Source organism: Quercus robur, chromosome 4, assembly GCF_932294415.1.
Source record: "Quercus robur chromosome 4, dhQueRobu3.1, whole genome shotgun sequence".
NCBI lineage: Eukaryota > Viridiplantae > Streptophyta > Magnoliopsida > Fagales > Fagaceae > Quercus > Quercus robur.
In genome coordinates this window covers 11,833,183-11,905,271 of record NC_065537.1, presented here as the reverse complement: position 1 = coordinate 11,905,271, position 72,089 = coordinate 11,833,183, and the positions used below count along the sequence as shown (strand labels likewise).

The following is a 72,089-nucleotide window of genomic DNA, read 5'->3' as shown; positions in this document are numbered from 1 at the left end:
ATAAATAAAAAGAAAAATCCTTAACCTTCACCCTCATTGCCCGTGACTCCACCACCACACCTTAGGCCTTTTAATGGTCCGTAGGCTCTAAAACCATCAAGAAGTGAACAACTAAAATACGTACAAATAATAATTTCTTATAAACTAATCAAAGAGTTCATTGATTTAATTTTAAAGTTTCAAATATTTGTGATTAAAAAGACACAACAGTATAACGTCTGTCTGCCATAGATTGAGATCAGGTGCAATACCTAAGGTATTGCACCTGATGCAATTCCTATGGAGGGTTGAGATTGATAGTTGCAAAAAGCAACTTTCAATCTCAACCTTTGATTAAAAAAGTTAAGAAAAAAATTGAAGTAAAGTAAAAAGTAAAACTTAAAAATGTAAAAAGTAAAAAAAAAAATTGTGAGACATAGTAGGGTGAATTGCATCGAATCCTAATCCGTCTGCCACATCAGTATCTAAGTTGAGTTAGTAGCATTGACAGTGTTAGTGCAGATTTGAAAAAAAAAATTACATTTTGTTTCTTCATTTGGATTTTCTAAATGGCACTAAATTATATTTCTCAGCCATCCAAATAATATTGCACAATTAGGCTCATATATATATATATATATATATATATAATAAAAGAAAATCATACCCTTTAACGGGCACCCTTATTAGAAATGGCAAGTCATTCACTGTATAAACTTTAGGTTGTTTATTAGGAATTTCTGCCATAATTTTTATCCTTCTGTTAACATGTAATAGGTTGTGGGCTTTAGGCCCACCTTATTTACTTGTATAGCACATATACTTGTACTCCACACTTTGCCTCCTATATAAAGGCACTCATGTATATTTTATTTCGTATGAAATACAATACTATAGATGCAGTATTTCTAACATGATATCAGAGCCACAGCTCTAATCCTCTAGTGTGCTGCTCTTAAGCAGTCTTGTCTTCTTGGGTGTCATCCACTGTAGCCGTCGTTGTCAAAATCACTATTGTCTTCGCCACGACTACAATACATCAAGGACCACTGCTTGCCCCACCACCGCTTCTACATCTCCAATCAAGGTTGCACCACCAGAAAGGACTCTCTCCGATCTACTCAAGTGCGAAAAATTGTCTCCATCAAACCACCCACGCACCCTCACGCGCCACTGAAAGTCTCGACAGTATCATCACGCGTCACCACGCGCCGCCACTGTTCAACACGCACCTCCACGTGCTTCCACGCACTGACACGCGCTAGATTTGTATCTGCTTACATCATCGATTATGTCATCTACACCACGTCAGCCCTAGTGACGTCATCACTGCCACGTCATTGCTTATGTCATCCACAGGTAAACCGCTTACATCATATGATTACATCATCCACTAGTCAACTGCTTACGTCATCCTTTGACCAACCGCCATTGACTGTTCTACATAGACTTTTCTTGTTGACTTTGACCTTGTTGATCGTTGACTTTTTACCAGAGTTGACTTTTTACAGTCTAGATGCTCCTGTAGATTTAATTTTTGCAATCCATTTTTGTATATTTTACTTCTAAATGAAGAATAAGGATAGGTCTTCTTTTTATTGCAACAATCGTCGTTGACAATCCAACAAACACTTTTGCAATTTTTGCAAATGCCTTAGCCATAATATTGAGACTTGCTATCAATGCAACAAATCAGCTGCTTCCATTTCTGCTGCTACTGTTGCTAACACTAAGAGTATCCAACCAATGGCTCCCGTCTCCGTAAAGTCCAAGTCTTCTAGATCCACTCTCACCATTTCCACAGTTAACCTTCAAAACATCATCGCTAATACCATTCGTATGGTTGGTAATGCATCTTATTCATTTTCTCTCTCAGTTACATCTAGTATGTCTCTTTCCTCTTGGCTTATGGATTCTGCTTGTTGCATCCTTGTTTTCTCAACTTGAACCTACACCACACCCTCTTAATATTCGCATAACTAATGGTTCCATAATGTTTGGTCATAATATAAGTTCTATCTCGACCTCCAACCTTTCAGTTCTTGGGGTCTTTAATGTTTCTAACCTTTCTTACAATTTATTTTCTGTGGGCTAATTAGTTGAGTTGGGTTATCGCATTACCTTTGATTATTCTGGGTGTATTATGTAGGATCCGAGGATGGGACAGGAACTTGGGACCAGTCCCAGAGTTGGGTGTATGTTTCTCGTGGACAACCTTCGTCTTCCACCTATTGCTCCTGCTTCTGTTGTTGCTATAGCTGCTGTAGTTTCTTCTATTCCTTCCCTTACACTTTGGCATGCCCTACTTGGTCATGCATCTTCCTCTCGAGTATAACACTTGGCTTTTAGAGGTTTATTAGGTTCATTGTCCACTAAAATTTTTGATTGTGTTTCATGTTAGTTAGGAAAACAACTAGTTTTGCCTTTCAATACTAGTGAATTAATGTTCACTGATATCTTTGACCTAATTCATTTTGATGTCTAAGGGCCTTCCTTTGTCTCTAGTATTGGTGGATCTCGATATTTTGTTGTCTTTGTTGATGATTATTCCCGCTATAGCTGGATTTTTCATATGAAACATCGTTATGAATTATTGCAAGTATATTATAATTTTGTAAAAATGGTTGAAACTCAGTTTTCCCAAATGAATTAAAATTTTTCGATTTGATAATGCTTTTGAATACACTCAATATGCTTTCCAAGCTATTTTGCATTCCTATGGCACTATTCATCAACTAATTTGTCCAAGTACCTCTTAGTAAAATGGTAGAGCCACACGAAAACTTCATCATATTCTTGACATTGTTCATGCTCTCCTTCTCTCTACTAAAGTTCCTGCTCCTTTTTGGGGTGAAGTTGCTTTTCATGCTATTAATCGCATTCCAAGTCCTGTCATCCAAAATCACACTTCATATGAGCGTCTTTTTAGGTCACCTCCAAACTATCACCACCTTCGCTCCTTTGGCTTTGCCTGTTTCGTTCTTCTTCAGCCACATGAGCATAACAAACTTGAGCTTCAGTCTAGACTTTATTGTTTTCTTGGCTATGGCGAAACTCAAAAGGGGTATCAGTGTTATGATCCAGTCTCTTATCGTCTTCGTATCTTTCGCAAATGTTGTCTATTGGGAACATCGCTCCTTTATCAAGCTCTCTCACTTTCGTGCCTCCCTGTCTACCTCCTTTGTCTTAGATCTTTTTCCAGATGAGCCACATATTCCTTCTATAGTTGCTCCTAATCCTCTTATAGACTTCTATATCTGAACACCAGATATTTTTTATGCCTCTCCTAGAGCACCCTCTAATGAATAGGTAGAAGATAAACAGGTTAAAGATGAGCCACCCAACCCTGAGCTTGGGTCCCCTGCTCCTGCTCCGCCTAAAGATCTTGCACAGGACATTCCACCTCGTCACTCAACTCGGGTAAGATCCATTCCTGCACATTTACTTGACTATCACTGTTATACTGCTCTTGTTACACTACACGAGCCTTACACCTATCGTGAGACCTCCACTGACCTTTTATGGCAGATTGCAATGAAAGAGGAACTTAATGCATTATCTAAAAACCATACTTAGGATTTGGTGACTCTCCCACCTTGGAAATCTGTGATTGGTTGTAAGTGGATCTACAAGATCAAGACTCACTCTGATAGGTCCATTGAACGATATAAAGCTCCTCTTATTGCAAAAGGTTTTATTTTCTCAGTTAGCAGTTTGAGATGAAAGATCTTGGACATCTCAGCTACTCCTTAGGTCTTGAAATCATTTATTTTACAAATGTACTTTATATTACTCGAGCCAAGTATGCTTATGAACTTTTGTCTTGAGCTAGACTCACTGATAGTAAGAATTTTGACACTCTAGTTGAACTTAATGCACATCTGACTCCTTTAGGGGGAAAACCATTGTCTAATCCCTCTCTTTACAGACGCTTGGTTAGAAGCCTAGTTTATCTCACTATCACTTGTTTAGACATTTCCTATGTTGTTTGCCAGTATCTGTCTGCTCCACGATCGACTCTCTATGCTACTATTCTGCGCATTCTTCGACATCTGAAGGGCACTCTCTTCCATGTCCTTTTCTACTTTGCTCATTCTCCTTTTGTTCTCCATGCATTCTCTGATGCTGATTGGGCAGGAGACCCCACTGATCACAGGTCCACCACTGGCTATTTCTTTCTTCTTGGTTCATCTTTGATTTCTTAGCGAAGCAAGAAATAAACCCTTGTGGCCCACTCCAGTACTGAAGCAGAAAATCGTGCCTTTACTAATACCACATCTAAGCTCCTTTGGCTACGATGGCTTCTTAAGGACTTAGGTGTGTCCACATCTTTTACTACTCCTCTTTATTGTGACAACCAGAGTGTCATTCATATTGCTCATAATGATGTCTTCCATGAACGGACTAAACACATCAAGATCGATTGTCATTTTATCCGTTATCATCTTATCTATGGTGCTCTCAAGCTGTTCTTTGTCTCCTCTAAAGATCAACTTGCAGATATCTTCACCAAGTCACATCCTAAGGGACGTCTTTGTGCTTTGGTTGACAACCTCTAGTTGGTCTCACACCCACCTTGAGTTTTTGGGGGGCTGTTAACGTATAATAGGCTGTGGGTTTTAGGCACACCTTGTTTACTTGTATAGCACATATACTTGTACTACACACTCTGCCTCCTATATAAAGGCACTTATGTATATTTTATTCCACGTGAAATACAACACTATTGATTCAATATTTTTAACACCTTCCAATAGAAAATGCCAGTTTTTTAGGCAAAGGTAACTGTATACTTTCATTATTCAACATATATAATATTTCTGACATGGTAGGGTAATCCATTGTAGCATCTTCCACGCATATGAGACTGACATGAATGCATCTTAATACTTGATATTCGACACATGAATCCCTTATTTTTGGATCAACTAACTCTAACACTTTACCTTCTTGACATAAATCCCATGCCTGCAAAAATAAAATAGTTACTTAATATGTTGACAACACAAAACTATCAAAATATATGATCCAAAGATGTGTGTGTATATGTTTATACACACACATTACATACATATCCTACTAGTTTGAGTGCATGATCGGCATCATAGAAGTTGTTGTTTTTTCTACCACACACAATTTTAAGCATTAAGACCCCAAAGCTATAGACATCAGATTTTATAGAGAACAGACCCTCCATAGCATACTCAGGGGGCATGTAACCACTACACCAAAATAGAAGACAAACATTTTCATATGAAAATGAATTGATGAGCTTATAAGAGCAATAATGTTTAGCATTTTTAACTCTATGTAAAAATATTTTATGAATGATATGTAGTTAAATTACTATGTACCAACAATTCTATTAGTATTTGCTTCCAGATTCTTTTGGTTCGAAAATTCTTGCCATGCCAAAATCAGAAATCTTTGGACTCATACTTTCATCAAGGAGTATGTTACTGGTTTTTAAATCTCTATGAATTATTTTCAATCTTGAATACTTATGGAGATAGATCATTCCTTGAGCAATTCCTTCAATTATGTTGAAACGCTTCTTCCAATCTAGTAGCTTACTTCTATTTGAATCTGGCAATATAAAATTCATACATGATCATTCATCTACTTTATATAAAGTATTACTGATAAGTATATACATTCTCTAAAGAAAACAAATGAAGCCTAAAGATAAATAATTGAATGTTTTCTAAACCAAAGAGAAAGTAGTCCAAGCTTTTGTTGGGCGTGTATTCATAGATTAACATCTTTTCTTCTCAAAAAATGCAACAATCTAGAAGCTTAACAAGATTCATGTGTTGGAATTTAGATATGAGTATCAACTCATTCTTGAACTCAATTAGTCCTTGCCTTGAATTGTTTTTGATAGACATTTTATAGCTATTTTTTGTTCTATTTGCAGTGTTTACTGATGAGTTCAGAAAAATCATTAAGGCCATCCATTAATATGGATGACCTTGCATCATATTAGTAGACCATCATGAAAAAAGATGTAACCACTCAAGCACATTCAACACATTAAGATGGAAATTGTTACACATAGGGAAATAATTACCTGCAATCGATCAACTCTATTTTTCTTGCAAGTATAAACTAGTAAACATACTAAGAAGGTTTTGACGATATAATATAGAGAATATCTGAAATTGGGGAGTCGCTCTGAAGAAAACCGGCTTCTAAGGAGGGGGTGTATAAGAGCTTATAAACATATGGTTAATCTTCTACTTAATCCATGTGGGACACTAGAATTATAACAAAATCATACATAGATTTTAGTTGTGGTGAACTATTCTCAAGTTGGTTGTCTCTAAAGACCCCACTTTGCCATAACACCTGTTTTAATTTGTAGATCCGTTAGAGTACACTTCATTGAAGATGAAATTGCCGGATCCAATAAAGTTGCAACAGTGTTATTGGTAGGTTGAGCCGAAGACCATAGCGTTATAGAATTCCCGCCTTGGCGCCTGATTTTCAATGCTCCAGCGTTGTTGTCAAAAGTAAGCGGGTCGGAGTAATTAGCAATACGAATGCCTGTATACCATATATATTGAGTGAGAACTCCAAAGCGAACCTCCAGTGGGAGAAACAAGCCAACTTGAGGAGTTGAGCGTATCACCTGATTTGAGAGTATGGCCTATATTATTTGCTGTTAGATCACTGATATGAGGAGTCCCCAAGGTCAAGGTCCTCAAGGATGAAAAGAAGAGCAAGAACAAAAATTTGACAAGGTGTATGTTGGTGGCCATGATTGACCACTGAATTCCTCCAGTTATAACTGATATGGAAATGCAAATAAAAAAGTATTTCTGATTTCAAATTTAAGTTGGGTGTTTCTATGGGAGAATCTTTGTGCAATCGGATTATTTCTTTGCTCTATGTTTATTTGTGCAGCCAGGTGGGTAAAAGTATACCCGTATAAATAAACTTTTAAAAATTAAATAATAATAAAGTAAACCACTTAAGATTTCAAATCACAGTCGCGTCCCACTTAACATGTTGGTAACAAAATTTATGTTTTTGAAAGAAAGATGTACAAAAGTAAAAGGAGATTTTAACTTTAGGTTGTACTAGATATGTAAACGTACATTGAAAACATACAAGGTACAATATTATACACAATTGTAAAATGTATATAATATTGTATAATTTTTGCAAATTGTAAACATTTTATGTGTTTATTGTTAGAGGAAGTACAGAATTGGTGAAGAAAGAGAATGTGGAGTCTTTGAAATCTGAGAAAGAAGAAGTCTAACGGTTACTTCCCCAATGGTAACTTAAATAGAATCAAAACGGTGTCATGTGGTTTAATGAATGAAATAGGAGGAAACAGGTTTTAGTGAAACGGTGCGTTTCCAGATTAATACAAATGCTGTCGTTTTGATTCTATCTTCCTCAGAGTTCCAGCTTCCAGCTTCCAGCTTCAAGACGCATTCTGTTCTTCCAAGAGTTCAAGATAGAGAGGAAGTTACAGGCTTCAATCATAACAGTCTTCCGTGAATTCAGGAGATGGTTATTGGGTTGTTACAATACAGTTAGAATTGATCTTCTAGAAGATTTAGATCTTTATGTATTTCTAGGCTCTATAAATAAGAGCTCTGTGTTATGTATTGCTCTTTGAGCTTGTATAATACAATTTTCTAAGTTTCCAGAAATTCTCTCTCTCTCTCTGTTATTGATTTTTCGCCATTGTTAAACATCTTCAAGCTCCAAATCTTTCATGGTATCAGAGCCAAGATCCATGGCTTCAACTACACCTACAAAATCTTCTCAATCTACTTTAATTCCATCATCCTCTACTCACATAACTCCATCTCCATCTCCGTTACTGTTACTCTCCAATATATCAAACTTAATGTCCATCAAGTTGGATTACACCAACTACATACCATGGAGACACCAACTGATCACGATATTGGAAGCATACTCATTGATTGAGCACATTGATGGTACAACTCTAAAACCATCTCCTTTCGTACTTGGTGCTATAGGAATTCCAATTTCAGTTGTGAATCTTGAGTTTCAATCTTGGGATATCAAAGATAAGGCCTTGCTCTCTTTGATCAATTCTACTCTCACTCCTCAAGTTTTCTCACTTGTTGTTGGTATCATAAGCTCAAGGGAGGTCTGGAATACTCTTGAACAGAGGTTCACCTCCATTTCAAGAGCTAACATACTGAATCTCAAACTTGAGCTTCAAAGTCTCAAGAAAGGAAGTGATTTTGTAAATAGTTTTTTTGTAGAAGATTAAAATTGCTCATGACATTCTTCTTGCAGTTGGAGTGGTTGTTGACAATGAAAAATTGATTTGCATTGTTCTTAGAGGACTTCCTAGGGATTTTGCTCATTTTTGTTCTGCAATTCGCATTAGAAGTGATCCTATCACTTATGAGCAACTAGCTATTATGTTGCAAAGTGAAGAACAAGCAATTATGGAGCACTTAGATTCAATTCCTCACTCTTTGCCCATGTTTTCCTCTAATAGCAAACCAAATGGCAATTCTCAGAATCCATCTCAGAATCATGGGTCTGGAAAAGGAAGAGACAAAAACAGCTTCAATAGAGGAAGAGGTGGAGGTAGATTTAACTCTAATGGAGGTCAACAGTTCAAATCTCAGGCACCTCAAGGTTTTTCTCCTCATAACAATCAGAGTCATACACCTGCTCATGCTCCTAAGGCTGATCGTCCTACATGCCAGATTTGTTGGAAATCTGGACATTCTGCTTTGGACTGTTACCACAGAATGAATTTTTTTTATCAGGGAAAGCATCCCCCAACTAAACTAACTGCCATGGCTAGTGCTACTAATGCTACTATCACTAATAATCAGGATCCTTGGCTTGTTGACTCTAGCACATCAGATCATCTTACTGCCAATCTTAACAACCTTGCAACTTAATCTCAATACAAAGGACCTGAACAAGTCATTGTGGGCAATGGTTAGGCTCTACCAATCAATCACATAGGTAACACTACCCTTCCCACTAAATATCACAACTTCATACTTAAAGATGTCTTACATGTCCCTAGAATAGCCATGAATCTCCTTTCTGTTCATAAGTTTTGTCTTCACAATAATTGTTCTTGCCACTTTGATGCAAATGAACTTAAAATTCAAGATATACCTACGAGGAGACTCCTCTACAGGGGCTTGAGTAAAAATGGAGTTTATCCAATTTACCCAAAGAACTTCCTCAAGCCAATTGTCTTCTAGTCTACTTCAGTACCATAACCTTCTTAGTCAACTCAATTCTCTTGTTTTCCTGCTGCTTTACATGTAAATAAGGTTAATAAATGGCTATTGTAGCATCATAAGATAGGGCACCCCAGTAATAAAGTGCTTACCACAACACTATCTTCTGTTTATGCATCTTGTATTTTACCAATCAGTGATTCTGTTACACATTGTAAGCATTGTCTCAATGGAAAAATGCATCAATTACCTTTTGATAAATCTGATTTTAAAGCTTCTAAACCACTTGAATTGATTCACTCTGATGTTTGGGGTTCAGCACCCACTACTTCCATTAATGATTTTCAATATTATGTTCTATTTGTTGATGATTACTCCAAATTTACCTAGCTTTTCCTTTTGAAGTTCAAGTCTGATGTTTTTGAAGTGTTCAAGTACTTTAAAGCTACAATAGAAAATCAACTTGACTCCAAAATAAAAATTTTGAGAACTGATAGAGGTGGTGAATTTACTTCTAATATGTTTAAAAGATTTTGTTCATCCAATGGTATTATCTAGCATTTCACCTATCCTCATACTCCTCAGCAAAATGAGGTAGCTAAGAGGAAACATAGGCATTTAGTTGAGTGTGCTTTAACTATGTTATCACACTCTCAACTACCATCCTCATACTGGTCCTATGCCATATCTACAGCAGTCCATATTATTAACAGGCTTCCTACACTCAATCTTAAAAATCAGACTCTTTAGGAGTTGTTATTCCTCACCAAACCTGACATTTCTCATTTAAGGACCTTTGGTTGTATCTGCTTCCCTTTGCTTAGACCATACAATTCCAATAAACTTCAACCTCATACCACTTCTTGCATATTTCTTGGATACCCTGCTTATACCAAAGGTTACATATGTTTGAATCCTGTTACCTCACGGATATACATATCCAGACATGTCTTATTCAATGTACAGGAATTTCTTCCTTCACTGTCTTTACCCATTAATTCCACTACACCACCTGTGTCTACCTAGTCCCCTACATCTTCCTTCCTTTTTCTTGTGTCAGATAACTACATCCCTACCTCATCCATCCCATCTCAATCTAGTCTTTCTACACCTACCACTACTGCTCCTACTCCTAATGACCCTGTACCTACTCCTATTGAACCTGTCATTGCACCTGTCACTGAACCAGCCACTGCACCTGTCACTGAACCAATCACTGAACCTGTTGCTAATACTACTGTATCTCAACCTACTCAATCCCTATCCAATCCTACACCTGTTCCTCCTGTCTGCTCTTCTGTTCCATAGATGGCTTCTATGTTTCAGGTTCCTTCTATTACCAATACACACTCTATGGTTACAAGGTCTAAGGTTGGCATTTTTAAGCCTAAAGCACTTGCTGCTCAGGCAAGTTCTGATAAGCCTTAGCCAGTGGTCAAGTCTACAAAGCCCTTCAAGCCTTCATCAAAGGGCTTGAAACCTGATTACACCTTAACCGAACCTCCCTCTTACAAGATTGCGGTCCAATATCCTCGATCAGTGGTGTGCTGCAATGGCTGAGGAATTTGCTGCTTTGGAAAGACAAGGGACTTGGTCTTTAGTCCCTCCTTCTCCTTCTCAGAATGTAGTTGGCTGCAAGTGGGTATTCAAGCTTAAACTCAATAGTGATGGCAGTATCAATAGGTATAAGGCAAAATTGGTTGCCATGGGCTTTCATCAACAATATGGTGTGGATTTTGAGGAGACATTTAGCCTTGTTGTTAAACCTCCCATAGTCAGAATCATCCTCTCACTTGCTGTTCAATTTGACTGGCCTTTGAGACAGTTGGATGTTAGGAATGCTTTTCTTCATGGTTTCTTAAAGGAAGAAGTGTATATGGTGCAGCCTCTAGGGTATGTTGATCCATCATGTCCTAATTATGTGTACAAACTTTGGAAGTCTCTCTATGGGCTTAAACAGGCACCTAGGGCCTAGTTTGAAAGATTTTCCACCCAAATTTTGCATATGGGGTTTCAACCTTCTCTTGCTGATTCCTCCTTATTCATTCTTCATCATGGCAAACTTGTGGTTTATCTCTTGGTCTATGTAGATGACATAGTAATCACTGGGAACAATCCCAGGTTCTTGGATTCTTTAATTGCTCAATTAAGTGCTGCCTTTGAGCTTAAGGATTTGGGTCCTCTTCACTACTTTCTTGGGCTTCAAATCACCAGATCATCCAATGGATTGTTTCTTTCTCAAACTAAATATGCTTAGGATTTGCTTCTTAAACTTCAAATGCAATCTTCCAAACCTGCCAGATCTCCTTGTGCTCCTCATCTTAGATTGGTTCCCAATGAGGGCTCTTTACTTTCTAATCCCCATGAATATCGAAGCTTAGTTGGTTTTCTACATTATTTGACTTTCACCAGACCTGATTTGAGCTTTGCTATGCACCAAGTTTGTCAATTTATGTCTTTCTCTACAAACATTCATCTTACTGCTACTAAGCGCATCCTCAGATACATTTATGGCACTCTCAATTTTGGCATTCTTCTTCAATCTAGTCCTATCTCTCTCTCTGCCTTTTCTGACTCAGATTGGGCAGGTGATCCTTTTGATAGGCGCTCTACTATTGGCTTTATTGCCTACCTTGGGTACAACCCCATTACCTGGAGTGCTAAGAAACAAGATACTATTTCCAGATCTTCTACTAAATTTGAGTACCGTGACTTAGCATCTATTGCTGCTGAGCTGTGTTGGCTTCGTCAAGTGTTCAAAGATCTTGGCATCTTCCTTTCTTCTACTCCCAAGCTTTGGTGTGATAATGTATTTGCCTTGGCAATTGCCTCTAATCCTGTTTTCCATGCCCGCACCAAACATTTGGAGGTTGATTACCATTTTGTACGTGAAAAAGTTTTGCGCAAGGATCTTCAGGTTAAGTATATTGCTACTGGGGATCAACTCGCTGACTTTTTCACTAAAAGCCTTTCTACCTCTCAGTTTGTCTTTCTCAGGTCCAAAATCATAGTGTCTATTGACCCCATGGTTTTGAGGGGGGATATTAGAGGAAGTACAGAATTGGTGAAGACAGAGAATGTGGAGTCTTTGAAATCTGAGAAAGAAGAAGTCTAACGGCTACTTCCCCAATAGTAACTTAAATAGAATCAAAACGGTGTCCTGTGGTTTAATGAATGAAATAAAAGGAAACAGGTTTTAGTGAAATGGTGCATTTCAAGACTAATACAAACACTATCATTTTGATTCTATCTTCCTCAGAGTTCCAGCTTCTAGCTTCAAGACTCATTCTGTTCTTCCAAGAGTTCAAGACAGAGAGGAAGTTACAGGCTTCGATCATAATAGCCTTCCGTGAATTTAGGAGATGGTTATTGGGTTGTTACAATATAGTTATAATTGATCTTCTAGAAGATTTAGATCTTTATGTATTCTCAGGCTCTATAAATAAGAGCTATGTGTTATGTATTGCTCTTTGAGCTTGTATAATACAATTTTCTAAGTTTCCAGAAATTCTCTCTTCCTTTCTTTCTTTCTCTCTCTCTCTCTCTCTCACTCTTTTTGTTATTGATTTTTTGCCATTGTTAAACATCTTCAAGCTCCAAATCTTTCATTTATAATGTAAGTTTATGTTGTTATTACAATATAAACGAAGGATTTTCTAAAAATAAAAATTATGACGACTACCTAATACCTAGTAATACGTTGTGGACTTGGCAAGCATAATTCTATTTCTATGATAGGAGATGGAAGGGTACCAAAAATTAATAAAAGAATATAAAATTATAAATTAATACCTTTTATTAAAAATACAAAACAAAACAAAAAAAAAAACCAAAAGTAAATGCTAATAAATTGTAATCACTGATATTTCGTTTAAAAATTTAATTGATATTAAATTCTATATACTATTAGATACATGAATTAAAATTTTAACGTTGAAGTTGAATCTCCATTGAGATTTTGGAGCTGCATGCATGTGGATTTGAAATATTCGGAATATTAGAAGCAGAAGCAAATGAGGACTGAAGTGTACTCCAAATTTCTTGGGAGGAATTGAGACCAACAGTAAGGGCAGGATTCGCCGCGGGCGCGGGGGGTTGGGGGGATGCCCCCGACGCCCCAAAAATTCTCACGTACTATTACTATATATAGTACAAGTGACAATTATTTGCATACACAAGGACAATCAGCCTTTTAACATACATATATTACTGTGTATTATTTATTTTTTTTTGAAGGGGGTACTGTGTATTAATTCATCACAAGAAAACCCATTTCACATTCCCACGGCCCATTGCAACTATTTTAATAGAATAATGGGTCCCACCTTATAATAACTAGCGTTTGACCCACGCAATGCACGGGATCATTTTATAATTTAGGCTCACCTTTACATCACTCACACCATAAAACTCCTTTGATAGGTTTGACCTTTGTGTTGCAAAAATAATACTGTTAACATTAACAATCTTGGCTTTGCATGTCACCAATTAATTTGATCTATCTGTGACAAAATTGTATATATGTTAAGATTATGCTATTCCTTTTTATTTATTTAACAGATTAACAGCATTCCTAATACTTGAACCACTTGGACTTCAAAAAAGTAAAAAAGTAAGAGACCAAGCACAATAGATTAATAGGTTTCTTGATATTTAATTTTCCAAAAGTTGGCGATTTCCTATAATGGTTTGCATTTTGATTTTCTCAACATCAAATATTTGCCTTGTTCATGGCCTTCAGTTGTTATTTGTTAATGGCTTTGAAATTAGAAGCTTTTTAATGTAGCACCTATAAAAATGCATACTCATAGCATTCTCAATTTTCATCAATCTTATTCCCAAAATAAGGCTGCACTGAACAGTACGACACTCTAACAAAGAAAAATGAATTACAATCTACAATTATAACTAAGTTCAAAATTAAAATCACATATATTAAAAAACTTAAATTCATGTTGATATAAGAGTCTTAGGATGCTCAGATTACAAAACCATAGCCTAAATACAGAAAATTAAATCTCTCATAATCTGAAATAAAACAGAAAATTAAGTAAATAAGAAAAGGGTACGGAGAATAGAACTTGGTGCATAATTCTTAAGCATTTTTTATGCTTCCAAGTCTTCTATTTTAGCAACTATTTTTCTATGATGGAAGAAAGTTATCCATCCAGCCCTTTAGGAGGTCCTTTGGGCTTAATTTCCTTTGTGACTTTTGGAATGTCAATGTCAAAGTTGATGTAGAGCTTTGTTGCTCATGTGAATGACAATCGATAGTTACCTACAAATATTTTAAATAAATTAGGCATTAACATTTGTCATGTTTTCATTTAAAGTATATGAGAATAATATCTAATAATATTTAAAAGAAACACTCAGACGATCAAATAGTTAAACTTGGAGGTGAGAAAAGCATAACTTTCATTTCACAAAAATGATATAACTCTCATGCTCAACACATATTGCAAAGATCAAAACCACATCTATATTTCATACCCAACTGACAAAACACAAAGTAGCAAGGCACAGATTAATTAAGTTTAAATATAACTTAAGAAACCAAAATGCTCTAAACCAACAATACTCAAACTAAAGCAATTAACAACATTAATGGATTAGGAAATCTAAATAAAAATCATAATACTCCGTTGTTTCATATTGAGTAGAAAAGAAAGGGAAAGCGTAACTTTTTTGGATGGACTTTTCGCTCTAGGTTAATACCATTGCTGGAGAAGTGTGTGACTCCAATAGGAGTGGAGTTCTCTGTCTCTTCTTTTGTGGTTCTTGTTCCAAAAGACAAAGACCTCTTTTTTTCATTTAGTAGCTATTGTGGCTCTTGATGTTTTAACTTTTAAGGGTAGAGGCAATTAAACGAAAGAATTGGAGAAATGAAGAGTTGTTTATTTAAGAAGGGGAAGAGCCGAAAAAGGAGAAAGGGAGAGAGAGAGAGTTATTAATTTAAGAGATTAAAAGAATCAGTCAAGGAATTTAGACAGATGACTCCAATTTCAGATTTGAATTGAATAATAAATTGACATATGCATTCAAATTTACATAAATAAACCCACACTCATACTCAAATTAATAACCAACCCCCCATTCTCCTCCAAACAAATCACACAAACGATGCTTCAAAGGAAATTAATGACCAAAGCCTTAATTATATTTTGCATCCAAATTCAAAACCAAAGCCTTAATCATATGTTAGCAGCAAATTTGGAAATAAAATTTAAAACTTTAACTATAATATTTTGAAAGTTAAGATGGTGGCTTGAAGTTGTAAAATAGGGTGACACTGGTTTGACAGTGGTAAATTTCCTTAGATCTCTCTCTCTCTCTCTCTCAAGGAATTTTAATGATCTTGATTAAACCCTATAATCAACACAATAAGAAATAGAGAAAGCAGAAAGGTAAAGGAAACATTAACAAAAGACATTTTAGTTAAACATTAAAGAAAACCACAAAATAAATTAGAAAACAAATAGAAAGCCAGAGGTTATATAGGCCAATGGAAAGCATCCAGAGGAGGAGCATAACAGCATCAATTAACTATGCAATCAAAGTAACAGTATTTGAATAGGAAAAGCAATCGTGGGAAAACAATGAACTGGGAATTGCAAAAACTACTGGCAGACACAGTATTTGAAGAAGGGAAAAAAATATGTTATGGCCTTGGGTATATATTGTTGAAGAAAATTCAAATAAGATATATGTAAAGAAACATCTAGAAGAAGTCCTATATTCAAATAGAAAAAATAACAAAATAACTCACATTAGAAATGTGTAAAAGAATAATTACCTGTTTAGTGACAGATTGTTGTACAGAGAGAAGTGGCATCCAGCAGCATAGATGTGGTTGATAACATAGTATGCAGATTGTAAAATTAATCACATAATAGCCTTGAACTGTTTCAATCCTAAAATCCAAAACAAAAACAAATAAAAAAAAAAAAAATTCTAACCCAAATACCTAAATCAATCAATCCAACCAAATATCAAAACATAAAGAATATTTAACACTCAATTAAAAAGAAAATTACTGGTGACTGTTCAAATAAAATGGAAACTATACTTGGTAGTACTGTTTTTACTCAGATTGCTTCCAAGGATTTGCCTTTTCACCTACAAACCTAGAAAAGAAAAGTTAAAGAAAAAACCTTTAATTTTTTATTACACAGATTTGGAATAGAAATCAATCAATGACAAATGAAATTCACAATTGAATCCAAGAGAGAGTTAAATAAATAAACGCTGAATGGAACGATTGGAAACTCTTGGCCATGAATGCTCATTCAAGAAGCGTAAAAGAAATTGAAAAGATCAAAAATACTTTGCTCTCTATGTGATTGAAAAATCTTAACGGGTTCGTTATCTCAACTGAAGGCTTTTTTCTTCCTTTTCTTCTTTTAAAATATGGCAGCCATTGGCTAGAGAGACACAAAGACCTAAACTGAAACCAATCCAAACAAATATAAAAACACTTGATCAAATTTAATGCATAAACTGAAATGACCTAAATCGAAACCAGTTCAAATAAAATATCAAATTATGATCATATTTAATGAACAAACTAAAAAATGAAGAGAGAAACTTATCAGTAGTGGTTCTGACATGATGATGGTGGGAGGGTTGTCGTTAATGGGAAGTCTGCCTAATACTGACTTTGTTCTCTTCTTCTTCTTCTTCTTCTTCTTCTTTTTTTTTTTTTTTTTTTTTTTTTTAGTAATAACCAATTTGTTAGTAACAAACGAAAAGGAAATTCATTTAGAAATAAATGCAATAGAAGATGGTTAATTGACAATCACAACTCCTTATCAATCCAACATGAGATCAAAACATGCATAATAGGAAAAAACAGTAATACATAAAGAAACAATAATTATAGCAGCAATTACATGACAAATTCCAACTCTTTTCGCCCTCCACCCGTTCTTTTATGCAGCCAAACTATCTGTATAAGGCCAATGTTTCAACAAATCCATTAGAAACAGATCAATATCAAGAAAATCATAAAATATGAATAATCCAAATAGGAAATAAGCCAGAGAACCATATCAGGGAGGTACCAAAACTTTATCACAACAAAACTAAATAATTTTATTCCCTTCTAAATTAATTTTTAAAAAAAATCTAAGATTTCTGAATTGAAATTTATTTTCTTTCCTTCATTTTCTCAAAACCTAATAAACGAAATCCCCATCACAACCAATCAAAAACCATATCTAAAAACTCGAAACTTTTAATTTTCACACACTTTCTCAGAACCCAAACAGAAAACAAACACACATGGAGAGATAGAGAGAGCAATACCTTAGTACAATGTCGTTGTCTAGGGTTTGTTTTGGGTTTTCTTCTGTAGTAGTGGTAGGGTTGAAGTTGAGTTGGTCTGATGAATCGGTCGCCATTGTATGAGAGAATCAGAGATTGCGTGAGAATGGCACCTCTGATCGCTTACTTCTTTCTCATCTAAGTTTTGGATTTTGATCTTGGGGGAAGGATTTGGTTTTGATTTTTGGGTTTCTGAGAAGAGAGACTAGTTACGGGTTTCTCTCCTTTCTCCTTGAAATGTGTCGCCATTGTTGGGATCTCTTGCTCTCGCTCTCACTCTCGGTCTCACTATGTGTTAGGGTCTTCGATGCACCTCATACCTCTCTCCTTTCTTCGTGTACCACTCTCTCTTTCTTTTTTATTTTTTTTTTTAAGTGGTTAGTTTCTTTTTATACCCAGAGGCTCCAAACAGTGTTTTAACATTGTGAAAGATTGTAATTTATCACTTTTTAAATGGTAAACGTGGTAGCATTTGCAGGGGCCTTTTTTCCTAACGTGGCAGCACCTCGTTAAAGGCTTCTGCTATTATATATAGTATTAGATATTATAATAAAATAAAACCACTTGTACAGCCTACTTCTACACCACTATTTTGCCAAATAGAATTATGAAAAAAAAAAAAAATTACTTTCACTCACTAGTCACTAAAGCACTTCAAAAAAGTCAAGGAACATAAATTTTAATGCAACTTCTTATCACAATTGTTACATGACAAAGTGTGATTGTTAAAGAAAAAAATGGTGAGTTTATGTGTTAATATTGGTTAACCATTCACAATCTCCCATATCAGAGTTTTGACGAAAAAAGTTGTGAAATAATTTGTAATCTAGAACTACTCATAACACCTCTGTTTCATATAACAAATTTTTCTTTCCTTACCAACATGTTTTAGTCTCAAACCCAAGTTTTTTTACAAACCCAAATTTTAATTGTGGATGACAATTACATTTGCATATAGTTGTTTATTTATTTTGTTATTAATATCAATTAATACCTTTTCAATTTAATTTAACTCTCAATCTTGACTTTTGATCTTCCCCCCCTTAATGTAAAATCTTAGCTCCACCACTGGTAGGATCTCATCATAGACAGAGAGAGGATGATGTTGTAAAAGTTTTAAGCAAACAAACATGTTACTTTTTGAATGAAAGAAACTAAATACATTAGCTTCTTAATGAAAATCTCAAATCCATGAGGGGTTCCCTAAATTCATAAGGTGATAGGTTTCTAGAATCCACTAGAGAGAAGCAAAGTTTGAAATTTTATTAATTTGATAACTAAATTGCATTGGAGGCTATAGTGCGTTTAAATATAAAATTAAAAAATTTACCGCAGCTAGGAAAATGCTTTAAAAACCCTAATTCATGCTAATTGTTAAGAATATAAAGTGTGAGAAAGACTGAATAGTCTATATATTGATGTGTGTATAATAATGTATAATAGATGGCCTTATAGAAGCTAGATATGTGTGCAGTACAAGTAAAAGGAGTAAACTACAAGTACAGTATACTGGGCTAAGCCCAATGGGCTAAACTAGTCTAAGCTATACACTAACATCCCCCCTCAAACTCGAGGTGGCAAGGAGGAAGCCAATTGGAGTTTGGATATAAGATCTCGAAGACGACTAGGCGGGTGAGTCTTGGTAAAGATATCAGTATGCTAGTCAGCAGAGGAGATGGAGAATAACTTGAGATTTCCTTTCTTAAGATGCTGGCGAGTGATGTGGTAGTCAATCTCAATATGCTTAGTGCGTTCATGGAAGACATCATTATGAGCAATGTAGATAGCACTACGATCGTCACAATAAAGAGGAGTGGCAATGAGCTGTGGAGCATCCATGTCAGCCAAGAGCCAGCGAAGCCAAACGAGCTCACAAGTGGTGTCGGCAAGGGCACGATACTCAGCCTCAATACTGGAACGAGAAATCACATCCTGCTTCTTGCTGCGCCACGAGACCAGAGAAGTACCTAACAGGAAATAGAAACTTGTGATAGAGCATCGATCAGTCAGATCACCTGCCCAGTCAGTACCTGAATAAGCATGAAGCTCGAGAGAAGATCGAGAGGAGTAATGCAGACCATGATAAAGTGTGCCTTTGACATATCGGAGAATCCGAAGAACAGCAGCATAGTGGACAAAACGAGGTGCATCCATGAACTTACTAACCATACCCACGGCATGTGAAATATCCGGACGAGTAATAGTGAGATAGATCAAACTGCCAACCAACTGAGGATAGCGAGTAGCATCGGATATAGGTTCATCGTCCAAGGGTGTGAGCTTTGCATTGTATTCCAAAGGAGTGGAAACAGTCTTGTTATCGGTGACACCGGCTTTGGAGAGAAGATCAGAAGCATATTTAGCCTAGGAAAGATAGTATCCATCAGAGGATGAGGTAACCTCAAGCCCAAGAAAATAGCTGAGAGTGCCCAGATCTTTCATCTCAAAATGCTGACTAAGGAAGTGCTGAAGAGAGCGGATACCTACAGAATCATCTCCAGTAATAATCATATCATCAACATAAAGAAGAATAAGAGTGATACCAGTAGAGGATCTTCGAACAAAGAGAGCAGTATCATGAGGACTCGAAGTGAAACCCTGCTAAGCAACAACTGAGCTAAACTTTTCAAACCAAGCTCGAGGAGCCTGCTTGAGGCCATAAAGAGCACGACGAAGGCTGCAAACTTGATTGCCTGGGTGTGGATAGCCAGGGGGTGGTTGCATGTACACTTCTTCATGGAGGTCTCCATTGAGGAAAGCATTCTTCACATCCATTTGATAAAGAGGCCAACGGCGAACAGCAGCCACAACAATGAGACATCTAACAGATGTAAGACGAGCAATAGGAGCAAATGTTTCCTCATAATCAATACCATACTCCTGAGTAAAGCCCTTGGCAACTAGGCGAGCCTTGTATCGTTCAACAGATCCATCAGCCTTGGTCTTAATCTTGTAAACCCACCTATAACCTACTACAGACTGACCAGAAGGCAAATCAACCATATCCCAAGTGTGATTTTTATGAAGGGCATCTAGTTCTTCATTCATAGCTTGCTGCCAAAGAGGGTCAGTATGAGCCTCACGATAGGTGTGAGGTTCATAGAGAGTGGCAAGAGCAAAAGAGCAATGATAATCAGTGAGATAAGGGGGAGGAATGCTTACCCGAGTGGAACGACGAAGTTCAGGACCAATAGGAATGCCGGAGACAGAACTGGAGATGAGTCGTCTGGAGAGGCAGTCGATGTTGAAGAATCCTCCACAAGTTCAGGATAGAGAGGGAGGAAAAGATCAGTAAAAATAGGAGACTCTGAGGAAGAAGATACAGGAAACTGCTGAAGACTCTTGAAAGGACGATGTTCCCAAAACTCAACATGACGGGAGACACGAAGGCGACGAGAAATGGGATCATAGTAGCGAAACCCTTTTTGAGACACACCATAACCAAGGAAACAACAGAGACGAGTACGAGGTTGGAGCTTTGTTTGTTCATGAGGAGGAAGAGAGACAAAGCAAGCACAACCAAAAACCCGAAAAGAGGAGTAGTCAGGAGTTTGACTATAGAGAAGCTCAAATGGTGATTTGTTGTGTGTAGTTGGTGAAGGAATACGATTAATGGTGTGCACAGCAGCGAGTGCGGCCTCACCCCAAAAGCGCTTAGGAAGAGAGGCAGAAATGAGAAGGGTGCGGACAACATCAAGAATGTGACGATGTTTTCGTTCTGCACGACCATTTTGTTGAGAGGTGTAAGGACAAGACCACTGAGGAAGAGTACCATGTCTGTCTAAAAAGGATAGGAAAGATTTATCATTATATTCTTGAGCATTATCTGATCGAAAGACTTTAATGGTGCGATTGAACTGTGTTTCAATCATTTTATGAAATGTTTGGTAAATAGACACAAGTTCATACCTATGGTGAAGTAGATAAATCCAAGTATACCGAGAAAAATCATCCACAAATATGACAAAATATTTAGATCCCCCCTCAGTGGGGGCAGGTGCAGGACCCCAAATATCAGAATGTATAAGATTAAAAGGGGCAGAAGAAAAGGAGTCACTTTTATTAAAGGGCAATTTTGTTTGTTTGCCAAAATGATAGGAAGTACAATCAAATTTTTGAAACTGAACTGAACCTAAATGACCTTGAGAAGCTAACAATTGAAGACGAGAAAAGGATGGATGACCAAGACGAGCATGCCATAGATCAGGTGAGGAGGTGGTAGTGGTAGCAGCTGCATAAACAACTTGTGACGGAATCTTCAAGTCATGAACCTCAAACATGCGACCAACCTTACGGCTTGTCCCAAGCACTTGACCCGTCCGGGGATCCTGCACATCCACACCATGATTAGTAAATAGAAGATCTACGCCTAATTAGCAAAGTTGACCAACAGAAAGCAAATTGAGGGATAACTTTGGAATATGAAAAGTGTCACTAAGGGATAAACAAGGAGAAGAGATTGTTCCTTTATGACTAACAGGCATAGAAGTTTCATCAGCAGTGTAAATGGTGATTGGATGTTCTAAGGGTGCTTTATCAGAAAATTGGGATTCATCAGGAGTCATATGGTTACAACATGCAGTATCAAAAAACCAAGGTTGTTTACTTGAGATGACAGAAAGGGCAGTGGAAGTGCGGGATAAAACCTGTTGAACAACTGCCTCAATATCAGCCGTAGTAAGTGAGGAAGCCAAAGATGGACCTGTAGGAACCGATGGATCTGAAGGACATACAGCAGATGCCTGAGGAAGAGAAGCTTTATTCTGCTCTTGCACAAATTTCTGTAGCTTACGACAAACAGAGATGTCATGGCCTTTGGCATGGCAAAACTTGCAGTGAGTACCTTTGGAAGACTGAGAGGTGGGACGCCCGGAGTTTATTCGCGGAGGAGCAGTGAATGCAACAATGAGAGGCTGTGGTGAGGGTGTAGCCAATACATGATCAGATGATGTCATGTGATAAGTAGGCCGACGATTCTCCTCAGAAATGAGCTCCTTTACTGCAGCATCAAGAGAAAGAGTAGGAGACCGGCTAAGTAGAGAAGCCCTAGTAGGCTCAAAATCCTCACGTAAACCCATCATGAAGTGCATAAATCTACGGCGATCCCGATATTTAACAAAGAGCTCAATGTCCTTAGAACACACCAGTGGAGGATCTGCAGCAGAGAGTTGTTCCCACATAGTAGAAGTTTGAGAATAAAAATTAGAAATAGACTGACTTGTCTCTTGGCGCATTTGATAAAGTTTTGATTCAATGTGAAACTCCAAGCTTGAATCATTAGTGCAGTTATAACGATCGGCCAAAAATTTCCAAGCAACCTCAGCAATTTCAAGACGAGGAAGAAGATTATGAATGGAGGGAATAGAGGTATTGATAAACCAAGACAAGATCTTACTTTGAATACTGTCCCATTCCTCTAGACGTTCTTCATTATCATCTGTTATAATAGCAGTCTTGGAAGACTCTTCAGCAGCTGTGGCTTTGGACTTAAGGTTTGGTACTGGCTTAGGAATTGAACCAGTCCCATATCTCCACAGTTTATGACCCTTGAGAAAGACAGTCATATTCTGAGACCATGCATGATAGCTAGTAGGACCATCCAACATGATGATGATAGGACGTATGATATCTCGTTCACTTTGTTGAGCCATAATGAAGAAAATGACCAAAAAGTGAGATTTAGATACCTCAAATGCAGAAACAGAGCCCAAAATCAGAATCTATGCGAAAAACTGAGCAAGATAGGTCCTGTTGAAAATTTTTGACTTGGTCAACGGTCAACGGTCAAGTCAACGGTCAGGTCAAAGTCAATGTTCACGGTCAGGTCTGGTCAAGTCAACGGTTAACGGATGACGTGTGCTGACGTGGCAGTGTGACGTCACACTAGGGCTGACGTGGCAGTTCGTGAAACGAAGCTGGCGTGTGGGGCGTGTGTGAGCGCGTGGGGTGCGTGGAGGACGTTTGGTCTGGCACGTGGGGCGCGTGAGTGAGAGTGACGGCGCGTGGTAGCGCGTGGAGCGTGTTCTCGTGAGGCAGAAACTTCAGGCGGCGCGTGGAGGCGCGTGTGAAGTGTTTTCTGGCCATTTTTGGTTGGGTTTTGCTCGGGATTGTCTGTTCTATCACTCAATGCCTTTTCTTTGACAGTTGGATGAGTAGAACAATGAGATCCGAGAGTTGCTGGGACTGTGGGCGTGACGGCGGTGACTTGCTTCTGACAGTGGCTACTAGATGAAGGCGAGGGCAGCGGAAGAACGCCAGAGATGTCCATAGGAACCAGAAAGTCAGAGGAATGGCTCTAATACCATGTTAAGAATATAAAGTGTGAGAAAGACTAAATAGTCTGTATATTGATGTATGTATAATAATGTACAATAGAGAGCCTTATATAGGCTAGATATGTGTGCAGTACAAGTAAAAGGAGTAAACTACAAGTACAGTATACTAGGCTAAGCCCAATGGGCTAAACTAGTCTAAGCTATACACTAACACTAACACTAATCACATAACTAGGTGGCAAAATAGTAAATTTTACCAAAAATAGAAAAATTGAGATAATTTCGAAAATTGAAACTACTTTCTTTAAGAGATGTCTCAAAACAAATAAGACTTTATTTTGACTTTTAAACTAAAACTTATTAAAGAAAACAAATGTTACTAAAAATGACAAAATCACTGTTTTGGGGCCTATCAAAAGACTGTTTCCCTTTAGCCCTCCAAATTTCATGCAATTCTGATACTGTTGCCCCGATGAGTTTTACTGACACCCCCATTGAGTTTCAGTGCTCTCGCTACTCTAGGAAGGCCTATATTGTCTGTTCCACATCAGAGTAGGAAACTCATAAGAATTTGATCTTGATGAGTCAAAGAAAGGAAGGCATAACTTGTGATGAATCCAAGAAAGGAAGGTATCTCAAGTCTACTATATAAGCAAGCATATAGCACATTTTCCAAGACTACAGGAGAGTTATGTATTTATACACAAATCTAAAAATTTTCAAACTCTCTTAAAACATCAACTGAGACCTATATTTATACAAAAGATTCGGTGATCAAAGTGAGGCAAATCTTTGAGATATTTTCCTGGAGTCATGAATAGGGAGTTCATGTTCAAAAAATCAAGAATAGAATTTGTGGATCTTGAAGCTATGTGTGGTCATATCATGAGTAAATACTACATGAGGTAGTATTAGATTTGGGGTTAAATTTTTTATATAAACCACATGAGGTAGTATTACATGTACAAAATTTATGTGTTGCCTTGAGGATTGATAAATCTCCATAAGGTTTTTACTAAGAAACGGTTTGTTTCATCAATTTTTCTGTGTCATTAGTTTGGTATCTATATGTGATCTATGTATATGTATATGTGATGTTATTCAACTCAGATGCAAAGCATAATTAATTTAATTAATTACTGGGCTAAGAATTGGTTAACTTTATTACTATTGGGACCTAAAACCCTAACAAGACTACTAAGGTTACCAGTGGGGAAACCGGGGTACCCATGTCCCAAGTTTATCCCTAATAAAACCTCTTAGTTTGCTTTTCTTGGATTCTCTTTGGAGTTAATTAATGTTTAATCAACAAAAGTGTGAAAGCGTGAGATCCAAGACACTGAAGATAAGTGGGATTCCTAGTGCGCCTAGGAGGTTTTGCACCAAGGTAATTTTTTATTTATTTTTACATGTTTTGGTCATAGATGAAGGATTTTTCACGGAGATTGGATTTCATTTCGAAAATTAAAAGAATTGCAGGGTTACACAGATGATCCAAATAGAAATATAAAGACAATTGTCCAGGAATGCAGTATACTCTATCTTTACCCTAGCGTTAAGTTTACTCTAGGATTGAATAGAATAGGAGAAGCAGAAGGGAAAATTCGTCATTTTAAGACTGCACCGAATATTGTGAGCCCAATAACAGTTACAGAGGGCATGAGTTCGCATCTTCTGGGGCAGGTTGGCCGTATCTATTCTTTATTAGGAGCAGTATTCTTTTCACTCGACCTTCTTAAAACTTGAAACAGTGAAGTCGGTAAATGATAAAATAAAAATAATATTTTTCTTTGGAAAAATATACCTCTTTATTTTAACTAGGCTTTTGGATGACAATTTCGTGATTGACCCCAAAGACGGTCAATTTTTTGTCTATTTTTTCATGTGGAATTATGACTAAGATAACATAACATGAACTCCGTGGAAAAGTACCATAGGAAAATACGAAGATAAATGAGGGCCCCAGCTTCTATATAATAATGATTATTACAATGAGGACATAAGAACAAAAATTAATTGAAGATTTTATAATGTTCTAGTTGTCCTCCCCCCCCCCCCCCCCATATATATATATATATATATATATATAGCAGGTTCTTTTTTACCCAAAAGAGCGCACAACAAAGATAATCTCGGCAATAGAATAGATTACATAAAACTGTACTCCCAAATTAATTCTACCCTTTCGTTACAGAATCAGCAGATCTCCAAAGGTGAATTTATTTCCTCCTGACAAACATACAAGATAATTAACGAAAGAAAATTGAACCATTTATCAGGCATCCATATCTAAAATGGACAACCTGTTCACCATATAAACTTCCGTTCTTTATTATTACTTTTTTTTTTTTAAATACAATATAGAAATTGTACTTTAGCATAATTTAAATGTATATATGTGTGAAATTCACTCTTAGAGACTTGAACTCCGACCCTTGCCATCCATATCCCACAAGCACTTATACTTATAGAGGGATTATCGCGCCAAGGGTACGTGGTGATGGTTGTTTATTATTAATATTTGCTACAATTGTTTTCCCTGTAATAGAAATCTTTAGATTCGTATACTTTGATTAAGGAGTGGAGCATGTTTTTGGCTTTTAAATCTCTATAGATTACTTTCAATCTTGAATATAAAACTGTACTCCCAAATTAATTCTACCCTTTCGTTACAAGAATCAGCAGATCTCCAAAGGTGAATTTATTTCCTCCTGACAAACATACAAGATAATTAACGAAAGAAAATTGAACCATTTATCAGGCATCCATATCTAAAATGGACAACCTGTTCACCATATAAACTTCCGTTCTTTATTATTGCTTCTTTTTTATTTTTTTAATTTTTTTATACAATATAGAAATTGTACTTTAGCATAATTTAAATGTATATGTGTGTGAAATTCACTCCTAGAAACTTGAACTCCGACCCTTGCCATCCACATCCCACAAGCACTTATACTTACAGAGGGATCATCGCGCCAAGGGTACGTGGTGATGGTTATTTATTATTAATATTTGCTACAATTGTTTTCCCTGTAATAGAAATCTTTAGATTCATACTTTGATTAACGAGCATGTTTTTGGCTTTTAAATCTCTATAGATTACTTTCAATCTTGAATATTTATGGACATATATCAATCCTTGAACAATTCCTTAAATAATGTTAAAACATTTCTTCCAATTGTAGCTTGCTTCTATTTGAATCTGGCTAATATAAAAATTTATGTATAATCAATAATCTACTTTATATAAAGTAATGTAGATTAATATATAAATCTTTTGGAGAGAAAAAAAAAAAAAAAAAAAAAAAAAAAAAAAAAGCATAACAAGATTGAATGTTTTACAAACCTAATCAAAATAGTCTTAAGTTTTTGTTTGGCATATATTCATAGACCACTATCATTTCTTCTCCAAAATGTAACAAAATAAAAGCATAACAAGATATGAGTGTCAACTCATTCTTAAACTCAATTAATTCTTGTCCTGAATTTCTTGATAGTCACATTTTGGCTATTTCTCAGCCAGTTGGCTGTTACTTGTCATATCACGGTTACTCCACACCTAATACACATGCAACATAACAAAAGAAAATCATTCTCTCTATCGTGGATCCATATCAGAAATGGATATTTCATTTGCCGTATGAACTTCAGATTCTTTCTTAGCAATAGTTGCCCCAATTGGTTTCCTTCCATTAGAAAAGGCTGGTTTTTTAGGCAAAGGCAATTGTGTACTTTCATTTGTCAACATAGATAGCATATCTGACATGGTAGGGCGATCAACAGCACCTTCTTCCACACATAAGAGGCTGACATGAATGCATCTTAGCACTTGATTTGCAACAAATGAATCACTAATTGTTGGATCAACTAGCAGGTCAAGTCCTTTATCTTCTTTCCACAAGTCCCATGCCTAAAAAAAAGGTAATAGTTATTTAAAATGTTGGATACACAGAACTATGAAAATATAGATGATCCAAAGTTTTATATTTGTATTACATACATATCCAACTAGATTGAGCACAAGGTCAGACTGATTGAAGCTGTTGTTTCTTCTACCACTCACGATTTCAAGCATCAAGACACCAAAGCTATAGACATCAGATTTTATAGAGAACACACCCTCCATAGCGTACTCAGGAGACATGTAACCACTACACCAAAACATGAAACAAATATTTGCATTTCACATATGAATGAATGAGCTTATAAGAGTGGAAATGTTTAATTAGCAGCCAAATAAATGCAAGTATAGGGCTGCGTTGTTAACTTTTTTTTTTCTTTTTTTTTTTTTCACATGAAGGATGTGTAGTTAACTTACTATGTCCCAACAATTCTATTAGTATTTGCTTCTAGTTCATTTTGTTTGAAAATTCTTGCCATGCCAAAATCAGAGATCTTCGGATTCATACTTTCATCAAGGAGTATGTTGCCAGCTTTTAAATCTCTATGAATTACTTTTAACCTTGAATACTTATGGAGATAGATCAATCCTTGAGCGATTCCTTCGATTATGTTGAAACGTTTATTCCAATCTAGTAACTTGCTTCTATTTGAATCTGTTCAATATAAAAAGATATAAATGGTCAATAATATACTTTATATAAAGTACAACAGATAATTATATATATTCATTGTGAAAAAAATAAAGTCTTCAGAAAAAAATTTAAATGCTTTTCAAACCAAATAAGAAGTAGTCCAAGCTTTTATTGGGCATGTATTCATAGATTAACATCCTTTCTTCTCCAAAAATGCAACAACCCAGAAGCTTAACAAGATTAGTGTGTTGGAGTTTAGATATGAGTATCAACTCATTCTTAAACTCAATTATTCCTTGCCCTGAAATTCTTGATAGTCGCTTTACGGCTATTTCTTGACCTGTTGGTAGTTTCCCCTGTTGTGATGATCAAATAAGGTATAAGCCAATGTTAGATATAAGTTAGTTTAAACATCTCTCTTCATAGTTTTTTATTTTAGAGATTACCTTGTAAACAGGTCCAAATCCCCCCTCTCCAAGCTTGCTTTCTAATGAGAAATTGTTTGTGGCGGTTGTTATACATTCGTAACTAAATACGCTTACATTATGTGCTTTCTTTCTATTATTTGGAATTCCATTTTCTCCAATAGATATCTCTGAACTAAGCAATTGTTTGTCATCATTTGTGTCATTATTACCTGTATAAATTTACATAAATTCATAACTTCCATTTGGGTAACAAATAATCAAGAAATAATCCAACGTGTACAATCTATATGTGAACCATCTACCTTGAAGTACAATTATTCTCCTTCTATGTCGATAACACAATATACAGAAAAAAATTACATGCAGTGCAATGGCGCCGATGGCAATCCATAGCCACTTAGTTTTTCCTGCATTTAGTCATAAGTATATAGGCATCAATAATTATTTGAAAAACCCTCTCTCTCTCTCTCTCTCTCTCTCTCTCTCTCTCTCTCTCTCTCTCCTTGTGATTTTGAAAATTATATATTACTAGTTTATAACCTTATGTTTTATGTACAAATACAATTAAAGACAATCGCAGTTAACACGTACATATACATATGTAATATATTTGTCTCTACCTAATTAGAGACGGACCGTTCATATTCATAGTTTTGTGTTCATATTCATAGTTTTGTGTAAATGACTTATAAATTTGAATTATTTTAGTTATACAAAACAATGGCTCATAAAAGTAAAATTGTTTAAACTATCTCTTATTTTAATTTTATATATAGATTTAGATATATGAATAATTTTTTTATAATTTATTTATATTAGACTTCTCTTTTTCTACACTAAATTAACGCACTAAGCACAAAATTTTAAAAACTTAGATAGGACATGTGGCCGAAAATTAGACTATAATTAAACTTTAGCCATATATACATATATATACACACACATACACATTATTGGATGAGAATCATATCAGATATGAGAGTATGAAATAATACTCTCATTGAAGTTTTTACTGATTTACTCATATATTTCGACTTTTTGTTTTATATAGAATTGTGGCAACACTTAGAATTCTTTTAAATTTGTTAGGGACAGATTCATGTAATTGGCTAATTCTTTGACAAAATGTACTTTACTTGTAATTTGGTAGATCTAGGATGGGTTTAGTACTTCAAGAAACAAGTGTTCAAGTTAAGTATTGAAGCCATGCAAGTCTGACCAAGAAACAAGTGAAGGAAGTGCTATTTATTAAAACTCGATAGCAATCTTGACAGAAAGACTTCTATCAAGATTAATGTTGAAGCTTGACATAAGCTGTATCTGTTGAGAATTACGAAATTAGGTTTTCCAGATCTAATTACACACATATCTATGAGTATTTGTGTAGGGTTTCTTTTCTCACAACCCTAGACATATATAAGGATTATTTTAAGAGTTGTCATAACAGATGCAAGGTAATGCAAAGTGATAATATATGCATATTGTGACCAGAGGCAAAAATTTCTCTAACTCATCATTCTTTCTGTAGAAGCTACTGCGTCTTTACACCAAGGGTTTTGTGACCAAGGAGTTTCCTAATCTTCATTGTTGATGAACTAAAGAACTTTGCAATCAACATCCTCAAGTTGGTGTGTTAGTCACATATTGGGATCCGTGCATAATTGGTTAGTCATGTATTGGAATTCGTGCATTGAACGAAGAGATTGCCACTACAATACAAGTCCAATTAGGTATTGGTGTAAGGGTTCAACTGTAAGTTGGTATTGGATACTAGGATTCCTTTTACTTGTAACCGCTTGTGATTGATAATAGTAGATTCTTGGGAGTGGTGACCTTAAATTCACTCGGTGGGGTTTTGCCTTGGTGGTTTTTCTCATTCGTAAACAAATCACCTGTGTCAAAGTTATTTTCCGCTACATTTAGTATAATTGGTGACTTGTTTGTGCTACCACACTATTGCATGTAATTTGAAAAATTAATTAACTTGGGTAATTAATTAATTTGCAAAGGAGTCAATTCATTTTAATCCAACAGGTGGTATCAGAGCTGGCACACTTTGATTAGGTTTTAATCTTTGCTATGTGATCCATTGACCCCTGTTTGTCATGGAAAGAGGACAGTCTCTTATTATACCTCCTTTATTTAATGACAATAACTATGCATACTGGAAAGTACGAATGAGAACTTTCTTGCAGTCTTTAGATGAGAATGTGTGGCAAACTGTGGAGATTGGTGGGACTAAGTCAAAGGAAGCGTCGGCTGATTGGGATGATCCAAAGATCAAAGCGACAAACTTCAATAGTAGAGCATTGAATGCCATTTTCAGTGTGTTCATGAATGAGGAGTTTAAGAAAATATTCTCAACTAAAACTGCAAAGGAAGCATGAACCATTCTCTAGACGACCAAAGAAGGGACTAAGGCTGTCAAGGATTCAAAGCTCCAAAGGCTCACTACTAGCTTTGTGGAGATAAAGATGGAGGAGCATGAGTCATTTGATAAGTTCTATGCCAAGCTGAAGGACATAGTCAACTCAGCCTTCAATCTTAGGAAAACTATTCCTGAACCCAAAGTTATGAGAAAGGTGTTGAGGTCTCTGCCTGAAAGATTCCATGCGAAGATCACTACCATTGAAGAATCAAAGGATATTGACTCCATTCCTTCGATAGAGCTGATTGGCAACTTGTAAACCTATGAATTGGGTTTGACTAGACTTGGAAAGGAATCAAAAGTAAGAGTATGGCATTGAAGGCCAAGAGTAATAAGACTGATGAGTCTTTAGATGATGAAGATTCCAAGATGAAATCCTACATCACTAGGTAGTTCAAGAAGTTCATGAAGAATGTCAATGGGAAAGGTTTTGATAAAGACCATAAGTAATCCAGTTCTTCACAATTCAGAAGCCAAGATAGAGGAAAGAAGGATGCTAAGGAAGGCAGTCAGTATACTATTCCCTTTGGACCAAAGTGCTTTGGATGTCAAGGTTTTGAACACATGAAACAAGAATGTCCAACATATCTCAAGTCAATTGGGAAAAGCAAGGCTCTTGCTGCTACCTTAAGTGCTTTCACTAACACAGTGGATCCTACTGAGGGGATCGTAGAAGCAGTAAACGAAGAAAAGGACTTGGTAGAATCAAAATTTGAGAAAATGGATGATCAAGATGACATCCATACAGCCTATGCTAAGTTGTTCAAGGTTTCCGAGAAGCATGAGAAATTGTATAGGTTGGCCACTAAGAAGCTGAGTGATGTAGAACTAGATTGAGAGGAGCTCTCTACCAAGGTTGATGAAGCCAACCAAGTCATTGGAGTACTGCGATTTGAGAACAATTTCTTGGTTGAAAGAACCAAGAAGCTTGAAGCAGAGCTGTTTCAAGTCAGAGCTCAATTGGAGAGGACTTTTAGTGCAAAGCACGATAAGATGCTAAGTTTTCAAAAAGCTGCTTCTGACAAAATCGGTTTGGGGTACGATTTCTCTTCTCCTAATATTGCCTCCTCTAGTACAACTGTGTTTTTCTCACCTGCTGATAATGTTAATTTTGAGAACAATGAATTTGAAACTGAAATAGCTAGTGAGAACTTAGATAAGGAAAAATCTATTCTTGGAGCACCCTCTAAGGTTGAAAAGAAAGAGATTAGAAACCCTAGCACTAAGAAGGCAAACAACAAAAAGTCTCAACAAAAGAAGTCGCATTTCAATCATCACTATGGAGCTTCAGGGTATACTCGTCCAAATTGCTATAAGTGGTTAGCCACTCAATAAAGCAATAGTATGGTCTCATCTGGAAGTCAGAATCATTTTTCATCCTCTCTTACTCCTCTTGGAGATCTTCTCAAGGCCCTTATGCTCCTTTTGAACTTGAACGGTTTCAATTATTTCCCCTCTCCTTAGGATCAAAGGTTCGCGCATAGGAAAGGTTCTTCCAAGATGTGGAAGGAAAAATGCTCAAAGTGATTTAGTCACATTCTCTCTCACTCTCTTATGTTTGCATTACTTATTTGTTTTGCTTTTAACTTTTGAGCCAGTCTAGTTTTATGCTTTGTGTGTTTCTTTATGTTTTTGTTTGGTTGCTTTTCAGTTTTTGCTTTATTTGTTTTTCATAAAAAAAAAAAAAAAATCAGAAAAATAGAAAAACAGTGTGTGTATGTGTATATTGGTACTTGTGTAACTTGGATGGCCATTGAAACAAAATTTTCTAAACTTTGTATCTCTTGTAGCTTAGATGAGCATCTCAATGCACAACTAAGCAAGTGAGCTTTGTGGCTCATGTTTGTGATGAGTATGATTAAGATTATCTCTTATATCTTTACACTCATACTATAAAATCCTAAGAGAAAGGCATAAATAATCATCTCACCACTAAAGCCCATCAATCATGTATAACATCTGTGTGCTTCGGCATAGCAAAATTGTGATATTTTTGGCTTACATAATTGGGTATTTCTTCTCTCTCTTCTATGCCCATGCATGATATGTTCAGAAAGTAAAATATGCAAAGAAAAATAAAAGCAAAAAGATCAAAACGCTTTTAAAAATGGTTGCAAGCATGTTTCTAGGAGATGTGGGAGTTATAGGATGTACCTCGAAGGTAATAGTCCTCATCAAGTAGTTATGATTGTGTGTGAGTGTATTTGATTCTCTCTAATCTCAAATCTTCATAATATGAGACACTTATGCACTCTTGCAATGTTTTACACACAACACGCAAAAATTATTTGTTACTTTTGATACATGTGTAGGTACAATGTGATTTGGCCATCACAAGGAATACGTGTTAATATATACTCACTAAACTATCTTAACTTATTTTTGAAATATAAAATTGGTTAGACTTGTTTTGTTTGTGTGTGTGTGTGAGTGCTTTTTTTTTTTTTTTTTTTAGATCTATGGATACTTAACATGTTGGTTGGATCTTTGTTTGAGTAGCTTGCTTGTTGCATTCATCTCTTTGTGTTTTGCCCCCTTGAAAAACCTCTTTTTTGCATCCTTGATAGCTTCTTGATAGGATCTTGAGATTTCTGGATTTCTCCTCGATAGATTCTCAACAAATTCTTTGATCCATCGAGCCATTTTTCAGAACCTTTTGTCTACCCGATATATTCTCAATAGATTCTCGATCCATTGAAGTGAGTTTTACCGTCGACAAATCCTCGATAGCACCTCGATAGATTCATTTTTGTTGAGAATTAGTGTTAAACAGATACTTTGATCCATCAAGCTGCGTTTTCTATAAATAGTTGAGGCACGAATTAGATTTCATTTTTTCACTCTTCTCTCTCAAAGGATCTAATTCTCTCTCGCCCTAAACCTCTTTCTCTCACTCAAATCTCCTCACTCACTCCTATTTCAGCCTATATCAAGTCTCAATCCACTGGTAAGTGTTCTTAAACCCTCACTTTTCATGCATTCATTCATTTTAGACCTAGGTTTTGGGTTTTTTGAAATTTTTTTGGGGTTTTTGAGATTTTTGTGAAATTTTTGGGTTGGGTTGTGTTGATTTGATGTTATATGCTTATGCATTGCATTCTCATTGCATTATAATGATGTTTCATGCATTTTAGGCTTGTGTGCTTGATTAAAATTGTGAGTGCTATTAGTTTGAATTGGGTTTCTACCCATGATATTTTTAAATTCTGCACGTCACATGTTCATGCATTTTTCGTGCGTAAGTTTTTTTTTTTTTTTTGGTTGTGATGTGCTCTCTCTCTCTCTCTCTCTCAGATAGACTGCGCTATGACACCCAAAGTGCGTAAATCCACTTCGACTCAGAATCCTCTTGGTTCCGGGTCTTCTTCTTCCTTTGATCCTATTCCCCCTCTTCATGTTTGGTTTCGTGATAAGAAGGCTCGAAAGGACTTTTTGGTGAACTTCTAGAAATGTGGCGTTCATTTGGAACGCCAAGTTATTCTGTTGGATTTTTCTGACACTCCTCTCCCTACTGTCATTCGGACTCGGGGCTGGGAATCTCTTCTTAAGAGACCCTTGAGGTGTCCCATCATGTTTATACAGGAGTTTTACTCTAATATACACGGTATCGATACCTGTATACCTCAGTTTTCTATGACATTCCGAGGTACACGTATCGTAGTTGCCCCGGATCTTATATCTAAGGTACTACATGTTTCGAGGGTAGCGCATCTTGACTACCCCGGCTGTGAGCGTCTTCAGACTGTGTCCAGGGACAAGCTTCTCTCTCACTTCAGTGAGACTCCTTCCTCATAAGGTGGTAAGCTAAACACCCCATGCTCGGGCTTTGCAAAAGGCCCGAGGTTCCTTAACATGGTGATGACATTCACTCTTACTCCTTTGTCTCACTATAACTCTATCATTGAGTCTCATGCTCACTTTCTTTTGTCTCTTCTAGAGGACCTCTCTATAGACTTTCCCTCTCACCTCATCACATCTATTCTAGATATGTATCAGGATACGACTTCATGTGATAAGCTTATCTTTCTTTCGGCTATCATGCGTATCCTTCGACACTTCATCATTAACATTCCTGACTCTCCTTTCTTTACCACCATGGGTGCCATCAACGCCGGTTCTGTTCGGCAAAGTGAGAACCAGCTTCAACCGATGCGACCACAGACGGAGACAGATGATCATGCTGCTTCTACAGTTCCTCCCTCCTTCTCGGCTCCTTCCACCTTTGATCCTTCGGCAACTGGTGTGACCCTGGAGGCCATCATGGTTTCAACACATGTATGCTCGTTTTGACTCTCTCATCGATGAGATGTGTTAGATGAACACTTGAGTCGGTTGCATCGCCCTGTCAACAGGCTCGCCTTGGTGGTTTCGCTCATTCTCTATCTCCTTCTCCAGAGGCTTCAGCTGATGAGGATGATGATGCTGGTGATGATGTGGATGATGCTAGCTCTTCCAGTGATGTTGAGATGACAACCTCTTAGTGACTTGCCTTTTGTCATTCATGACAAAAAAGGGAAGTAGTTTTGGGTTTGAGAGTAGTCTTGTACTTAGGGGGAGAGTTAGTATAGGACATTTTTTATGGAGGGAGTGTTTATAATTTTTGAGGGATGTAGTGAGGTTTGCATGTACTTTTCTTTTCTTTCTTTATATTAGCCCCTTGTATACCAATCTTGTGTCCGTTTATTTTATAACATACATTGTACCTTATTTTCATATAAATGATGATGAAGTATGTTTTTCTTCACCTACCTCTACATATGTTCTTTCTTTTTTATCTTTATACACACGTTTATTTATGTATGCAATCTTTATTTCTGTTTCACACATGATGCGTTGATAAGTTTTGTTTAAGTGTTTTAGAAAGACAGGTTGTGAAAGTCTACCATGCCATGAACTCTCTTCTTACAAAGTTTTTCAAGAGTTTATGTTAGGGTTGACTTTATTTTGTATTTCAACAAGTGATTATGAATTTAGTGATTTCAGACTTCTCTCATGATTCATTTGTTTGTTATGATTTGTCACGGATTGCCAAAGTGGGAGATTGTTAGGGACATATTTATGTAATTGGCTAATCCTTTGCACTTTACATGTAATTGGATAGATCTAGGATGAGTTTAGTACTTCAAGAAACAAGTGTTCAAGTTAAGTATTGAAGTCATGCGAGTCTAACCAAGAAACAAGTGAATGAAGTGTTGTTTATTAAAGCTCGACAACAATCTTGAAAGAAAGACTTCTATCGAGATTTAATGTTGAAGCTTGACAAAAGCTCGACACAAGCATTATCAGTTGAGAATTACGAAATCATGTTTTCCAGATCTGATTAAATGCATATCCATGAGTATTTGTGTAGGGTTTCTTTTCTCACAACTCCAAACATATATAAAGATTATTTTAAGAGCCGTCACAAGAGATGTAAAGTGATGCAAAATGATAATACATGCATATTGTGACCAGAGGCAGAAATTGCTCTAGTTCATCATTCTCTCTGTAGAAGCTATTGCGTCTTTACGCCAAGGGTTTTGTGACTAAGATACTTCTTGATCTTCATTGTTGATGAACTAATGAACTGAAGAACTTTGCAGCCAACATTTTCCTCAAGTTGGTGTGTTAGTCATGTACTGGAATCCGTGCATCATTAGTTAGTCACGTACTGAAATTCGTTTATTGAATGGAGAGATGCCACTATAATACAAGTTCAATTAGGTATTGGGATAAGGGTTCAACTGTAGGTTGGTATTGGGTATTGGGATTCATTGAATAGTTGAATTCTCTAGGATTAGAAAAAAGAAAAAATTACTCTCAAATATAAAATTCATAAAATAGTATCATTCTTTTATTAAAACATATGAAAAAGTCAAACACCGAAAGATACCTCTCATATCATTTAAATTGTGGTAATTATCCAAATCAAACCTTTTGTTAGGTAGAGTACTGTTCTTCTTCTTTCAATAATTTATTTTATTTTATTTTATTTTTGGGTTACCAGATGTGCATCATTTAATGTTTGTTACCAGAAGTTAAAGTACCAAATTATTATTATTATTATTATTATTGTGGCGACATTATTTCTTTTAATTTTTTGTTAGAGTATTAAATAAATTAACTTGTTATATTTTAGGTTTGGAGAGTTTGCTTTGGAAAATTTGTTAGTTGCAAGAGGTTTAGTGGTGGCAAACCATGACAAAGTACAAAAGTTTTATTAAGTTCAAGAAAATGACCCAAGTTCAAGTCAAGAAAGACACAAGTTCAACACATGAAAAATAATGATTATTATTATTATTACTATTATTGGAATCTCGAGTTCATCTCGATTGATCAAGATTGGAAAAATTAGTAACAAAAAAAAGTCCATAACTTATTTGTTTCAAGCCTGATTTGTGATCCATTTGTTACTCCATTACAAGGAAATTATAAGCCATCTATAGAAAGGCTTTGGAGACATTTTTTTTTTTCTTTATTTTTTGGTATAGCTAGGGTATTCATAATGGAGTTCTCTCAGTTTCACCAAATCGGGGACATTCAAAGTAGATGTGAAAATCAATTGGGGAAGAAGTTGAAGTCATACTTCCAATCACAAACTTGCTACTGTGAATCAAATCTTCAAGAGTTTGCTGGATTCAGTCAGAGGTTTTGGTCATAAACACTACTATGTCATTCGTGAAGGACTTCACTAATATAAGAGTTTAGAGGTTCGAAAGCAGAAGATTTCTATTGTAAGTCATCTACGAGTTATAGAGTCTAGGTAAAGAATTTACTTAGTGTTAGGTTCTAAATGTTTAGAACAATTGGCAAATCGTGAACACAAACTTGTTTAGATATAGATCTTAGACTCTATAGGTATTATTAAACAATGCTCAAGGTGATTCAAGTCAAGATTTAAGAACATACAAGTTGCAAGAAAAAGATTTCATAATCTGTCTGGTTCGATCGATCAAGAGACAGGCTCGACCGATCGAAATTTCTATTTGAAGAATTTTAATAAAGCCCAAACAGCAGCTCAAGCCCATTAAGGATTAGGGTTTCTGATCTACTTCTCCCAATATATAAAGGAAACCCTAAGCACATTTTTATAAGACTTTTAGAGAGAGAAGAGTGTGCCTCTTTTGTATTTAGGGTTTTGTACCTAAAAAGCTCTCTCTCATATCTTCTACCGGTGTTATTACTTGAAGAATCTCAAGATCCGGTATTGTAGAAATTGCTGCCTTCTCTAGTCATCAAAGGTGCTGATGATCTAAACCTTCAAGGGTGGTCTTGGAGTTACAAACAGGAGAGTTTGTGTTGCTAAACCTTTGAGTGGGATCTCAAAGTCACAAACGTGGGTGTTTGTGTTTTGCAAAATCCAAGAAAGAAGAAGTCTGTGGTCTCGGAGCTTGCAGGTGGTTGTGTTAGTAAGTTTCTACTGGTGGGTAGCAATTGGATTTTAGTGGTCTAAGTCGCTATTGTAAAACTTTGATTCTTTTATAGTGGATTTAGTTTTACCTTGAGGATAGCTAGGTTAAATCCTCCCTAGGTTTTTACTGGTTTGGTTTCCTGGGTCATCATATCTTTGTGTTCTTTATATTCTGCACTTTACATTGATATGATTATATGATTGTGTTAACCTAGATCTGAAATTTGGACTAAGTAATCACTTGGCTAATTTACTAGGTTAATCCAATTGTGTTTTAAGGAGTCTAAAAATGTACACTTAGATTATAAACTTCTCTCAATATAGTGGATTTTCATTTGAGAAGGTTACCACCCCCCCCCCCCCCCCCTTCATTGGTTTTTACTTTGGGACAATTTGCTCAGTTGTTTTTCCTAGGTCACCAAACTTGGGTTATGTTATTTCAATTGCATTTATAATTTTAAACAAAATTGGTGTTGATTGTTTAACCAAAGCCTTAAGCATAATTTGATTAACGAATTACTTGGCGTAAAACTAGTTAATCAATACAACTGAGGTCTAAAAACCCTATCAATTGGTATTATACTAGGTATACTCAGATTGGAATTTATTTTCTTGAATGTGATGCTTGACCCTTGTATAATGGATCGTGGATGCTCTTTGACTATATCCCCACTCTTTGATGGTTCAAGCTATGCTTATTGGAATGTGCACATGAGAGTATTTAAAATCACAAGGTGAGGATGTGTTATGACAGGCTGGACTCCACCTGAAGAGCTCTATGATCAATGGAAAAAAAAAAAAAAAAAAAGTGGCTAAGGCTGAACTTAATAGTAAAAGCTTGAATGCAATATTTATTGTCGTGTTTCAAGAAAAGTTTAGGCAATTTTCTAATGTAGAAATTACTAAAGAAGCCTGGACCATCTTAGAAACCACATATGAGGGAACTTTGTCTATTAAGAACTCAAAACTTTCAAATGTTTACCTCTAGGTTTGAAGAGCTTAGGATCTAAGAAGATGAAAATTTTGATGAATTTTATATCAAGCTAAATGACATAGTCAACTCTAACTTCAACCTAGGTGAGAGGTATTCTAAATGCAAAATTGTAAGGAAAATCCTTAGGTCCTTACTTGAAAGATTTAAGCCTAGATTCACCGAAAGTAGATGGCATGTGGAGGTAGAATCCTTCTAGACTTATGGGATGACATTACCCTAGGGAGGAAGAGAGTGATGATGTGGAAAATCTTCATATTACCAATGTAGGGAATTAATACGAAATTCCCAAACTTGTGAGAAACAAAACAGAGAAAACACACGTCCAAGAAAAATAATCACACACACAAGATAGTATTTACGTGGTTCGCAAATTTGTCTACGTCCGTGGAGTTGTAGGGATTTCACTATTATCAGGGAAAAATACAAAGTGCGGCAGAAAATCTCCCATTAAAAACCACGCAACATTATTTTTGGTCGGGTCGTCATTCGAATCAAACACAACTAGGCTCCACAAAGCCCAACAACCAACTAGATGGCATATGGAGGAATAGCCTAGTGCATGGCTAACCTTAGTGGGAAAATGAAGATTTAACATAGGTGGGTTTTATTTAAGCAAATCATAAGCACGTTTCCAAGCATGAAATATGGGAATACTTCTAGGAATTGGAGTAGGATCACTTGAAAGAGGGGATACTGAAACCTCTATTTCCTATCATGGGAGGGAGTCCACAAACTTGGCTCATACATGTTTAATTAGAGTTTATTTAAGGGAGAATTCTTTAAAAAAAAAGAGAGTTTTAATTTAAGTCCTTTAAATTATGTTCTTGCTTATAAATTGCATTTATGTTCAAGTTCGTTAAAATATGTTCTTACCTATAACTTCCCTTTACATTCAAGTTCTTTAAATTATGTTCATCCTTGCTTTCAATTCATGTCTTTTACCTTTAAGCTCTCCTCATTTTCCTTGTTATCAAGCTCTCCTCATTTTCCTTGTTATCATTCTCATGGGTACAAGGGTTCAAGGGAGCTACCTCTCTAGCTAGCACCTTGAACCTTAGATTACCAAAAAATAAGAAGTTTGGGTAAACAAACTTCCAAAATTGTGTTTCCAAAAAGATAAAAAAGACCCAAATGACAATCCTTCACCCCCCCCCCCCCCCCCTTAAAATTGGTCTTTACAAGGAATAAAATGCAATCAATGCCATTTTCAAAATCCTTTTCCAAAAGGAGGTTAAGTTTAGGTTTTTTCCTTACATAAAAATGAATAAAAACCATGGTTTTCACTAAAACCATGGAAACCCATTTCTTAAAAACCTTTTTAAAAAATGATTTTGACCTAAGTTTTGGGCATTTTCTTTCAAAAACATGGGAATTCATTTTTCCTAAAATAAAATGATTTTATTCCTAAACTCCTATTCTTTCAAAACCCCTTTTTCAACTAAGCTTTTCTGCCTTAAAAGATGAACAAAACCATGAAAACCCTTTTCTTAAAAACCTTTCTTTTTTAATGATTTTAGATCCAAATCTTGGGAATTTTCTTTCTGAAAATATTGGAAATTCTTTTTCCTAAAACAAGTTTTCCAAAATGTCGTTGAAACCAATATGGCTTCAAAAATTCTTTTTCCCAAATTAAGTTTGTACTCATCTTGTTTCTAAATGGTTTTAATTTCAAGAATTTATTTTTCCAAAACCCACATTCTTCATATGAGTTTCCCTTAAAAGTGAGTAAATCCATGAATTTTTATATCAAAACCATGGAAATCCATTTTAAACGCAAACCCTATTTTACTCATAGGTCTAGATTTCAACTTTGGGTATGATTTTCTAAAAGGCATGGTAACAAGTTTTCAAAATGGTTTTTGAATCTTAAATTTTTACTACTTTTAAGGCTTATAAAAGTTCTTTTTACTCTCCAAAAACACATTTTCTTAAAATTAGCACTTTTTATGCTTTCTCATCAAAGAAAAAAAAAAAAAATATATATATATATATATATATATTTATATATATATGTGTATTTTTTTCCCCCAAAAGGTCAAGAGATTTTTCCAAAAGAAAACACTCATCTTTTTGAAAGAAAATAAAAAAGAGTTGTTTTTTACATAAAATTTTTTGAATCGTTTGATTACACATTTTTGTTGAGATTTGTGTCTATGATTCACATCCATTGAATCAATAGACTCCTATCAAGCAAACATGTTCCCCCTTCCCCTCCCCATACACTAACCAATTTTGGGTTTGTTGTGTTTTGCATGAGAATGAGCTCAGAAAATAAGTTTGCATATTGATTAAAAGTGCATATGATGACATCATTCCTCTCTTCTCTTTTAGCTTCTTTAAAGTTATATTTCACACTATATATATATGGTAAATATTATACTCATAGGTTAGTTATACATATTTAATTTAGTTTTCACATGCTTCTTACATATATTCACTTGTTATTTAATGTATAAACAAATACTCACATGATATGTATATATATTATTTGAACAAAAATATTTCAAAAAACCGAAATGCCAAGTATTTAATTTTAATTTTTTTCCCTAAAATGTGTACATTGTGGTCAAATTAAAATGAGATACAATCCTTTGGATAGGTGGTGTGGGGTGCTGAGCACCTTCCCCACCCGTAACTGAACTTCCGAGTCCAAAATCTTTGGTTTGAGACGTTGTTTTACCTTAATTAATTAATAACTAGTGAATCGGCTTTTTTAATTAAATAGGTAAAACAAATTAGACAAATAGGTGACTAATCACACCTTAATCCAATGGTTGGTTTTGACTCGTTTAAAAAAAAAAAAAAACAAACAAACAAACTCACACACACACACACACCCCTCACCTAAAATCACATGCACACATACGACACCAAGCACCATTGTGGAAATGCTCCAAGGGTCGGACCCGAGAGGGTCTTGTACCCGCGCCGAAGGGCGTCCACAATAGTTTGAACCTTAGACTTGTTGCTGTAAATCAAATCTATAAGAGGTTTTGGGAGTTGATATGAGGTTTCGGTCAAGAACACTTATACATCATCCGTGAAGGCATTCATACATGAATAGTTCAAAGATTTTGAAGTAGTAAAAGGTTTCTGTTGTAAGTCACCTATGGGTTGTAGAGTCTAGATAAATGTTTTACTTAGACTGTAACTTCTCTCAATATAGTTGATTGTCTTTTGGGAAGGTTTTCCTCGAGTAGTTTTTAATTTGGGACAATTTGTTCCATTAGTTTTCCTTGTGGGTTATGTTATTTCCGATGCATTTACTATTTTACATAATATTGGTGTTGATTGTTTAACCAAAGCCTTAACCATAATTTAATTAACTAATTACTTGGTTGAAAATTGGTTAAGTGGTATTGCAGGGGTCTAAAAACCCTAACAAACACTTTCTTGAATTGTAGAAGAACAGATATTGGAAACAAAATCTAAAGAAAACACACACACACACACAAAAAAAAAAAAAAAAGTTAAGAAAATCTATAACACTTAAAAGACTACATTTTCTTAAAAAATGTTCTTTTTTTTTTGGGGGAAGGGGGGGGGGGGGTGTTGTCATAGCAATCAGCTTCATTTATTTCAAAAAAAAAAAAATTATAAAGAAAAAACCTAACCTTCATCTCAACTGAATTAGACCTACAAACTAGTATTTTTTTTTTAATTCATTTTAAAAATAGAGTGAAAACGAAATTAAAGAAAGCACGAACCTGACTGAGTAGTTGAATTCTCTCGGATTGGAACTGGAAGGAAAAAAAGGATAAAACCTTAAATAAAAATTCATAAAACACTATCATACTTTTATTAATTAAAAATAAAATTATAACAGACAAACACATATAGATCAGATACATCTCATATCATTTAAATTGTGGTAATTGCCCAAATCAAACCTTTGTTAGGTCGTCTACTGTTCTTCTTTCAATTGTTTTTTTTTTTTTTTTTTTTTTTTTTTTTGGTGATAGTCAATCATTTAATGTTTGATACCAAAAGTTAAAATACAAAACTTTTTTTTTTTCCATTTTAAACATTTAAATTTGTATAAATGTTTTTAAAAATTATTAATAACGTGGCTGTTTTTTATTAAATTCTACGTCGACTCTTCGTTCCAAACTTGAAATATTTATGTTATTCTTGTCAAGATATTTAACTGAATATCTTGAAAAAAGAATAACATAAATGTTGTGGGATTGGCTCAGGGGTTGGTAGCGTGAATCAAACTTATCCGCTAGAGGTGTTAAGTTAGTTTCGGTATTTATATTTTTTTCAATTTGATTTCTATCAAGTCTTTTGCTTAGGAGTGTAGTGGGCAACTAAGTGTGTGTTTGGCTCCAACTTAAAAAACCAGCTTATTTTACTATTTAACTTACTTTTGTTACTATTCATGGGTCCTATTGTACTTTTTGATACTATTTATAGGTCCTACTGTACTATTTCAGCTAACTTTTACCTTTATTTATAATACTTTTAGTAAAGAGTTTTCAGTTTCAGCAAAATAAACGGATCCCAAAGAGACCGTAAGTCTTTATTTTATCTTTCATACATTGTGGAGTCCTTTTAATTTTTATCTAGAAATTAGAAAAAATTTTGGTTGTCAAAGTTGGTGAAGCTCTGTTGTGTGGTTCAAGTTCAAAGAAACAAAAAGACCCCCCAAAAAAAAACATATGCCAAAGAGAGAGGTTACACCAAAGATGTGCGGCAAAAAACAATATTTTAATAACATTGTTAGCCATGTCATATTTTTCCATCCATCACTTAAAGGTAAGGATCTTTTAGACATAATATCAAAAGGTTAAGGACTAAATTAACACATTTGAACGGTTAAGGACCAAATTGACAAACAATATAAAGGTTAGAGACCAAATATGTAGTTTACCCAATTTATTATTATCTTTATTATTATTATTATTATTATTATTATTTTCTTTTGAGAAAGTGTAGTAGTTAATTTGGTTTGATATATCTAATAGGGAAGGGCTTGTGTCCAGTGAAAGTAATCACTGGACACGTCAAGATTTGGATACGTGTAAGCAATCCAACGTGTCCAGTGATAATTTTCACTGGACACAAGCTGCACTTGTCTAATATATCTGACCGATACTGCAATACAACTGGGTCTCGAAAATCTAATATTTCATATATCTATCTCTAATGCCCCACAACCCTACCACAACAGTTATCTCATTTTCTAACAAAACACTTCCAATTACCTAGTAGATGTAAAGCTAAAGTTTCTTTAAAAGAAACATATGTGATCAAAAGGATCAATTTAAGAGATATTTTCCTATCAATTTGGATTTCTATACATCAACATCCTCCGTTGTAGCAGAAAATCTGAAAACCAATCAGCTTAAAAAATAAATAATAAAAAAAAAAAATTCAGTATATATATCAGTTGCTGCTGGCTGGATTTTATTTTATTTATTTTTTAAACAAAATAATTAACTGATGGTCACTAATATGAAAGAGAGAGAGAGAGAGAGGGTATACCTTCCATGACATAAAACTCAAGAAAATTATGGTTTTCAGAGCAAGATTGAAGAAGAAGGTGAACATCAATGAGAATGAGAGATTGTGTGTTTGGGTTTTATGAAGTGCACGGTTTTGTTTGTATTTATTTAACTATGATTAAACTGTTGTAGGCTTTCACTAAGGCAAATTTATTGCATTATAGTGTTGAGAAATGTTATGTCCACAACATTTTCACAATACTATCACAATAAATCCTATGTGGCAGGATTGTTATTTGCTATTACTAGTGGGCAAGAAAGTAATTTCAATAGTGGGTTGAAATTAAAAACTTGTCACAACCTACTAATTAAGATTTGTTGTGAAAATCTTGTAAACATATATGTTGTGAAAATGCATATCACTTCTCATATAGCGATACCACTTGTCATTATGAATTAACTCTCTAAATTTTTTTTTTTTTTTTTTTTTTTTTTTAAAGATAATCAACTTCTGCTTTTATATAAATCATTAATTAGATATTAGATATTGAATATTTTTTTTTTTTAAATTTTCAATTTATGGTTCTCTATTATTAATGCAACTCTAAAAACTTGAGGTAATAGGTTGGGACTCCAACTAATATACAACCATTTGAAGTCCACGCCTTACTAATATGAAAACTTCTATTTAGGCTATAAATGATGTGAGACAAACAGAGCCAACTCCTTTTAAATTTAATTCAAACAAGATTTATAAGTTGAGATCCATCTTAATTATTATTAAACTATTTTACATTTTCAAATTTGCTAATTTTCTTGATGAACAAGTATGTATTTTTTCACAATTTGCTTGATTAATTTATTTTGACAATATGTAGTAAACACTAAGATCAAGATATTTTACCCCTTAATGAGATAGAATGATTTTATATAATAAACTTATAAAAACTAGGTTCACCAATCATGGATTGTTAAAAGATGTATATAATTTTACTACAATTGACTATTTATGTTATCATCAATAAATTAAAAGTATTAATTTGATATGTTATGGACTTATTTACAAACTTTGAATAATTCAAACTTAAATCTACATACGTATATTTTCAACATTTATATATTATTATTTAAACTAGTTTATTGTTCATAGCATACGTAAAGAACTGGTAAACTTACCGGTCTCAGTCTGAGAAGGCTTTGGTGATAGAATATAGACTTGGTCTGAATTTTCCATATCGGTTGGTGTGAAGTTCGAAATAGTTGTCCAAAATCGGCATCCAGTCCAATTTCCAAGTAGAGTAGTATAAGCTACACAGCTACAGTTGGCCGAGCAATTAGCTTTACAATCAATCATGCCAAGATTTGGATCTGGAATAGTATAGCTCGCATCACCATTTACAAGATAACTACGATTAAGTTCAACTGTGTAACCAGGTTGCCTACACACTGACAGGTTCCACTTCTGACATCCTCCATCAATGTTATAGCCGTAACATTCATCTGTTCGGGCCATGGATTTTTGACCTTCATGTAATCTCCCCATATCTGTAAGGGTCCACTGCGATGGCTGAATTTGATTTTCAGAGTCGAAAGAGAAGGATTCTTCATCATCATTTGAAACAATGTTGAAATGATACATAGATGTTAGATTTGGTGAAATATTCTCAAATTGGTTCTCTCTCAAGACCCCACTTTTCCAATAAACCACCTGTCTTCGCCGAATGACCAATTGGCTTCCCTCCCATTCAAGACTAAAAGGTCCTGGAATAGGGAGGTCCCTTGTTAACCATGACCTGAGTGACCACGTTTGACCAGTTTTGTGGTTTATTCCTAATTTCATACCCGGTACAAGCGTGTTCCCTGGATTATCAAAACTTTGCCATAACACCCTCTTTGTAGAACCATTGGAGTACACTTCTTGGAAGATGAAATTGCCGGAATCCAATAAAGTAGCGACAGTGTTATTGGTAGGTTGAGTAGAAGAGTATAGTGTCATGAGGTTCCCAGCTTGGCCCATAACTATCAATGCTCCTGCTTTGTTCTCCAAACCAAGCACGTTGGAGTCGTTAGCACCTGAAATCCACAAGTAAGTCTTGCTGGGACCAGAAGTACTTGAAATCACCAAAAATGTGCAGTTACGTTCAAATAGACTAGACCACGTGAACGTCAAAGTGAACCTCCCTTCTGAAGAAACTAGCCTACTTGAGGAAGTGAGCATATCACCAGGTTTGAGAGTATCAGGTACTTGCTGAGCATGAGGAGTCCAGAAGGATGAGAAGAAGAGCAGCAGGAACAGAAATTTGAGAAGTTGTACGTTGGTAGCCATGAATGATAACTGAATTCCCCTGTTGCTGAAATGGATGAAATGCAAATAAAAGAGTTATTTTAATATTAAATTTAATTAATTGGCGTTATTCTATGAGGAATTGCTTTATACTTAGGGTTGTATTTATTATACACAAATTGTTACGCGCAGTTTTACACATCAAACTATTTCTGAATTGAAACCGTGACTTAAAATTACAATTTCTAATTTGGAAATCATTCAGTTCAAAAATGGAGTGTGTGATAGCTTATGTGCAACAAGAATATAGTCCTACATCAAATTTAATAATACAAAAGAAGAAGAAGAAGAAGAAGCAGCACACAGTCTTTTATTCTCGCCTTCATTGGTAAAGACGAAAGGGTGAAAAAGAACACTTCTCATTGGTGTAACAAAAGTAAACATAAAGTGTGAAACATAGATAAAGTGTAAACAGATAGATAAAAACCAGTGAATCAGATTTTATTGTGCGTTTGGCAAGTTAGTAAAAACGCAAATCTGGAAGAGAAAAGCCCGTTTGTGAATTTGAACCAGGGAGTTACAACACCAAGACGCAGAAACAATCGAACCTCCCTTAAAAGTTTACATCTTCTTCATAAAATAACCTTACTTTTATTTTAAAAACCCAATCTTATCCCTCTTCAATATAAAGCAAAATTCAGCAACGGTTACCTGTAGAGAGCGGCGGAGAAGCAGTGGACTTCAGCAACGGTGCAGATTAAACCCACCACAAGGATACATGAGGAGAAAGGAGTACAGGAGGGTGAAGCTTGACAATTTCATGAGGTTTATTGCACTTCAGCGTCACTACTGATATTTTACATATGTGCATAACAGAGGGGAGACAGCTAAAAAATAATAATAATAAAAAAGTGAGTGGTTGAGTTGAGGGAAGGTGGATGTGGGTGCGTATTTATCGTAAAATGCTAAAAGAGTTTTCCAAAAAAAAAAAAAAAAAAAAAGTTATGTTAGCCACGTAGGATAAATCAAGTGTAAACTAATAACTATATTATAACTTAAGAATATAGTTATAGAATGCAACTAATAAGGGTATTTTTGGCAAGCAAAGCCTATAAAGGCTGACGATACCAACAGAACTGTCGGTCCCATAAAAGCTGACGGAGCTTTCAAACGATGATGTAACAATAAAAGCCGACGGACGTGTCTCCCCCATATTGATGGAAGATTCTTGAGCGATGGGTGACCATAGACCAACGAAGTGGAAAAGCCGACAAGTGCTACATGGCCTTACTTGGTCCTCACGAATACTCATATATGGAAACATCTTCCATATCACGTACAAAAACCCTACTACTCACCCATATCTCCCTTATATGGAAAGACACTTTAAACTCTCGAAAACTCTAATGCTAGATCTTCCCTACAAGGAAAAATCCTCATTCTCAAGGGATCTGGATTCGCTACTCTCCACTATATAAGTTTTAGGCCATATGTGAATCATGTTAGGAATATATGTCATCTAAAATTGGCTAATCTTTTGATAAAACGTATTTTACTTGTAAATGGGTATATCTAGGATATGTTTAATATTTCAACGAACAAGAGTTCAAGTCCAAGTGTTAAACCCATGCAAATCTGTCCAAGAATAAAGTGAAAAAGTGTTGTATTTTAAAACTCGGTAGCTAGCTCGATAGATAGCATCTATCAAGATTTAAAAGGCAGTTTTAGCCCGATACTTGACAGCTTCTCGACAAATAACCTATCTATTGAGATTTAAGAAAATCAGTTTTTCAAATTTGATTTCACACCAATCCATGTATACATGTTTAGGCTTTCTTTTCTCACAACCCTAAACATATATAGAGATTATTTTAAGGGCCGTCACAGTAGATACAAGTATGTAAAACTTGATGCAAAGGTTTTTCATAAGCATCTTGGGACCGGAGACATACGCCCTATTTTATCTTTCTCTTTAAAAAGATGTTGCATTTGTATGCCGTAGGGTATTGTAACCATGGAGTTTCGTGATCTTCATTGTATTAATGAATTGAATAACTTTGCAGCTAACATCCTTCTCAAATTGGTGTGTTAGTCACATACTTGGATTTGTGCATCGATTGATTAGTCACGTACCAGGAGCCATGCATTAAAAATGAGAGATTGTCATTATAGAACAAGTCCAATTGTGTATTGGGGTAAGGGTTCAACTGTAGGTTGGTATAAGATACTGAGATTCCTTTACTTGTAACCGCTTGTTGTGATAATAGTGGATTTTCAGAAGTGGTGATCTTAAATTCACCAGGTGGGGTTTTGTCTTGGAGGTTTTCCCCATTCGTAAATAAATTACCGTATCAACTTTATTTTTCCGCTGCATTTAACTTAGTTGGTGATTTTTTTGTGCTACCACACGTATTGCATGTTAATTAACTTAATTAATTCACTTGACAAATTAATTGGTTAATTTATCACAAGGGGTCAATATATTTTTGGCCTATCAATAAGCAACGGGCCTCCTTTTTCTCAGGTACGCAGAAAATCACTAGCTCTATCATTATAGAGTTTTTAGAGATTTCTCATTCACTAACTTGACTTTTGGAGGTTTTTGGTCGATACTACACTAATGCCTTTTATTTGATCCTTGTGTTCTTGCTTTGCAGGTACCCATTAGTGTAATTTGGAGACAACAAGTCACTGACGATTTCACTGCATTATTAGCAACGATTATATACCTAAATCATAAATTTAAAAATATATATATAAATCATCTGCACATTCACATTAAACATTTCAAATTTTTAATTATATAAATTATAAACATCGAAATAATAACAAATATAATACCTAATTGAGAAAATATTAATATATTATATAAGATAAATATATAAATTAAATAAATAGTAATATAACATTAATACGACTTTTTTTTATTTAATTTTTTTATGAAGAGAGAGTGAAGAAAGAGAGAATAAAAAAAAAAAAGAATTAAAATGGTTTAACAAGCTATAGTAGCCTTGCTCGAAGTATCTGGCCATTGTTCAAAAATTAGTTTGGATATGTGTTTTGTTGAGACTGATGAATGGGTGTTTTAAGGGAAAATCGGACAATTTTTGCTAAGCAGACTCTTTGTTGAGCTTATTGTGAATACTCTAACCTTAAACTTAACAAAAGATAATAGGTAAATGCCATTCTGTCAAAAGAGCACTGATCATTTTTTTTTTTTTTTTTTCTATCAAATTAAATATAATATTTAAAGTTTCAAAGATAACAAATTAAACTATGATTTGTTGTGCCACGCCTTTAGATTGATTGAGAGAAAGAGGTAGTTGTGCCACGACTCTGCCCAACACTGTTTGACTCAAGCCACCGCACTCAACCCTCCACTGCATGCCAGAACTCGATAAAGAAGAGAAATCGAATCTTGGCATTGCGAAAGAAACAAGAAAAAGCAACTCAAAGTGTAAACAAACCTGAATTTGACTGGATTATGATCACAGAGAAGTTTCCTTTTGCATTAGAATCCTTAAATTTATCAAAATCTTTGTGATTTGAATGGGGATCTGATTGGTTTTATTACCACTACTCAAACAAAATTTCCTAGTTTGTTTGTTTTTATTTTATTTTTCTTCCTTAAATAATATTCGCATACCGATGTGACTATGCTCAAAATAATTGGGTGGAATGCCATTGAATCGGTTGTTAATGTGTCAACTATTAAAATTAACTAGTATGTAGCCCGTGCTATCGCATGAGAATGGATATATTATTAATCATGAGTTTATTCATGTTTAAAAGGCTCAGTTAAGTCTAAATTCATATTATTAACCATAAAATTTCATTAACAAAACTTAGAAGTGTATATATATATATAATAAAGTTATAAGAATTTGATATCATTATGTTTCTTTAAAAGAAAAAAGGGAAGAGAGGAGAAGAAATGGAAAGGAAAATTTATATTGTTAGATCTCTATATCCGAACCATGTCATACTACTTCAGAAAACAAAGTGTTTTAACTCATCATATTTCTTGGGTAAAACTCCATAGTGTTCCATTAAGCAACTGAGCATGCATTCAACTTCTCAAAAGATTTTCTCATAAAAAAAAAATACTCAATAGATGATGAGAAGAAAACAATAGCCTATTTGACATCACTACATTATAGTCATGATACAAATTCTTACGCAAAATTCAATAGACATTATAAGGAAAATTTTGATGCATTCAAGCAAATATATAACTGATCCAAACAGCCACAATACAATTATATACACTATATTGACTTGGTCGAAAAATTAAAATAACTAAAAACATAGTAATCAAAGATGAAATGAGCACCCTTTCCAAGCTCTGCAATTTGTTTCATAGCGATAGACACTACACAATTATTGATAAAACATGAATATTCAAATAAAATTTAACCTTTTGCATGTTTAACTTAGTTCTGTCTCTTTGTTACAACAGGAATGAAAGAAACTGGAAAAATATAACTATAAAAAATTCATGTTTCCTCAGTTTCTTTTATATATAAAGTGTGTGAGGACACCATTTTTGCTGATACAAATTTAATATTATGCTTTATATTCATTGTAAGTCTTGTAAGTCTCAGAACATATCTGCCAAGAGGGACATGGTAGTCTCTAAATTTGTGAGAATGTCCTTGCAAATCAAAATGGGAAATTTCTATTAACGTACAAAATGCAATAAATCCATCTACTTTCAAGCTGCAAATTCCCTCTCAAACTTTTATTTCGACATTAAATCCTGAGTTTGGCATCTGGATGAAGCTGCAAACAAAGAAAAGAAGAAGTTCAATATTGTTTACCTAAGAAAGAAGGAAAAAAAGAAGCCTGGAGCTGGGAAAACAATTCCAAATGATAGATTAAGCAGTCTACATAATTCATTGAAATAATCCAATATTAAATCCTAATTTATGGTCAAGTGCAAATTTCTTCTTGGCATTCTCTATTCTTTAAAAAGACTTTTGAGAGAGGGCTTAGTTTTTTGTTCTTTTGAGTCAAAGTAGTGTAAATCTCATTCAAAACTCTAATGTGATTCTGATTGACAACAATAATCAAACACATTCAAGGCAACTCATCAAATGACAAAACACCCAACTCACATTTGCACCAAATCTAAACTGCCTAAGTCACTGGCTTTTGATGAAAGAAAGTCCAAAACCTCAGCTGAAATTTTTTTACTACAAAGAGGCAAGTACTTTTAGCTGGAAAAAAAGAGAAGAAAATGGAAGTCTAAAACTCTTCCCAAACCTATATAAAAAAAAGGAAAAAAAAAATGAAAGAAAATGTTCATCAAAGTATCCTTCACAGTAAAATATATATTAGTGCAAGGGCATGTTGTACAGCCCTTCATTTGTCCTACTTGCAGGAATGCTATGTATAAAATACAATATCACTCCAATTAAAATCAACTCCAACTATCTTTTATAGAATTTAAAAAATATATATCATATGTTACAATGGTGTCCTTCTAGAAACAAAATATAAAGCACATAGTATGACACAAAACATAGAAATTAGCAGAGATCAAAATACTTGCAGCAAGTAAATTATTTAATAGAATTTACAAATTTCAAATTTCTCAAATGAGCATTACAACCAAATTATGCTCAAGTAGAAATTGTCCATCAAAAGAATAATGCCTGCTACAAAAAAGCTTACCATAGATATAGGATGGCAAGATGCAGAGAAATAAGTTTCAAAGAACAAAATGCCCATTGTTCCTAATTTCCTGCTTCTTTGCCAAGTTTGCATTCTATTACATGTTGGAATATATATATATTTTTTAAAAAATCAATAGAAAAGGGGAAAATCCCTAAACTTACCATTAAATTATGATATTCATTGTAACGCAATTACATGCCTCAATCACTGTGATTTGTGAACTCTTAGACCTTTACATCACAACCCCTGGAAAAATAATTAAAAAAAGAAGCCCTCAAAGAACATAGGAAACCAAATTATAAAGAGGAGCAACATGTGAAAAATAACACTTAGTATGAATTTCAAATTAAATACATAGATAAGTATCACAATCAAATTTATAAATGATTGAATTATAGTATTTTTATGAACTGCATCAATAACTAATAAGCAGAATTTTCGAAAAAAAAAAATTTGGTTCAATGAACGAAGCAAGTTAAATTATTGATAATGAGGAGATATTTGATAGAATTTTAATAACAATAATTAATAGTTCTTATGTGATTATTTAATATTAAAAAAGTCTATACTGACAGACCACTTATAGTTTCATTACAACCTAAACTAACTTGGATTTGGTTAATAACCCAAAACAAAATGAATTCTAACCCAAATACCTTAATCAAAACCAATCCAATATTACATTACATTACATTACTCCAGTATTTCAAAAACCAAACATAGCCAGCCCAACACGAATGATATGTAAGTAAGTATTAAGATAAAGAATCCAAGCTAGCTGGGAAAAAAAAAATCACAATCAGATTTTTTTTAGGGTAACAAAATGAAAAAACTACTTGATGAGGGAACATTGTTGCCACCATCATCATCATTATCGTCATACCCAACTACAGACATGTCTTCTTTACATTGAAACTCCATTCAAAATTAACACCCATTTATAACAAAAACTACTTCCTACTTTAATAATTAAAAATTTTCCTTCACCACTTTTGCAAGCTTTATAAATGCAAGAAACATCTAGAAATCCTACTAAAAAAGAGCTAATCATCACCAGTTGTTTTACAATGCATGTCAAACCTCGCTTGAATCCTCTGACATTCAACCTGTCTTAATTTGTCTTTTCTATACTTTCTTTCTTCAAAAATATATTGGACAATCTTGACTGTGAACAAATAAGTAAATCACAGCCAGAATAACTGAGCCAAACACCACATCATTTTTTCTCATATGCTCAATTTTTTTCAAAATTAGCACTCTTCTTCTTACTAAATTCTGTGATCTCTTAGGTAACCCACTCAAGCATTGTTTTATTTTAATACTCTTCACATGTAAGCAATCACTCAAACTTGTTTTCATAACTCATGTTTGTGTCATAACTCATAGCTTTCTTAGCCCTGCAACCCATTAAAAAAAAAAAAAAAACTTTACTGGTAGTAGCAATTTTTTTGGATGTGGGTTCTCATTTAAACCAAAATACAAAACTCAAACAATATGATCCATACAAATAAAGAACTATAATAACTCTCTACATCGGAATGTTAAAGGTTGAGCATAAGGAAATAAATTCATAGCTATAAATAATTATAGATATAAACACATTCAAAACTTTTTTTAAAAAATAATTCAGTGACAAGAAATTACAAAAGGCCACAGATATAACAAAAATGGGACGATGATCATTTGACAATCCCAACTTTTTTTTACAAATCAAATAAAAGAAGGAAATTAAAAGGAAGCAAAAACTTACAAAAGGATTTAAGTTTGACAGCTTTTCAGCAGCAATTGCATGATGGTAATCTTGCCTACCATATCCACTTTGGGGTGTTTAAAAATTTTTTCTACACCTACACATCAATAATACTATCAATGTTAACTTTGGAGCAAATAGCAGATCACTAATTTTGTTGGTCCATGATTGTAAGAATTTACAAATAAAATAAAAACTAAACTTCTAAGGTAAGGCAGTATTTATAAAAATTTGAATTAATATCAATATCAATCAATTTTTTTTATTACTAATGTCATAAATGATGACATGGTTTGTCTTTATAAAGGATGGAAGAACATAATTCTTTAGAATGCAGCTCCTAATCTACAATTGAAAATATTAACTACAAAATAAGATCATTCTTATCTGATTAAACCCATTATGGAAGGAAAAAAGAATAATTGTTTATAATATTTAGCTTTCTGCATCAAATAGGGAAATAAACACCAGATAACAAATTTATTTTAGAAAACAATAAAGCTTCTATGAGAAATTCCATAAAACGTACTCTAAATTTTCTAGATTTAGCCTATCAACTACTCAAAACATATAGATTTTAGAAATATATATATCGGGCAGTGTTGGTGTAGTAATCTAAAGCATTTTCTTATCTTTCTTATTCTCTCTCTCTCTCTCTCTCCTTCACTCTCCTCTGTCTCCCTCACTTGCTAATCTGGCATCAAGCTACTACCCCAACTCTTATAACCTGCATTTAGTAGGTAAAATTTTCTAAGTTGTTTAATCAGTCATTGATGATCATAAAGAGGATCTAAAATGCAACATCAAACTCATAACATCAAGATTACATGAGAAAATACAATTCTCATGCAGTTGCAGATATCTCAATAACATGGCACTACACAATACTAAACATTACCTCATATTTGTTCAGTCACAATGGCCTAATGCTTGTCATGTTGCTTTATCTCTTAAGCTTTATCTTACATCTAGCTTCCTGAACAGCTTCTACATCTACTTGCCTTTTCTTCGACTCACCTTAAAATAAAATCAGAATTAAGAAACAATTGACCAAAAATTCAGTTCAAGCCTTTCTTCGAATAGTTTTATGGGAATTGAGAAACCAAGGAAAAAATTGATTTGAAAAAAAAAATAGATAATGGAAAATCCTTAAGAGAGAGAGGTTGAAGCATAGTCAATCTGTGTTTTCCATGCCCAAGAACAATAGAGACAAATTACATGTCACTACTTTCATTTTTGCAATAAATCTAATGAAACACACATGAACAATTTTTATCTGTTCTGAAAACCCATTTATCAATGAGGTTTACTGTAACACCCGCCTCACTTAAATTTAATTTTATTGCTTCTAAAGTGAAATTGATGAATTATTTTATTTTCAAGGTGATATTATTTTATATTATGATATCTACAAAGAAAATAAATAAAAGATGTACTGTGAGAGTTATTTTGTGGATTATTCATATTAAACTTCTAGTCTCCTTATCAATTAAGGAAAAGGATAAGAGACTAAAACCTATTTGGATTAGGAGTTTAAGTGTTATTGGAATTCTTTAGAGTTTTAGCCCATCTAAACAACCTTGATATGAGTTTAGTGGGAATTAAAGTCTTGGAAGCTTATTCAAGTTTTAGTAGGTCTTAAACTCTAGTCCCAGTAGGAGTGTTATTTAAGAGTACTAATTGGAGTGAGATTGATCTTCCTAGACTGAATTGGAGTGTTATTTTAAAGATATATATACTGAGTCTTTTAGGTCAGTCACGTGAAAGGAAGAGAGAGACACTGGATGCTAAAAGCTACGACAAAAAGGGTTATTACCAAACTTGACATAGACGACTTCAAGGTAACCATTAACAAGCTGATTATTGATTGTGTGTGGTATCATAGGTTAAAGATACGTGTTGTTTATCTCCATACAGTAGAGTTTATATTACAATATTACATGGTGCAAGATACCTCTAAGTTGATGGTATAAGATTTCTTGAAGTTTCTGTGTTATGACTTAATTAAGTGGCATGGCAGGTATTTATATATATTTGTAGAGAGTAAAGAGTCAAATTGATGTACATAGCATGGTGAGTCATAAGATTACATGATATCAATACCCCAATTGAGATCGAATTCTCTATATCCAATTTAAATATACTATCATGAGATGTAAGTAATACTAATGCTTGTGGATTATTTCGGATCTGATGGTAAAGTGTTAAATACTAATGATAGGCCTTTGGTTAAAAACATTGTTAGGATCTGACATGTAAGTATGTTGTATGAAGGTCCATATGTGATTTTGGAAGAGGGATAGCATGATTGGTTTATGTAAATAGTGTAAGTATGGCTTAACACGGTAAAATCATCTATTTGTGTATTAGGTTCAAGTGACATCGGCTTGGATAGTTGAGATCTATTGTGTTTTGGTGATTTGAGGTAAGTGGACTTTAGAACATGACGTCTCTCAAGGCGTGTATATTTATATATATTTTTGGTAAAAATATAATTATATATATATATATACATAATTGTAAAAGTGAAGTTTTCATAAAACTCATACCATTATCAATACTTTGTACACATACTTGAATTTTATTATTTCTTGAGTATTACCTTGAAACTGTATATGTTATGAATGACTCAAAACTATATTTTTGAGAAAGTATTTGTTATATGATATATGATTGGTATTGACAATATTGTAATAACGTAAGAATGTTTTCAAATAGTCAGTTAGACAGCCTGCAACCTTTGCCAACATAGGGTTAAGTGTTGGCCTTCGGCCGATGTAGTGTTATTGTGGTGTGGTGTAGTGTTGTCGTTTGCTCTTTGGAGCCAGTGTTGCCTCTTTGAGATTAGTGTTATTGTTCCCTATGGGAATCACCCACCGAGTGTTTAGCAGCTTATGTCTTTGTCTGGCTAATGTTTAATGTTTTTTCCACATCAAACTATTGTTTTATTGTTATTGGCTGTTACAAGTGGAAAAATTGTTTATTACTATACTAAATTGTTTCTACCTATCTAGTGTATTTTGGCCAATTAAAGTGGTTACTATTTTATTTACTGATTACAATATTATAGTAGATGTTTTGTAAAGACTATATTTTGTTAATGATACTAATGTTTGTTTTGAAAGACATCCTCATGTTATGTAGTCTCTTATTGGGCTTCTAGCTCACCCCCCTTTCTCCACCCTTTCAGATTAGACCAGTGGAATATCTTTTGGTGGTAGATCATTGGAGACATAGATTGAAGACTTCTTTTGGAGCTATGTTAGTTGAGGAATTGTTTTAGTATATTTTCTTAGGATAGTAAGTTGGCATTTGTGGAACTCTTTGAGATTGTATTTGGAGACTTTATTGTTAAAGTTATTGTTTTATGGATTTCATAGGAAAGATATTGATTATTTGAAGTTTATTTGTGGATATTTAATTACACTCTATTCCATTATATTATTGATGAGATTTCTAAGATAGGTTATGCATCTAAATCCTTGGTATGGGTTTGGGGTGTTACATTTACCAACAAAAAAATTGGGATTATTCAACTGACATGATTATCAATTTTCTTGTTAACCCTCTCATCAACATTTCTTCAAACATATGAAACCAAAAAGATACAAAAATTGGAATTATTGTTAGTAACAAAATTAATGGCAATGCAGGCAATCCATAGTAAAAGAGAGAAAAGAAAAAACACTTAATATTTCAATATAAAACAAATATTGAAATCAATAGAAAAGAAAAAAACACCAAATAAGAGATATAATAAAGGGGAAGAATTGACAATTTCTTCTTCTTCTTTGGACTTGGCTTCCCTTTCAACACCATGAATTCATAAACAAAATAAAAAAAAAAAAAAAAATTGGCTTTAATTAATAGTAAACATCAAATACCAAATCAAATTCACATATAAACAAACAAATGTTTTCCAAGTTTCACACTATAACAAAGCAAAATGAAAAGAAGAAATCATAAAAGTACTGCCCATTTCATAAAGTAGAACATTCACATACAAAATGATAGTTCCTTAATACAAATAAATTCAGCAAAGAAAGAATAGAATGAATGAATGAATCATAATTTCCCAAATCAAAAAAGGGAATAGTTTTATACAATTTGAAACGGTAATTGAATAGGAAAAAAAAAAAAAAAAAAACCATGCCTACCTTCTACTAAATCCATATATTTTTCGATAGGGATAAAAGTTTTGCTGTTGGTGATGAATCAACAACAAAACCGGTTTTCCAAATCAAAACCCCAGAAAAAAAAAAAAAAAAAAAAAAAAAAAAAAAAAAAAAAAAAACTATGAACGCAGATATTAGAAAACAGGGAAAAGCTTAGTGATTTCTATAATCCAAAATAGGGAAAAAAATCGAAAAATTGAGAAAACAAACATTTTCATGGAGAATCCAAAAGCCTGAAACAAAAAAGAATCAAAACCAAAATCAAATCTAAACCTATCCAACAAAAAAAACTCAATAAAAAGTAATGTTTCATTCCCAAATCTTAAAAAAAAATGAAGGAAAACGTATCGGAGCTGGTTCCTATGATCTGATGGTGAAAGATATGTAGCCCATAGATTTTTCTTTCCCTATGTGCTTGCAACGGTGCTTTAAGTCTGAAGAGGGAACGAAGAACTCTCTCCTTCTCTCTTATTTCTCTGTTTTTGCCCTCTCCAAACCTAAATCATATAACCCCAAATTTCAAAAAATCATATCAAAACCTAATGTTACCCAAATACCTAAATAAAAATCAATCCAACCAAATTTCTCAAAACTAATTCATATTTCATACCCATACCCAGATCTAAGAAAGAATGAAAAGAAGAAAAACTTACCGGTGGTTAAGATGGCATAACTTATTGAAGGTGATGCACAATGATGTAATTAAACATGATTAATTACAATTACAGAGAATTGTTAAAATTAGAGTTTCGAAATAAAAGTGGTACACATAAAATGAGACCGGAGCATCTAAATTGTATACATGAAGATGAAGTGCAACTCCAACACTTGTTATTCCAGACACAAGCTTCAATAAAATATATATTTTGCTTCTAAGCCAAAAGGGACAGCCAAAATAATTAGGAGTATGACCTGCAAGAAAGACACATATTTGCTAGTCTACTAAAAAAAACGCAAACCTTCTCAAGTACCTCCAAAAAATAGTAAAATAGCCAAAATTCAAGATAGCTAAAAAGAAACTCAAAAACATCCTTTACTATGATATAACCTTTATACAAACCCAAAATCTGATCAATGCACCAGATGAAGAGAGGGGGGAGATGTCAGAAGCTCTTCAAACCAAGAAATATCCTGCAAGAAGCTAAAATCAAGTAATTATTTTTCTTTGAAAAAAATTCTTACCCATGGTTACTCTTACAAAATACTATCAAAATGAGATCACCTGCAAGAATTGCACAAGAAAAAAAAAATCACCAACTCAACTAAAAAATATTCATCCTATTTTCATTTCTCCATTTTCTAGGCAACAAACAGGAATTTAACCAAAATAAGAAAGTATAAATATCACCCAAATAAAAAAATATAAAAGTTTCATTTTTATTTCATCCTATTTTCTCGACAACCAAACAATGTTTAAACAAAAGAAAATTCTTTGGTTCTTGGCAACCAAACAAAACTTAAGCAAAAGAAAAAAAGCCAAGAAAGAGTGTACCTTCCATGGAGGCGGAGTAGTTGAGAGATTGAACCGCAGAGGAGAGATTGAACCGCAGAGGAGAGATTGAGAGATCGGTAACTGAACACAGGAGGAGGAGTGGAAGAAGAAGCACGGAAGGTTCTAGAAAGATACGGAGAAGAATTAAAAATCCTAGACCTAAGAGAAGAAGAAGCTCTGGAACTCCATTGGAGGAGTTATTTATGGGCGAAGGGGAATTTTTTCGTTCTTGATACTAAAGTCGGCTTCATCTTCCTGCTTCTACTTCTTTTTTTTGGAAAAAATAAAAAAGAGAGAACTCTAATCTGAGATTTAGCGAAGGCGAGGGGCTCGTTTTTTAGAGAAATTAAGAGACATTCTCTTTGGAACTGAGACAATGAGTTTTTAGAGTGATTGAGATTAATGTGAAAAAAGAAAAAAAACAAAACGTGAAGAGCCAAAAGACAAAGAGAGTCGAGGTGGAGGAAAATTAGACTCTAATTTCATATTGAAATTGGTGTGGTTGTGAGAATCTAGACACATGTCACATAATTAGAGTTTTAATTTAGAATTGCAATCTGGACACATGACACAAAATTAGAGTTCTAATTTGAAATTGCAATTTGAGTTTCTCTCTGCTTCACCTATTATTTTATATATAGAATAGGAAATAAAAAATATTGATGTAAAGACAGTAGTGAAGGGAAGCATAAAATAGAAATAGAGAAAAACATGAGAGAATTATGCGGTAAGTCCTGATGTCCTATATCCTCATAGAAAACTCTAGACAACTACATCTTTATTTACTTAAACTGATAACACATTACAAAATAATCTATATTTATAATAGAATTTGCATAAATAGAAAATATATATGTCTACTATCAATTTATTACTACGTATTTCGATTTTGAATTTCCCTTCAATATAATTGATTACTACATGTATCACATTCCTTGATTTTGTCTTTAATTTATTTAAAGTAAATCATACTCTCCAACTTCGGCATTCATGTTTTATTATTATAAATCTTAGATACTCACTCGAACAATGATTTGCCTTCTCGAAGTTCACATTTTGCAAAACATTTCGTTTATGGATTTTGTTAATGACTACCCTAAGGGTCTCACCAATTGAAGAATGAAAAAATGGAGGATAAAAGAGATTTTCGTTTTCCTGGTTTGTATTTTGTTGGGGGTGGAAAAGTGTTGTGATGAAAAAAAAAAAAAAAATTGGCTGAGAAGATAAATTGGAGGATAGAAAATCAAGTTTGTATGAATTTAAACTTTACATAATTTTTTTTTTTTTGAGATAAAACTAGTTATTTTAATATATATATATATATATATATAAAATAGATACACACAATTTATAATGCAATTTCCGGATAAAAACGCACAATATATATATATATAATGTAAAAAAAAAAAAAAAAACACAATGAAGAAGAATATATAAAAAGATAAGTATGACTATCAAATATTAATTAACCACAACCATGTCCCAAAAAACTCAAACATATCCTTGAATTCAAAAAATGAAAAGGTAAAAAAGAAAGAAAAAAGAGATAGAATCCATGAAAGAAAGTAGGAGTGAGTAAAAAAAAAATGAAGAAAAGAAAAAGAGTCAAAAGTGAAGAGAAAAAAAAAAAAAAAGAGTAAGAATGAAAAAAGAAGCAAAGGCAAAGAACTAGCCAAGGACCAAATAGTCTTTTCACAATACATACAAGTTTTCTCTCTTATGTTCTCTCTATTTTGGAGACAATATGATTTGGTGGGCCCGGAGAGAAAAATAACCGGCCTCCACCCATTTTCTCTCCCCTTGCCCTCCCGACCAAATGCCTTGCAACCATTTTTTCTCATATTTTCCTTTCCCTTTTTTCAAACCTCCCAAAAATCACCCCAACCAAACATCCATAAGAGTATTTGTTGGTGAATTAATTTACGAAAAATTTTATGTGAATACAAAAAAGCAATTAATAAATGATATCAAAATTTTCCTAAAATAGTCAATTAATAAATGCTTTAAAGGCACTCTAAGCATAGATAAACATATAAATTCTTGGATAAAATTTAGTTACAATATGGCTACAACCTTACTCAATATTATTTTATTGGAGGTGAATTTTGACAAATCTACCGTTAGATTACATCTTCTTCTTATATCCTACATGCTTGCAAAATTTCTAGAAAATTAAAGATCAATATCTATGTCATCAATAAATTGTTTAAATTGCAAGTTTTTGTAGTTTAAAATTATGCATACAATATAATCTTATAGATCATATAGTATATAATATCCGATTGACACAAAATTTGACATGTGTATTATGAGCATAAAGAATAGTTAGATTTTCAAAATATGTAGTAACATTTATCATATTGAGTAAGGTTGTAGTCTTAGGCTCCAACCAATTTTGTAACTAAACTTAGTCCTAAATTCCTTTGGGGAAGAGTTTTTAGGGAGAATATTGTCATCTTTTAGGACTTTGGATTCTATTATGAAAATTTCCTGGTTTGGGTCAATAAGAGAAAGAATTTTTAAACTTTAGTAAAAAAAAGTATGGTTTAATAATTTTACCGTGTGTTTGGTGGAATTAATAGGTAGGAATTGGTCATTTAGAGATTTTAATTCTAACATGTAGGACTTTAGATTCTATTATGAAAATTCCCTGGTTTGGGTCAATGAGAGAAAGAATTTTTAAACTTTAGTAAAAACAAAAAGTATGGTTTAATAATTTTACCGTGTGTTTGGTGGAGAATTAACAGGTAGGAATTGGTCATTTATGAGATTTTAATTCTAACATGTAGGACTTTAGATTCTATTATGAAAATTTCCTGATTTGGGTCAATGAGAGAAAGAATTTTTAAACTTTAGTCAAAAAAAGTATGGTTTAATAATTTTACCGTGTGTTTGGTGGAGAATTAATAGGTAGGAATTGGTCATTTATGAGATTTTAATTCTAACATGGAAGACTCTTGGTTTGGATGAACATGAAAAAAAAATGTTTCAGATCTTGTACAGGATATATGGGCTCCATATCCTAACAAAAAATTACGCCAAATGAGATGTCATTATCATAAATTTTTATTAAACAATTATATCCCTTAATAATTTTCTATTAGATTAATATTTTGAGAATCTCATTGATAGATTATATGTTCTTTATATTTTCAACACGCATACTAGGTTTTGTGCCCATATAATTTTATCTAATATTCAAACTAGAAGTCCATCATTTTTGCATAATTTTAAATATAAAAACTTGAAATTTAAACATTTGTTCGATAACATAGTTCTTGATCTCAGATCATCATGAAAATTTACAAGCATAAAGAGTATAGTATGAAAATCAAATCCAATAGTAGATTTGTTAACATTTTTATCCAATAAAAAAATTAAATGGTGTAACATAGTTTAGAGTTACACTAAGTATAATTTGAACTTATATAAAAATATTAGTAATGTAACATAACTTTTTTTTTTGAGAAATAAATACAACATGCTGCTAACCCCGCAACTCGAACTCTTTCCGCCCTAAACCCCCAAGCACTTTGTACATGGGGAGGTGCCAATTTAACTACAAGACCTTTGGCGTAATGTAACATAACTTAGAATTAGATTAAGCATAACTTGAACCCATATTCCTCGGAATTCTTTGCATTTAGCCTTTCACATCATCAAAACTTTGGATTTATGTCAGTATATTATTTCATCATTTTCATGTGTTAGTGGATATATGCATTTATTTATATGAATTAATAATCTATAGATGTTGCACAAAAAAATTTTGTCTAAAGAAGTTACATGGTTGTCTCTCCCTCTATGATTGCATGAGAAGATACTAATTTTTCTTTTCTTTTCCTCTCTCTAAAATTTTGTTATTTTGAAGGGGAGAAAACTCACTCAAAATGCAAAGAGCCTTGTAACTCAATTAACATCTCTTGATATTTTCAATGGAAATATTTATGGTTCAAATCTTACCTCCCAAGTTTGAAATTATATATATATAATCAATGTTTGTTGTAAAATCTCTTTGAATTCTATGGTTTTTATTAATCTTTTTTTTTTTTTTTTTAAGAAGAGAGCTATGACAAAGTTATACTCGACGTAATTTTAAGCATTATTAAAACCAATTAATATTTTTTTATTGGATAAGAATTAAAACAAATCTATTATTGAACTGCATCTTCTTCTTATATCCTTAACACTTGCAAAATTTCAAAATAATAAAAAATTAATAGTTGTGTTATCAATCAAATATATTTAAATTTCAAGTTTTTTTAATCAAATAGTATGTAACATCTAAATTTTGAGATGTATGTTAAAAACAGAAAATATGTAATCTTACGGTGAGATTACATATTACTTAGAGTTATTAGGTGATAACACAACTATCTTTGATGCAATATATCACTGAATAACTAATAAAAAGTTATTAAGTGATGTAATATTATTTAGAGTTACACAAGATGTAATTTGAACCCAGATATATATAACGAATCAAATATATAGATGTAATTTTTTGTTACTATTACACTACTCAATATATATATATATATATATTTGGTTTAATATATTCAAAATTGCACCATTAGATTATACATATTTATTTTCCTTAACATACAAGCTGAATATTGTGTTAATCGAATGTAATTTATTATCTGATCAAATATTTACAAATAAAATAAGTATTGATCCCTGATAATTTTGATAATAATATAAAAGACAATTTAATATCTGATAAATATTTTATATTTTAAACTCATTTTGGTGATGTGTAATAAATAATTGAAATTAATTTCTTAAGTATAATTGATAACACAAAATAGAATCAAAATTAATTTTGCAAATATTATAACATATAATAGGTATTGTTCATAAATTATAAATAAAAACGAGTAGCGTACACGACAATCACTATCGGGTAGTTTAAATATAACTTTCAAAGACAACGAGTCTCTCCTCAATTGACCCAATTTTCCACAAATACTACTTTTTGTTTTCTTTAATCGAATTATTTACCTTACATCCTAGAGCCTTGAAGCACTCACTTCGACAAATCATATGTTGAAGCACTCACTTCGACAAATCATATGTAAGGAAGGAAGGAAGAAAAATGAGGTACCGTTATGTAATATTATAATTCAACTTTTAAAACCGAATTCAATGTTAAATTGAACCTTCGACCAATGATATCATTCCTTATATTTTATTATAAAGTAAAGCTAGTGATACAACATGTTCACAATAATTTTACAATAAATTTTAGATGGTAAACTATTAGTTATAGGTAAAAAAAGTAATGAGCTTAGATGATAACCAATAATAGATTTTTTTTTTTTTTTTGTTAAGAATACTAAGTGTTTTTAACACACATACACGAAGAGAAGGTTTTAAAGAAACTTATAGTGGTGTATATTCAAAAGGGTCTAACTTTTGGATACACAGCACAGACTTTAAATCTCTTTAACTCACACTCATTTTCCAATGTGAGATTACCTAAAATTTATCGTGAAAATATCATAAATGTAACAATTTTCTTTGATATTTTATTAATTAGAAGAGTAAGATATGCATATCTAGTGGTAGTTGAGTCACGTTGATGTATATCTCACAGAACATGACAAGTCCCAACGACTTTGACATTAGTAATTTTCCTTTCTCATTTTCATATCATGCTACACTGGCCCAGCTGCACCAGTCCTGGGATTAAGAATTTAAGATCCTTAGAGTATTTACATCAGTGGGTGTAAACTTATCATCTATTTTGCATAAACAAAACTACTTTTTTATTTTACAGACGCAATTTTATTTTACCCACCCATTTTACACTTTTATTCAATAAAATATTTATTCTTTTACAATTTTTTATTATTCCCTCCCTCACTGCCCCTCTCTCTCTCTAAGACCCAACACTACCAACGATCATTCCACACCCAACCACCATCATCACCATCACAAACCCAACACTACCAACGATCTCTCCACACCCAGCCACCATCATCACCACCCAACTAGTATCATCAATGAAAACCAACCCATAAAACAATAAACACAAGATTTCGTCATTTCCTAAGCCATACACACAAAACAAAACAAACAAACAAAAACCAAACAAAAATTATAGAACCCAAAAGAGAGAAAGAGAGAGAGAGAGAGAGGGAGGGAAAGAGAGCTTCACCATGAAACTCAAACCAATGCTGTTGCTGCACCACCACAACAAACCCACGCTGCCAACAACAAACCCAAATCCAAACACAAACCATTGTGAAATTCATACCCATCAAACCCAAGACCCACAAAAAGTTGCTACCCACGGCCCCACAAACCCAATAGCACCCACATCCCCATCCACCCAAAGCTGATCTTGAGAGAGAGAGAGAGAGAGAGAGAGAGAGAGAGCTTGATGATCAGCGTGGCGTGGTTTGATCAAATGAGGAAAGGGAGAGTGACTGAAACCTAGAGACAAAATGAGGAAAGGGAGAGTGAGGAGAAAAAAATGAGGAAAGGGAAAGGGAGAGTGACCGAAACCCAAAGACAAGGAGAGAGAACAAAATCATTAAAATATTAAATGCAAGTACTATAGTAATCATGCATATATGCACGGTTACTGTAGCAATTGTGCATTTATGCACAATTTTACACCCACTGATGTGGGTGGTTTTTTGGTCAAAATATGCAAAATGATACACTTTTTGTATTATGCAAGATTTTGCATCCACTGATGTGAGTACTCTTATGATGTTTTAAGGTACTATATCACATAAAGTTTTGCAAATCCTGGCCATTCTCTTTAGACTAAATTGTCTGGATTTCCTTAGGAAAAAAAATAGTCTAGCGCGATTTTGATATGTCAACTTTCCACTAACAAAACTTTTATAATCACAACCTCATAATTTTTTTTTTTCATAGATAAAAGCCTAAAGAAGCACTCAATGCCAAAGTAAAGACATTTTAAAAAATAAATATCCCCCCTTTCCTCCTCCTTTAGGTAGTCCAATGACATTGTGTTTCTTTTTTTCACATTCATTTTGGATTTTATTAATTAAATTTAGAGCAAGTCCATCATGAATGTGAGAGGGGAGAGTAATAATAATTTCTCCTCATCTGCGAAGGTTAACCAAAAGACATAGCTTTCTTCCCGATGTCCGCAGTGGTGATGAATGCTTCTCCCTCTCCAGCAAGGAAAATTATTAGGTACTTCCGGAGTACCATAAATGCGTACTCCTCCTTCTCACATAAATAGTGGGTCCCATCATGAATTTAATTAGTGGAATCCACTATTCATGTGAGAAGAGAGAGTATGCATTTATGGTACTCTGGGAGTACATAATGATTTCCCAGTAAGAAAACTGTGCTATTAACTATAAATAAAAAGGATGAAAAATATTAATTAATATAGAAAGAATATAAAATTAGCAAGAAAAAAGTCCAGGGTTGACCTGAAATCCTAGTTTTTGGCCTTTGCCTATTCGGATCCAAGAATTGGAAATTAGCAACAAACCACCACACTTATGTAATTGGAAATTTATTAAGCAACACTTACCAATAAGCTAAATGGCACCATCGCATCTATACTCCCTAGCATAAAAAATCCCAGTTTAAGTATTCTTCACCAACCCGCTCCAATCAATCTTCACATCTGCACAAAAATGCGCCAGTTCTTGAAGCAACGTTAGCCAATCACCGGAGAGGGAGAAGCGTTCATTAATGGTGCCGTCACCAAGAAGCAAGTGGCAACTTTTTGGCGGAGGTAGATATCAGATCACCATGGAGGGGGAAGGGAGGTTGACGCTAAGTTCTTTCTCAGTTTTTTTATTTTTTTATTTTTATTTTTTAGAAAAAAAAATTTGACTATTTTAAACATTTTTATTAATGGAAAGTTGAAATGTCAAAATCTTGATCATTTATTCTAAAATAAATGGTTAAGATTTAGAGAATTCTATGTAGTAAAGTATCTTAAGAATTTTATATTTATTTTTTTTTTCCTTTATAATAAAAAGTACCTTAAGAATTCTAAGGATACTAATTTGACGATTTGTATTCGTATTTAACCAAACATGCATTCCTTGATTTGGCAACAATTTTTATTTTTAAACTTGCAGCTTTTTTTTTTTTTGGTTAAATGCATTAAATGTGTGTAGTTTTTATTTTTAATCATTTTTCATAGTAAATTTAAAAGAATTTGGTTTTTTTTTTTTTTTTTTCCTGCATCTACATTTATATGAGATTAAATTCTACAAGGATGTAATGTAAAATCCAAGTTTTATCTCTCAAATCCTAATATGCCACATTATCATATTACATATTAAAAAATAGAGACAACTATACTTAATCAATTCTAATACCAATTTGAAAATTCAACTAAACTGCGAGTTTATTGAGATGTTATTATGTGTGGTAAGATATATTGAGTTTTAAGTAAAAAATTAATATAAAAATATCTTATTGGATGGGGTAAAACATAAGTTTTACACCCTATGCCAAATCATCATTAATTTTTGGGCTAGACGTGGCTATAGGTTTACTTATAGCCGCGTTTTGAAAACGCAACTATAGGTTAAGTCAATAGCCGTGTTTTTGAAAAACGCGGCTATAGATTAGATATAGCCGCATTTTTCGTGGTCATAGACCCGCGTGTTTTTTAGTGTTTGTTGAGCATATATTTATAGATTAACATCATTTCTTCTCCAAAAATGCAACAACCTAGAAGCTTAACAAAATTCATATGTTGGAGATTAGATATGTGTATCAACTCATTCTTGAACTCAATTACTTCTTGCCCTGAATTTTTTGATAGTCATTTTATAGCTATTTTTTGAACTGTTAGCCGTGTTCCCTGTTGTGATGATCAAAATAAGGTTTTGCCAGTATTAGTCATAATTTAATTTAAATATCTCTTCTTAGAAATTTTTTAGAGGTTATCATGTAAATAGTTCCAAAGCTCCCTTCTCCAAGCTTTCTTTCCAATGAGAAGTTATTTGTGGCTACTATGATAGATTCATAGCTAAATACACTTATATCCAGCCTCTTCTTTCTATCACTTAAAATTTAGGACCTCATTCTCATCGATAGGTCTATCTGAAATCACTAAATTAAGCAATTCTTTTTCTTCATTTGTTTCATTATTTCCGGTATAAATTTATTGAAAGTCATATTGTACATTTAACAACAATAACAAACAAACAAAAAATGGAAAATGCAAAAATTAGTCCGATGAGTTCAATATTGTTGGGGAGATAAACATCTTGGGGAGCTTCCTTGAGTAATTAATATAATATATAGAGATACACTTTAACTCAAAAGGTCTAAACCCAATGGGTATGTGCTCAATTATGTTATATTAGCCACTCATTCTTCTCATCTTTATTCAATGTGGGACTTCACTCACACCCAACAATCTCCCCCTCACGTGTGAGTCTTTGCCTCTCTGTGACCTTCAAGACCTCTATATGTGGGCCATGAACAAATCCTACTCACTCCTCTTTGCCTAATTGGATTTTCACTTCATCAATGCATCATCCATGGGTCTCTTGTTCGCCATCCATGGGAACCACATGTCAACCCCGCATGCACATTCATGGGAACCCCACACGTCCATGTCCATGGGAACCTCACACCACACCATTATTTAGCTCCATTAGTAATATTTTTTTTTTCCAAGATCTTTGTGTGTGATCCATTTAGGCTTTCTCTATCCTTGCTGGGTAGGGACCATGAACTCCTCACAACCTTCGCGCGCACACCAACATGGGCTCTGATACCACTTGTTGAAATAAATCCCTGTCTATGTGCGAATTAAATTAAATATAACCCAAGCAGTAAAAAAATAGAAATCTACGGAAGTGATAAAAAAAATCAACCAACAAGAACAACAAGAAATTATGTGGAAAACCCTTCAGTGTACAGGGAAAAACCACGGAGCAAATCCGATCAATCCACTATAATAAAATAGAGATTACAACACTCAAATAATATCCAAAACTTGAGTTCACTATAAATTGGGAAAATATAATAATACCTCTAGGAACAAATACAACCTCACCACAAAACCCGGTAGTATGATCTTCCACTCTGAATACTTCAACTATCTATAGTTTTAGCACCCAAATAATTGTCTTAGAGAAAACCCCAATTTATCTTCCTTGTGGTCTTGAGCAAAAGAAAAATTACCTTTTCTTTTTTCCCTTAGTGTTGCACAAAACACTAATCTTTTTCTTTCAATTGGCTTCAAATCTATGTTTTAGTCTTCAGTCTCTCTCTTTCTGCCATGACATAGAATTTCTTGAAGTGCTCAAATACCTGGTCTTTCGTTTTCAAAAACCTTTTGTGAAGAATCATCTATAAAAGTAACAAAATACTTATTACCACTTAAGGACCCCACATCAATGAGACCACATACATCATAATAAACAAGATCTAACACATTGGGCTTTCTAATAGAGGGAATGCGAAATGACACTCTATGTTGTTTTCCAAATAAACGATAATCACAATGTTTGAGTGACATACCTTTTGCAAAAGGAAAGAGATTTCTTTGCCAAAATTTGCAACCTTTTTTCACTCATGTGAGATAGACACGTATGCCACAAGTTAGGCGAAGAATCTTCCCAAGTTGCACTAATAACATCTTTGCACACCTTTACTTGTGTAACAAATCTTTCTTCTAGCAAGCACCAATGATCCTCTAGAGAGTCTCCATTTACCATCTTCAAAATAGTTTCCATAGCCTTCTTTATCCAGAATATGAGTAGAAATCAGATTCAAGCGCAAATTAGGCACATGTCGCACATTTCCCAATGTCAAGGTGTATCCAATGTTAGTCTCAATACAAACATCTCCAATTCCTACAATGTCAGCATAACTATCATTGCTTGTCTTCACTCTCTCAAAGTCTCCTACTTTATATGAAGTAAAGAGCTCCTTTCTTGGAGTGACATGATAGGAAGCGGCTATGTCAATCACCCATTCAACATAAGGATGTGAAACATTGCAACATTCATCCTCCCCTACACAGATCACCATATTTTCAATTGTCAAGATAGCAGTGGTATTCTATTCTTCTACTTTGAATTTTCTCATCTTTCTGTTTATTTTTCCAAGCCTTGCAGATTCTTCTTGTGTGACCTTCTTTATCACAGTAGAAACACTTGAATTTTCCTTTCGATTCTAACTAACTTCTAGATTTACCATGTGCTTAGAATTTCTAATCTTACTCCTCCCCCTGTTTTCCGTGACAAGAGTCTATGCATTATCCTTCCCCATGTCTTTTCTTCTTTTTTTTCATTGAACAAGCTATCCTTGACCATTGCAAGTTGTAGCACACAATTTGGACCAGAGTTACTAAGTGACACCGCCAAAGTCTCCCAACTGTCAGGTAAGGAACTCAAAAGCAATAAAGCTTGGAGGTCATCAACAATTATCAGCTTCATTGTAACCATCTAATTTACCAAGTCTTGGAACTCACTCAAATGCTCAACAATAGATCTCCCTTCCTTAAGCTTCAAATTCACAAGCTTTCTTGTCACAAAAGCTTTATTTTGGCTTAGCACTATCACCCTCAATAGGGTCATGCAAATCCTTACAGTAAAGGACAATCACGCTCAACAACCAATGCTCTGATACCACTTGTTAGGGGGATAAACACATTGGGTAGCTTCCCTGAGTAATTAATATAACATATAGAGACACTTTAACCCAGAAGGCCTAAGCTCAAA

The 72,089-nt window shown here is 34.0% G+C and overlaps 3 protein-coding genes and 2 long non-coding RNA genes across 5 annotated transcripts; all 5 read right to left on the bottom strand.

Annotated features, from left to right (window-relative positions):
- Positions 1–4,719: 4,719 nt before the first annotated feature.
- On the bottom strand, positions 4,720–6,740 carry LOC126721375 (G-type lectin S-receptor-like serine/threonine-protein kinase B120). The gene is made up of 5 exons (XM_050424418.1): positions 6,611–6,740; positions 6,358–6,525; positions 5,387–5,565; positions 5,051–5,251; positions 4,720–4,947 (listed from the first exon to the last, which is right to left on the bottom strand). Exons 1-5 carry the CDS (start codon positions 6,738–6,740, stop codon positions 4,720–4,722), a joined length of 906 nt encoding a protein of 301 aa, XP_050280375.1.
- A 7,394-nt stretch (positions 6,741–14,134) lies between these two features.
- LOC126720586 (uncharacterized) lies at positions 14,135–17,823 on the bottom strand. Its single transcript, XR_007653517.1, has 5 exons — positions 17,493–17,823; positions 17,078–17,133; positions 16,255–16,312; positions 15,982–16,099; positions 14,135–14,463 (listed from the first exon to the last, which is right to left on the bottom strand). It is a non-coding gene; the product is annotated as an uncharacterized LOC126720586 (long non-coding RNA).
- A 9,414-nt stretch (positions 17,824–27,237) lies between these two features.
- Positions 27,238–28,260, bottom strand: LOC126720582 (G-type lectin S-receptor-like serine/threonine-protein kinase SRK). The gene is made up of 3 exons (XM_050423186.1): positions 28,107–28,260; positions 27,789–27,939; positions 27,238–27,698 (listed from the first exon to the last, which is right to left on the bottom strand). Exons 1-3 carry the CDS (start codon positions 28,193–28,195, stop codon positions 27,387–27,389), a joined length of 552 nt encoding a protein of 183 aa, XP_050279143.1. The 5' UTR covers positions 28,196–28,260; the 3' UTR covers positions 27,238–27,386.
- A 186-nt stretch (positions 28,261–28,446) lies between these two features.
- LOC126720580 (G-type lectin S-receptor-like serine/threonine-protein kinase CES101) lies at positions 28,447–48,160 on the bottom strand. Its single transcript, XM_050423183.1, has 5 exons — positions 48,006–48,160; positions 46,187–47,361; positions 43,271–43,303; positions 28,770–28,960; positions 28,447–28,679 (listed from the first exon to the last, which is right to left on the bottom strand). The coding sequence occupies exons 2-5, from the start codon at positions 47,334–47,336 to the stop codon at positions 28,452–28,454; spliced, it is 1,602 nt and encodes a 533-aa protein (XP_050279140.1). The 5' UTR covers positions 47,337–47,361; positions 48,006–48,160; the 3' UTR covers positions 28,447–28,451.
- A 3,514-nt stretch (positions 48,161–51,674) lies between these two features.
- LOC126720585 (uncharacterized) lies at positions 51,675–54,913 on the bottom strand. The gene is made up of 2 exons (XR_007653516.1): positions 54,724–54,913; positions 51,675–52,076 (listed from the first exon to the last, which is right to left on the bottom strand). It is a non-coding gene; the product is annotated as an uncharacterized LOC126720585 (long non-coding RNA).
- Between the last annotated feature and the right edge of the window lie 17,176 nt (positions 54,914–72,089).

Excerpts from the sequence above, each read along its gene's own strand:
- LOC126721375 (XM_050424418.1), bottom strand. The coding sequence starts at position 6,740 with ATGGCCACCAACATACACCTTGTCAAATTTTTGTTCTTGCTCTTCTTT. Across the intron at positions 6,526-6,610 it reads AGGCCATACTCTCAAATCAG|GCATTCGTATTGCTAATTAC; the intron begins GTGATACGCTCA and ends TATGGTATACAG. Across the intron at positions 5,566-6,357 it reads AATTTCATCTTCAATGAAGT|ATTCAAATAGAAGTAAGCTA; the intron begins GTACTCTAACGG and ends TTATATTGCCAG.
- LOC126720580 (XM_050423183.1), bottom strand. The coding sequence starts at position 47,336 with ATGGCTACCAACGTACAACTTCTCAAATTTCTGTTCCTGCTGCTCTTC. Across the intron at positions 43,304-46,186 it reads GCCTTCTCAGACTGAGACCG|TTCCAATCCGAGAGAATTCA; the intron begins GTAAGTTTACCA and ends TTTTCCTTCCAG. Across the intron at positions 28,961-43,270 it reads GAATTCAACTACTCAGTCAG|GTAATAATGACACAAATGAT; the intron begins GTTCGTGCTTTC and ends AAATTTATACAG.
- LOC126720582 (XM_050423186.1), bottom strand. The coding sequence starts at position 28,195 with ATGAATCCGAAGATCTCTGATTTTGGCATGGCAAGAATTTTCAAACAA. Across the intron at positions 27,940-28,106 it reads AATAGAATTGTTGGGACATA|TGGTTACATGTCTCCTGAGT; the intron begins GTAAGTTAACTA and ends GTTTTGGTGTAG. Across the intron at positions 27,699-27,788 it reads TGCTCAATCTAGTTGGATAT|GCATGGGACTTGTGGAAAGA; the intron begins GTATGTAATACA and ends CCTTTTTTTTAG.